Raw genomic sequence first — 72089 nt, forward strand, 5'->3', positions numbered from 1 at the left:
GGGCGGTCGACCTGGCTATAGACCTCGCGAAGCCTGGTCTATAGTGCTGTCAATCTGGATATAGACCTCGCGAAACCTGGTCTATAGCGCGGTCGGCTTGGCTATAGAACTTGCAAAGCCTGGTCCATAGCACAGTTTGGATACTTGATGCTTTTGTGCTCTTTTCTTGTATTTTTGTCCTCTTTTGTGCAATTTTTATTTGATGATTCCTTCTGATGTTCCTACACATAAAACATAAAAAATTTAGCTCAAATATCGCACAATAACTCATTAGACCAACAAAATATAGGGTGAGTAATGTGCTAAAAGTATAGCATTTTGGCATTTTCTCTCTTAGAATCGAATTCCATAATGTCCCCGTAAGTTTCACGTATGGTTGGTTTCGAGGTTTTTAATCCGCCCTTTATCATTTGGAATTGATTTTCTGATAGCTTGTGTTGATTGTATCGAACTAATTGTGGTTAGATTCGAGCCCTTCGGAGTTACATAATCGAGGAAAAAGTTCTACTATTGGATTGAGATAGCGTGATTGAGGTAAGTAACACTTCTAAACTTGGTTCTGAGGGTATGAATCCCCGAATTTGGTGTTATATAAATTGTTTGGAGGTGACGCACACGATAGTTGACGAGCGTGCACACGTGCACCATTGAAATTATGACTTGAATAAATTCTGTGAAGTTGTAAAAATATATATATTAAAGAATCATGTTATTATCCGAATATTTTCCACGTGTTAGGAAAATTGAGCTAAGACTCGTATTAAAGATCATGATTGGGCTACGTGCCGATTTTTTGGGACCCACAGGGTCGTATTGCTGTTGAATTTAATTGTTTTAAAAATGTATATTTCATACTCAGTCATGTTCATCCATTGTGAGGATATTTATGGGATTGGGGTTGCCCGCCTGTAGCAAGCCATATTGGCTTTATATATATTATTACTATATGGAACGGGGCTGCCCCCCTGCAGCAGGACTTATAGGATTTATTATTATACGGATCGGGGCTGCCCTCATGTAGTAGGCCATATCGGTTTTATATCACGCTTGGGCTGAAGGAGCCCCTCCGGAGTCTGTACAACACCCTCAGTGAGCGTAGATGATTATATATTCGGGATGGACTTCCCAGGGCATGGATTTGCCTTACTTAGTTATATTGTGATGAATATCCTTGGACATGAATCTTGTCCGTATCATTTTCATTTGGGGATAAATTACCCTAGGGTTGGATTGGCCTTATACGGTACTGAGTGACTGACTGTTAATCGATATATATACGGGATGGAATATTCCTGGGCTGGATTAGCCATAAATAGTACCGAGTGACCGAATGATTTGTGACAAGTATTTACATGAGGTCTTTCCATTGAGATGTCACATTCCTCATATCATGCAATATTGATCTATTTTGCTTGTACTGAGTTTAACTGTTGAACTTGAAAGTGTGCCTACATTTCTGTACCATTATTTATGTACTGGACTGTACCTGCGGAGCTTGTCACTACTTTCAGCCCAGAGGTTAGTCTTGTTACTTATTGAGTTGGTTGTACTCATACTATACTCTGCACCTCGTGTGCAGATACAGTTTCTTCCGGACACGGTGAATGTTAGACCTCCGTGTGTTACTAGTTGGAAACTATCAAGGTAGCTGCTTGGCGTCCGCTGACCTTGACTATATTTCTTTCAGTTATTGTACTATTCTATACTTTCTGACAATGTTTTTATCAGTCAGACTTTGTATTCATTTAGATGCTCATGTACTCAGTTACACCGAGTTTTGGGAGTTTTTTGTATATGAAATTGTGAGGTTTTCTATTGCTTTTAAGTATTATTTTTTCAAACTTAAAAGATATTGTGTTTTATTGAGGTTGTCGGCTTACCTAGTATTGAGATAGGCGCCATCACCACAGGTGAGATTTTAGGTCGTGATAAGTTTGTATCAGAGCCTAGGTTACATAGGTCTCACGAGTCATGAGCATGTTTAGTAAAGTCTTGCAGATCGGTACGGAGATGTTTGTGCTTATCCTCGAGAGGCTGTCGAACCCTTAGGAAAATTCACTTTATTGTATTCTGTCGTGCTAATTTGTTGGTTTCGGAAACTAAATTTCTACGATTCTATTCTCTCAAGCTAGTTAGGACACGTACTGTCGGATCGGACCATCAGCCACCAGTGCCACCAGTTAGGGCCGCGAAAGGCCGCGACCGTGGTAGAGGTCGGGGTCGTGGTATAGGTCGAGGTGTAGCTCGTATAGCAATTGGAACATCACCTGTAGCACCACTAGTTGCTCCAGCTCAAGAGCAAATTCTAGATATAGTTAAGCCGACGGGGCCAGTTCACGCACCCGCTATGCCCGTTGTGATTCCATGAATGAGATTCGAGATCGGTATTCTGTGTTTTGGTAATGAGCCAGTCTGGAGGACTTGAGGCCAAGGTTAGACCGAAGCTTAAGCTCGGTAGTTTTGGATGTAAGAACTTGTGCGTTTGGACTTATGCGTAGGTAGTATCCCTATGAGTGGAATTTGTGGCTCAATGGGCGATTGAATGACTATATGATGAGTATGATGTGAATGCGGGATGTGTTCAGGTGGATTGAATGAGATGAATAAAGTTTACTTTGTGACTCAAGAGTCTGCTATTGAGTACTTGATTCCTGTTTTGATGTGACGTACAATCTTGAGTTGTGAGTGCATTGAGGGATCTGTCATGATGTTTAATTGTGGATCGAAGTAGATTTTCATGTCGTGTAAATGAGTTCAAACTCAAAAATATTATGTGATTCCATGGTAATTGTGGTTGCGAAAGGGTATAGCAAAATGCCAATTTGAGACTAAGCACGCGGGTTATCTCCTACGGAGTTATCTACCTAGGTATGTTCCTTATAGTGTTGAGTGTAGAGTTTCTTTTCTACCAGCGGGGCATATGTGTTGAGATTTGAATTTGAATCCAATTGAGAAAGTTGATTTGACTGTCATGAGAATAAATAAGAACTTAGAGGATGATTGAGGTATTTTATGGTGGGTGCTATATAAGCTTGAGAAGAATTTTCGTTGAACTGACTGCAATATTGTGGCAATAATAAATGGGTATTGTGAGTTATCAAGTGTTTTGTTCTATGGATTTGAGCCAAGTGGGGGAGTCTGCTATTGACAATTCAATTTCATGGATATATGTTAAATTTTAGTTTTGGTCTGAGGCATACTTATGGGGTAGTTATCATGTGGTGAGACTTTATAGAGTTTTGATGGCAATATTCTTGGGTTTGGTGACGTGCGTGGCTTGGTCGAGTTAGAGGAATTCAGTTTTGATAGCTTGGTTATGTGCAAATGGATTTGAAAGTGTTCTTGATGGTCCTACCATGGTTTGAGCCATAAATTTTCTACCGGTGTGGAAGGCATGTTGTGTATTGTGATTTCCTCATAAAAGAGAGAAAATGGAAGGCTTCTAACTATCCGGGTATGTAATATATTGGTGACTCAGAGTTGATAATGAGATTCTCGTGCTTGTCACATTATGGCATGATAGATGTGGTGTGGTGTGCGGGATTAAGGCTTACATGTACAAGGTGGTAGTTCATTCTGGAAAGGAAGACCACGAATTATGGACAGAATGGTCAATTTCAAATGTTAGACGGATATTATAACTGCTCAGTAATCCCTGAGAAGGGTTTGCATTTCAAAAGGCGCATTATTTTGACTTTCGGATGTTCATTGGTATTGCGATATTCACCTGGTTAATAGACTGCTAATATTCTAATTATTGCTATGTGGCACAGGAGGAAAAATGGAAGTATTCCTCATGGGATGATCGTGCGTGAAAGATGTGTTAGCCATTCGAGTGCTGGAGTTGGGACCAGTCACGGTGATTCCTGTGTTCTGTGAATGTGGAGATTGGGGGTTCTCAGAAGCATATTGTTTCAGGGTTGCAGCCTGTTTGAGGTGAGTATTTTATTTAAACTCAGTGGAGGCACTAGTAGCGTTAATTATTTGTGATGACTACACGCTACGAGTGCGTATATATATATATATGAGGTTTGAGCCCATGTGCGGGCATCGAGGCAAGTATTCAGACTCAGGAAAATGTTTAGGCTATGATATGCCTAGAGTTGACGGTTAAGCGTAAAGTTATGACATTTTTCTTATTCGTACCTTTATTGAGAACTATCTGGGTTATACTTGAGGTTACAAAGGGGCTAATTACCTGAATAAACTGGGTAGTTACTATTTCTGTGTTAACTACCGATTTGAGTTGTGGTAGCGCACTTTGCACATGCCTACTATATGTCGTGTTATTTATACCAGTCCAGGAGCATGTGAATTTTATTTCATTTATCATATACATGTGTACTTATTTGATTGCTCATGTATGATATGCTTGGACTGGAGGCATGTGACCATGCCAGCGGATTATGTTATTGGCACGTGAGTTGTCCGTACGGATCCATATACTTATATTATTGGCATGTGAGTTATCCGTGCGGGTCCAGATATTAATACGATAGCACATGAGTTTTCCGTGCGGGTTGATCTTCATGTGATCTCTAGGAGAGCTGGTTACCGTTATTAGATTCGTGTGTCTTGGTTTTACCATGTATGATGAGCTCATAACATTTCGGTTGTAGTAGTGCTTGTTGAATTTGCGAAACGGTTCTCTTATTTGAAATATTTTTCCATTTTTGGGTACACGGATTGCGCAGTTTACGGCTTAAATTAGATTGGTATGGCATGTATGTGGGATAGTTGTGTTTAATAATATATGGTCATTTGACCTAGAATGGGTACTATCATGTTTGATTATGGTATATTTGGGAGGATGATATTGAAAGTCAGCTTAGAAAGTGATTGTGGTTCTGGTTGGGGAGAGAGAGCTCTATTATTTTTTTGATCTGATAAAGGGTTATGAGATTCCGCGTGTTTCTTTTATTATCAGCAGTGTACGGAAGTTTTTGAACTAGGTTATGCGGAATGTGGTGTTTAATATAGTACTTGGTTGGTTTGGAGTAGTTACCGAGATCGAAAATGGTGCTGCGAGTATGCGAGTATGTGATATATCATGTGATTACATCTTGAGTTATAGCTATGGCTTGATACAGTTTGTTCGGACTTATACAGTGTGTAGATGTAAGATTAGGGTCTTGAAAAGAAATTCTGAATGTTGGAAATTGAATTCCAAGGTTTACGGGCCAAGATTAAATTAATGATCTTCATTTATGTTGTATTGTCAGACCTATATGGGATAGGGTGACGAGGGATCACCCCCGGGTATGTGCGTGGTAAGGTGGAATAGTGATGTGATGGCTTGGAAACAACCCTTGGCACGTTCGAGGACGAACATATGTTAAGTGGGAAAGAATGTAACGACTCGGCCGGTCGTTTTGAGTATTACAACCATATTCCCACATTTACTGCTCAATTTGTACATTATAGTTGTTATATGAGTTGCCGGGGTAATGGGTTCGGGTCCGGTGAGATTTGAAATGACCCCGGATTTGAATTTTGATGGCTCTGTTAGCTCCGTTGGGTGAGTTTGGACTTAGGAGCATATTCGGACTGTGATTTGGAGGTCCGTAGTGAGTTTAGGCTTGAAATAGTGAAAGTTGAATTTTTATGAAGTTTGACCGGGAGTGGACTTTTTGATATCGGTGTCGGATTTCTATTCCGGAAGTTGGAGTAGGTCAGTAATGTCAAATGAGACTTGTGTGCAAAATTTATAGTCAATTCGGATGCATTATAGAGGTTTGGCACTCGGCCTGGCACGCTACCACCTGAAGCTTTTCTATTTAAGTACTCATTTCGGGGGTTCATTTCCCCATTCATCTTGGACGAATTTTGGGATTTTCCTCCACTCTCTCAAGACCACCAACTCCTCTCTTCTTCAAGGTAAGCAATTCCCATTATCTTGGTGTGACATTCTATCATTTCTATACTAGTATTGATGAAATCTACACATAAAATACTTAGATCTTCAAGGAATTTCTTCAAGAACTCAAGGGAGGGTTTTGCAATATTTCTTCCAAAAAGGTAATACTACACCCTTAGACTTACCTGCACGGATTTATTATATAAATATGAATATGAATCAAGAATTAGAACTCATGGTATGGTGATTGAAAGCCATAAATTCCCAATTTAAATGCATAACTATTGTAGAGATTGAAAAGTGATTATTTGATGGAACTTTGTTGGTTGGGTGTGAATGGTTGATCACACATGTGATGTTGGGAGTATAAATTATTAAAGAATGATGATGGAATAAATTATTGGAAAATGGTGATAATTGGATAAACTAATTTTATGGTTAAGAGATGTAGAAATTTATGCCTACCGGGTGTTTGATAAATTGTCTAAATGGCCTAAACTATGGAATTGTTAAAAATGTTGGTCCCATGGGATGTTGATATTGTAGATTGAAGTTGCTTAGTGTAATTGATTGTTGTGGTATCATTAAGGGGGCGCATTTCGGGTGTGTTGGCTAAATTTTCTCTCTTATAATACAATTCCATAATGTCCCCGTAATTTTCAAGTATGGTTGGCTTCGGGGTTTTTAATTAAAGATCCGCCCTTTATCATTTGGAATTGATTTCCGATAGCTTGTGTTGATTGTATCGAACTAATTGTGGTTTGATTCGAGCCATTCGGAGTTGCATAATTGAGGAAAACGTTCTACTATTGGATTGAGATAACGTGATTGAGGTAAGTGACACGTCTAAACTTGGTTCTGAGGGTATGAATCCCCGAATTTGGTGTTATATAAATTATTTGGAGGTGACGCACACGATAGTTGACGAGCGTGCGCACGTGCACCATTGAAACTGTGACTTGAATAAACTCTGTGAAGTTGTAAAAAATATATATTAAAGAATCATGTTATTATCCAAACATTTTCCACGTGTTAGGAAAATTAAGCTAAGACTCGTATTAAAGATCATGATTGGGCTACGTGCCGATTTTTTGGGACCCACGGGGTCGTGTTGCTGTTGAATTTAATTGTTTTAAAAATATATATTTTATACTCAGTCATGTTCATCCATTGTGAGGATATTTATAGGATCGGGGTTGCGCAGACCATATTGGCTTTATATATATTATTACTTTATGGAACGGGGCTGCCCGCATGCAGCAGAACTTATAGGATTTATTATTATACAGATCGAAAATGCCCGCCTGCAGTAGGCCATATCGGCTTTATATCACGCTTGGGCTGAAGAAGCCCCTTCGGAGTCTGTACACACCCTCAGTGAGCGTAAATGATTACATATTCGGGATGGACTTCCCAGGGCATGTATTTGCCTTAGTTAGTTATATTGTGATGAATATCCCTGGACATGGATCTTGTTCGTATCATTTTTATTTGGGGATAAATTACCCTAGGGCTGGATTGGCCTTATACGGTACTAAGTGACTGACTGTCAGTCGATGCATATATATATACTGGATGGAATATCCCTAGGCTGGATTGGCCATAAACAGTACCGAGTGACCGAGTGATTAGTGATCGTGAGTACGTGTCCTCACCATCTGTGAGATTCCTCATGTCGTGTAATATTGATATATTTTGCTTGTACTCAGTTTAACTATTGAACTTGAAAGCATGCCTACATTTCTATACCATTATTTATGTACTGGAATGTACCCGCAGATCTCGTCACTACTTTCAGCCCAGAGGTTAGTCTTGTTAGTTATTGAGTTGGTTGTACTCATACTACACTCTGCACCTCGTGTGCCGATCCAGGTTCTTCCGGGCACGGCGATTGTTAGACCTCCGTGTGTTACCAGTTGGAGACTATCAAGGTAGCTTCTTGGCATACGCTAACCTTGACTCTCTTTCTTTCAGTTATTGTACTATTTTATACTTTCGGACAGTGTTTTTATCAGTCAGACTTTGTATTCATTTAGATGCTAATGTACTCAGTGACAACCAGTTTTGGGAGTTTTTGTATCTGAACTTGTGAGGTTTTCTATTGCTTTCAAGTAATATTTTTTCAAACTTAAAAGATATTGTGTTTTATTGAGGTTGTCGGCTTGTCTAGTATTGAGATAGGCGTCATTACGACAGGTGAGATTTTGGGTCGTGACAGAGATATCACGAATGGAAGATTTGAAGCCGTCTACTTAGGATTTGACTTCATTTTTCCTTTAGGATTTGATCACGGATGAAAATTGTACATATAGAAAAAAAGTTTGATATTATTCTTCAGAGCTTCCCCAGCCTTCCTTGTGCATGCTTGATGTATTTTCAGCACATTGGGCTTGGGACTCATGCATCGACACATATGATAGAAGGTCATCTAACGAGCTAGTCAAATACCATTGGACTTTTATTCAGATCAATTTAATTAGATTTAAATAATTAACCCAATCATACTAGTTCATAATATTTAGTTAGACTAATATATGTTTAATTTATGAAAAAGGCTAATTTTTTATGAATTTAAATTTAATAAAATTTTAATTATTTACAATAATATTCTCCACCAAAATTTAAGGGAAAGTAAACAAATTACATACTATCTTTTTTATCTTTGTTTAAAGTTGAACTATAATCTCCAAGATAACATTTATTACCTTTCCACCCCCAGCTAATTTCCGTTTTTTACTATTCAAGAATCAAGAATATACAACAACAACAACCCAGTAAAATTCTACTAATGGGGTCTAGGGAGGGTAGTGTGTACGCAGACCTTACCCCTACCCCGAAGGAGTAGAGAGGCTGTTTCCGAAAGATCCTCGGCTCAAGAAAATAAAAGGACAAAAGGAGACAATATTAGTATCACCATAACAATCATAGAAAAAATAGGAACCCCATAAAATCCAGAAGAAAGATACAAAGCAAAAGTGATAGCTAGTAAATAGGTCCTACACTGAAAAAGCGAAATAGTAAGACACAATATTGCCACTAACTATCTTAGACAAAACTCCTACCTGGCTAGTCCCACAATGGTACGAAGTAAGGCAAGACTCAACTACCTCCTAACTTAAAACCCTAATACTCGACCTCCACATCTTCCTATCAAGTGTCATGTCCTCGAAAATTTGGAGCCTCGCCATATCCTACATGATCACCTCTCCCAAATACTTCTTAGGTCGCCCTCTACCTCTTCTCATGCCCTCCATAACCAGGCGCTCACAACTTCGTACCAGAGCATTTGGGCTTCTCTTCTGAACATGTCTGAACCATCTAAGCCTCGCTTCCCGCATCCTGTCATCAATGGGAGCCACGTGCACCTTCTCCTGAATATCATCATTCCTAATCTTATCTATCCTAGTGTGCCCACACATCCACCTCAACATCCTCATTTATACTACTTTCATATTTTGGATATGTGAGTTCTTAACGGGCTAGCACTCAGCCCCATACATCATGGCCGGTCTAACCACCGCTTTATAGAACTTACCTTTGAGTATCGGTGGCACTCTCTTGTCACACAAGACTCCAGATGCTAACCTCAACTTCATCCATCCTACCCCAATACGGTGTGCGACATCCTCGTCGATCTCCCATCCCCCTGGATAACCGAACCAAAGTACTTGAAGCTGCCTCTACTCGGGATGACCTGTGATTCAAGCCTCACATCCACGCCCACTTCCCCCAGCTCAACCCTGAACTTACACTCCAGGTATTCCGTCTTCGTCCTGCTCAACTTGAAACCCTTAGACTCAAAAACCTGTCTCCAAACCTCCAGCCTCTCATTAACACCGGCTCGCGACTCATCAATCAGAACTATGTCATCGGCGAATAGCATGCACCATGGCACCTCCCCTTAAATATGGTGTGTTAACGCGTCCATCACTAGGGCGAATAATAACGGACTGAGCGCAGAACCCTGGTGTAACCCCATTACAACCGAAAAATGCTCAGAGCCGCCTCTAACTGTCCTAACCCAAGTCTTAGCCCCATCATACATGTCCTTAATCGCCATAATGTAGGGAACCGACACACCTTTTGCCTCTAGGCATCTCCAGAGAACTTCTCTATAGTTGTTACAACTCTGGATATCATCATTGTTCTTATACACTAGAACCACCGTACTCCACCTCCACTCATCCGGCATCCACTTCGCCTTAAAAATAACATTAAACAACCTAGTCAACCACTCCAAACTAGCTCTCCCCACACACTTCCAAAATTCTACCGGAATCTCGTCTGACCCGGTCGCTCTGCCCCTACTCATCAAGAATCAAGAATATGTTCACTCGAATTTCACAACTTCTAAGCTCCCGTTTGTCCATAGATTTTGGCTTCATATTTTAATTTTTTTGAAAACATTGTTTTATTTATGAAATGTGATCATGTTTTGGGGAAAAAATCAAAAACTTTCAAGTTTCCAACATTTATTTTTTTAGCAAATACACCACTAGGCAGGCTGTCTAGTAGCTATATATATATATATATATATATATATATATATATATATATTCCCAAAGTTCAAGGATAAAAGTCTTACAAGGTGTCCAAACCAATGTAAAAAGTGTAAACTACTACTAGCTAGTGCTATGAAAACTAAACCTAGTGATCTAGCTATTACAAAGTAGAAGGATGTATGCTTCCATATCCGTGTAGTGCAAGTGAATCCAAAGGACAAGGGCAATAACCAAGTAACACCTCTAATGCTCTCACCAGGCGCTAAGTTATGCATTCCATAGGACAAGATTCAATGGACAAGACAAGTGTAGATTCCAAACAAGCACACCACTGTAATGCAGCTATCTAGATCTGATAAACACATGTGTTGATCTAGCTTGAACTCGTTAGTATTGATCTCCATTTCCAAGCATAATGATCCTCGGTAATATTAGATAAGAGATAAACATGACATTACCAAAGATATTCATGTATAGCTTTGGGCCATAGCTGTATGCTTAGAAGATAAGTGTCATATATTACCTTCTCATCTCTAGATTCAGTGTGAAAGCATACTAATACCACTGAAAAATGATCAAACAATACACAACATGAAAGATATAGATGAAACAACAACTGCCCATGTGTGTTAGCTAAGTCAAATACACTGTCCAGTTCAGGAACACACTGTGTAGGCTCTTCTACAATATGAATCCAGCATGTATGAGAAACACCATATAAGCAGCTGTACCAAACCCTAGTAAGATGAAGTATATCACCTTGTAAGCTTTTGTTGTAACTTGTAACCTATGTATTGCCTGTTTGTTTTACCAATTCTGTATGCTGCCAAACCACTCCCAGACTGAGCATAATGACATGCTAATACCACTGGGAAGTCATCTACCAACACACAGAAGTATACAACAAAGAAACATGGGGCAAGATCACGCAATGCATCAGATGTTGTGATCATCAATCATGTGCCTTTCTTTTTGCTACCCTAACCCTAAGATTAGGGATTTGAGCTTTGTCTAGATTGATTAATCTCCTTCCTGCACTTTGCAATTCAGAGAGTGAGTGAAATGAGATTGTATATGCAAAAGAAAAAATAAGGTTAGCTAAATAATATGCCATTGCATTTCCCTCCCTTAGTACATGTTGAAATATCACATTGAATTGATCCTTCATCCCCTTTATCTTCTTCACTCCCGTACCAATGTACCACGGTGAATCCCAATCCCCTTAAATGATTCTCTTCATTACCAAAGAGTGAGTCTCAATGATAAGAGGATGAAGCTGCTGCTCAACACAGTCAACAATTGCTTTGCTTCTGCCACAATATTGGTTGTCTCACCTATTTCCTTAGCCTTAGCACACACAAAATCTCCACCACAATCTCGCACACAAAAGCCACAGGAACTAGGTCCAAAATTACCTCTAGAAGCACCATCTATGTTACACTTAAACCAACCATCATATGGAAAATGCCAGTATACTCTCTTGGTCATTAATTTTTCTTCCACTCACAATTTATTTTTTCAAATAAAATGCATGTCCAAACACAATTTTAACTTTAAAAAATTATTTTTCAACACAACTTTAAAAATTCTTTATTCAAGTGTCAATCAAATTTATGCTTAAACGTTAGCTAAATTTCATTGATATATTTCGAAGTTTAAATAAGAACAATAATTGATACCAATAATATAGAATTCATAAATCTTGAGAAACAGTCAAAATCAATACCGAAATAGTATTCCTTTTAATATCAAAATTCCAAAACTAATTTCAAAAAGTAAATCTATCAAAACCGACCCCATAACCAAATCCAAACCCCCGAGATAAATATCAGCCTCTACTTCTCTTTTATCCTCCTCTCTCCCGAAACCCTAGTCCCCAATTCAGAAAACCCTAATCTCTCTCGTTACTTCAAACCCTAATTTCCATGGCGAAGAAGCGAAAAACCAGAGCTTCCGAAGCCACCGCACAACCAGTAGAAGAAGAACAGCAAAATATTAAACAAGAATCAGCAGATCTCGAACCCGAACAAGAACAAGAACAAGAACAAGAAGAGTACCAAAACGACACCGTAGAAGAAGAAGAAGCAGTTCAAGAGGACGAAGAAGATCCAGAGCCCGAAGAAGAAGATGATAACGACAACGGTGATGATAATGAAGAAGAAGAGGAAGAAAATCCAGGATCTGGAAACAACGCCGTGAATGAAGTTAACGGAGGCGGTAGTGAGGTGAAGAAGGAAGAAGGATGCGATGAAGAAGAGGATTTAGAAGATGAGCCACTCGAGAAGCTTCTAGAACCTTTCACGAAGGATCAACTTACAGCGCTTATAAAAGAAGCTTTAGTCACTTACCCTAATTTGAAGGATAATATTCAGAGATTGGCCGATAAGGATCCAGCGCACCGCAAAATCTTCGTGCACGGCTTGGGTTGGGATACTACAGCCGAAACCCTAACGAGCGTATTTGGGAAGTACGGTGAGATTGAGGATTGTAAGGCTGTTACGGATAAGGTTAGTGGGAAGTCAAAAGGATACGGGTTTATTTTGTTTAAGCATAGGAGTGGCGCTAGGAAAGCATTGAGAGAACCACAGAAGAAAATTGGTACTAGGATGACTTCTTGCCAGCTGGCTTCGGCTGGGCCGGTCCCTGCCCCGCCCCCTACAGCAGCGGCTGTCCCACCGGTTTCCGAGTATACTCAGAGGAAGATTTTTGTTAGCAATGTGGCAACTGATCTTGATCCTCAAAAGCTGTTGGAGTTTTTCTCCAAGTTTGGTGAAGTTGAGGAGGGTCCACTTGGATTGGATAAGCAAACTGGGAAACCCAAGGGGTTTTGTTTGTTTGTGTATAAGAGTGTCGAGAGTGCAAGAAGGGCGTTGGAGGAGCCACACAAGAGCTTTGAAGGGCATACACTTCATTGTCAGAAGGCTGTTGATGGGCCGAAACACAATAAGAATTACTATCAGCAGCACCAGCAGCCGCAACAGCATTACCCTCAGCACCAGCAGCACCAGCAGTATTATCAGCATCCTGCAAAGAAGGGGAAATATTCAGGTAGTGAAGAAGTTCACTATGTTTGTGTAGGATTCTCTAACTTTTGAATACCGCTTGTATACAATGATTTTTTTTTAATATTTATTTATTTAATACAATATGGAGTTTATCACTTTAAAATCTAATTGCAGAATTTAATAGCAGTGTAAAAAATTCATTACATGCATTTAACTTAAATCCTGTGCAGTAAAGTTGATTTAATTGTTACCTTAAAAAACTCAGGTGGTAGTGGCAGTGGAGCAGCAGCATCAGCTGGACATTTAATGGCGCCATCAGGGCCTGCACCCGTGGGATTCAATCCTGCTGTGGCTCCGGCTCTTGGGCAGGCATTGACAGCCCTGTTAGCTACTCAAGGAGCTGGTTTGGGGATTGGGAATTTGCTTGGAGGTTTTAGTGGGCCAGTGAACCCTCAGGGTGTGCCCCCAGTGATGAGCAATGCGGGAGGATATGGTGCCCAGGGTGCTGGTGGTGGCTATGGAGCTCAGCCGATGCAGTACCAAAATCCGCAGATGCAGGGCGGTGCAAGACCACAGGGTGGTGCACCTTACCCAGGCTATGGAGGTCACTAGGAAAGCTTAAGGTGTGATCTCCCTCTCATGCATTGCATGTTGGTGTCTAATGCTTATAGAGTTAAATTAGCTACAGGGCAATATTGTACTCTACATGAAATTTCTTACAATGGACTTTAGTGGTTCCTTTGATTAATGATCAGTTTGCCTTTTTGCATTGCTTATCAAGGGAGTGTAGCGTGTACTAGTCTATATTTTTATATCATACCCATTTTAAATGTAATGCATCTTCAAATATTTTTATATCATACCCATTTTAAATGTAATGCATCTTTAGTGGTTTAAAAGGCTGGGGTACTACATAGCAATTTGTGTAATGCATCATTGACTATAATTTTAACCAGCTAGGCATTTACTTAATTTGCAAAGACCCTAGAAAAGACTTTCAAATCTGAGAGTCTAGGTGGACTAGAAAATACCTTCAAATCTGAGAATCTTTGTAACAATGTTCTCTTACTCCATGTAATCCTAGTCTCATAGTGTCTGTTGTGGAGGAAGTCTTTTATGTGATGTTATGCATGTCGTTGACTGAAACATAGTTAGTGCAATCTGTAACCTAAAACTTGTTGATTGTTCAACAATATTGCACTACTTAAGGAAAATCATGATAAGGTAACCAGAAACTGACCCTGTAAAAAATATCAAAGAATAGACATAGACTAGAAAGGTAACTTCAATTTGCATAAGAAGGTTTATGGTGTTCTCCTGTCTTCTGTTTTGTTGTCTTGGACAGGTATCAGTAATGCGATGGTTGTACTTCCAAGTAGGTAAAGTTATTGATTTGTTGCTCATATTCATTTGATTTTCTTGGTTATGTTACTATATCTTCCTTGTTTGTTAAATTTCTGTCTTACATAAAAACAATATCCTTTGACTTGTCTTTCACTTTTCTCAAGGTATTACTCTCACTTGCATTTCATGGTTTTTTCTGCTAAAAATATTTTTCTACTTAGTTTTTTATGTTTTACCTATTCATTGTGCAGATTCCTTGATAAAATGCATCAAACTTTTAGTTTTGGACTGGTGATTCTTCTGAAGTTCCGGGCACTCTCCAAATGAAGTCTTTTACTATGACAAAAGTTACCTTTTGCTTAAAGACCATGATCTTCAATGTGTATTTTCTTTTTATTCAAGTACTTCTATTCCGGTGAATGTTTTTAAACACTATGTAGTATTTTGCACTAAACTTTTCTATCTAAAAGGAGTGAGAAGAAGGTAGGGTATCCTACCCATCTCTCACCAGTATTTGAGTTATTTAGCAATGTCTTTCTAACCTTCAAAATCTTACTTTCTGAATGGTTTCTTCTACTGCTCCCCAAAACACCAGGCTGTCTCATAAGAAGCAACTTTTGCTTTTCCATCGGTTCAAAGAATTACATTATGAACACATCGAATAGTCAGCTAATTTGTTTTAAGGATTATCTTGTAGCAATTGCCGTTGCAGGTAAATGGTGATGTTCATGGCATTTCGCTGGAGGTGTCCTCTGCTTCCTCTATTTTTCAGTGTTTGAAGCCTGTTATGCTTATGGGTTAAGAATGAACTTTATAAATAGACTGAACCCTGATTTGGTCTCTTTAGAACCACTGGCATATGCATATATATGATTAATATATGTAAAGATTGATTTTCATGGTGGGGTTAAATTTTATTCTTTCTGAAGATTCTTTTGGCTTATTTTAACCTGAAATGGTGGTTAGAGAAATGGAAAGGTTTCTGAAATATTCTGCAGAACTGGTTTATCAACAGCTTTGGCTTATTTTAACCTGAAATGGTGGTTAGAGAAATGGAAAGGTTTCTGAAATATTCTGCAGAACTGGTTTATCAACAGCTTTGCAAACCACACTAATGGTTCTTTTTTTTTTTTTTTTGCGTGTGTGGGTGGGTGGGTTTTGGGGGGGGGGGGGGTTCCCGTGGTTTCAAAGCCTTTTCTTGATTTTAAATACCGCTTTCAAAGCCTTTTCTTGATTTTAAATATACCCATCTTTTGGAGGAGGGGAGGGGTTTCCTCTCCGAGTTGATCATTTAACATTTTGTTGTACTTTATGAAGTAGAGGATTCTAACAGAAGGGTGTGATGCAAGAATGCCTTGTAGCTTTGATGTTTTGCATCCAGGGGCTGAGCAGGATGTCCTCCTGGCATTTGAGATGGTTGTAGCCTTGTCAAAGATGGCTGGCAGGTCAGATCAGCAGAAAATGTCTCTTCTCCAGGACTTGGTTGCTCTAGTGATGTTTTTATAAAAAGATGGCAAAATGCATAGTAAATGATATTTCTGCCATGTGGTTAATAAACGGATCAACATTTCACTTATGCTTTGTCATTAAGAGGTTTTCCCCCCAATTCCAAACCAGCACCACCTGCTTGGTTGAGCTGAGTTCTCCTCTTTGCACTCTTACACAACTGCGGAAAAGAATGGGTTAAAGATTCTTACCCCCGTGGCTACGAAACTTGACATGGTAGAATCCTAGAAGGGTAGGATGAGCTTGGCTTTGCTTCTCTTGATCCTCAACCACTTTCCATAGAGGTGGGTTAATAGCTCTAACCTGTTGTTTGTTGGTCTAGTTTTGAGTTTCTAGGTTTTAATCACTTAGCATTGCAATATCAGTAATACTGAAATTGGGTTGATGTGGTATCATGGGAATCTTGATCTTGTTGATATTGGTTGTTACCTGGTTGACTTCAGAAACCGAGCAAAAGGAAAGTAATTAAACATCGATGATTCCCTTTTAGTGAGTCCATCAACCGTGGATGTTTAGATGGTGAATTATGTTCATGGAATGTTTCGTGGAATATAATATGGCTGTACGTGATATATGGTTGGTAATATAATATTGATTATAGCATTTGTGAATAGCGTATCACCAATCAAGTGGTGTGGATTAACAGTGAGGATAGGGTTAAAGAAAAGTTATTTTTTCCTTTGGGTGAAATTCAACAGTTCGATGTACATTACAACAAATTTCACGAAGGTGAACAAATTCTTTGTCTTGTCGATCCAATATTTGGAATCGAAATAATGATGGCATCTGTATAAGAGTTTCCAAAATTTGAGTTTTCAAACACTTTTCTTATAATTTTTGCAAAAAGTGTTTGGTTGGGTTTTATTTTTTTCTTATAAAAGTTTTTGACTTGGGTATAAGTTCTTTTAGGAGCAAGTCTTTGTATGATGCGTTTAAAGGTACTTGAGTAAACAGCTTTTGTGTTCTTGCATGTTGCTTCAATACAAATTTGTTGATCCCCTCATGTATAGTTGACTAAAAAATTAACCAGTTAGAAATCAAGTAGTAAAGCGGAGGAACTAGTAATTTGAGATAAAATTGATAAAGATTACAACATCAAACTAGTAGAAATTGATATAGAACCCAACTCGAGATCAACAATGTAAATTAAGAATTGATTTAAGAAAAAGAATTACAACTAAAGGGTTATATTATGAATTAGACCAAATTGTTAAATAACATCCGCCTCGATTCACTAAAACCAAAACTTTTTCAAGATTTCATTCACTACAAGCTGCTCGATTGACATGCCACTCCGTTACTATTTAGAGCCACATACCATGCGATCCGTGCACCAACCGAGTAACAACTTGAACGCTTCCAATAATGAAAAGAGAATCAAATTAGAGAACTGTTTCGCAAGCTCAACCGATATCACCACAAAGTGCAATGCTATGAACCCGTCTCACAAAGGAGAATCAAAATACACGAACTTAGCACACAATACATAACTCTGCTGCAATGTGTGACCCAATCCAAACACCGGTATACATGGAATACCTCGAACCATGGTGCTCACAATCAACAACCACATGCATATAACCAACAAACACGCGAAGTGCATGATTATAACCAAGGTGCAATCAACCATTCAACACCACAAGAACCATCTTGCTCGAATTCCACCGCAAGGTCCAAACATAATCACATCATGTGTGTAAATAGTCAACATTCTCACAATCCATTGTAGCATAGAAGAGCAATACAAGGAGCATATCAGAACACGAATAAGATCAACTCTAACCGATGAGACTCCCCTCAATAATAGTTGTGCTGAGTAAATAAATCTGATCCGATTACGATCCATAATACATACCATCAGTCGTTAACCTCTTAACATACCTTCACCCGTTCGTACCTAAGGAACAATCTGCCTATAAGAACACTCCTAGTCTTCAAATCCCTAGAATACAAGAGTCTCCATGTCTTATCCCAACTCCACCATTCAAATGACTGACACATCCCTCATACACAATCATCTCACAAGAAATACTTCCATAATTATTCCGTGCCACAAAGCAAAATCTGAATGTCATTAGTCGATCAACCAGACGATTACCGTAATACCAGTCAAGCATCCGCAAAATCAAAATACAATGTGCCTTTTGAAATACGCACCCTCTTTAGGTGAAACACCTAAAACCGTCCATACTGTCTAGAACTCATGACCTTCCTTCCGAACGAAACCGCAACCTTGTACATGCAAGCCTCAATCTCACACGTCGCACCGCATCCGTCATGCCATCATATGAAAACACGAGAATCCTATTGTCAACTCTGAATCACAAGTAGGATAGACACTCCATCAACTAGAAACTTTCCGCTTGACCCCATCAGCGAGAAAAATCATGACACACAACATACTCTTAACGCCTGGAGAAGACATCTTTCTCAAGTCGTGGTTGACATCATCGAGAACTATTCAAAACTCATTTGCACATAACCAAGCCATCAGAATTGAATCCCTCTAACTCAACCAAGTCAAGCAGGTCGCCAAACCCAAGGGTATTGCCACAAAGCAGCTGCAAAGCCTCATCACACCAAATGAACCAAAAGAACCGATTATATCTATTACCATATCGACCCGAATCACTGCCAAGCTGACCCATTTCCTTGAATTCTCCTCGACTTCCCTATAAGTTAATACTTCTCCTTGCCAATACACCACGATCCTTATCCAAAGATCACCACAAGAGACTCTAGCATGAAATCACGTAGTCCTAAAGCCCATAAATCGTTGTATTCCCTCTTAAGCATCCAATACTACCGTAACCTAAATGCCCACTGTAAAGAGACCTTCCGCGAATCTGAAGTTACTTTTTTAATCCTTCTGATACTGAAATGTAGAATCACTAATGATACAGAAATACATAATGATATAGAAATACCATAAATTACGACACCATCTGATGCAAATATCGTGTCTTAGCCATTTACAAATCCAAAAACAAATCCTCAAATACCACATATGAATCTTGAGCTTACTAGAACCTTCTTGAAAGTCACCCACTCTGCTCAAATCTCCTATTCACCGCCGAAATGAGCCGAACGACTTGTACTTCATTTGTGCACAAGCATCACAGGAAGTAATCTCCACCTTAAGCAACTGAGTGAAGGCTTGCATGTACGAGGTTGCAGTTCCATTCAGAGGAAAGGTCATGAGTTCTGGACAGTATGGACAATTTCAACTGTTTAAAAGAATGCAGGCACTATCTGGAATCACATAAGAAGGGTGCACACGTTAGAAGGCGCATTGTGTTTTGATTATGCGGATGCTTGATTGGTATTACAACAATTGTTTGGTTGATCGATTGCTGACATTCAGATTTTACTTTGTGGCATGGAAGAATTATGAATTTCTCGTGGGATGATTGTATATGAGGGATGTGTCAGTCATTTGAGTGGTGGAGTTGGGATCAGACGTGAAGTTTCTTGTATTCTAGGGATTTGAAGACTAGGAGTATTCTTAAAGGCAGATTGTTCCCTTATGTTAAGAGGTTGACGACTGATGGTATGTATTATTGATGGGTTCCAATGGATCTTTAGGAACGTTATCTACTTATTTTGGGAGGATCAGAATCGATTTGGAGGCCACTTGTAAGCCTAATAAGAATTTGTATTCTTCTCAGATTTATTTACTCAGCACAACTATTATTGAGGGATGTGTCATCGACTAAAGTTGCTCTTATTCGTATTCTGATATGTTCCATGTATTGCTCTTCTATGCTACATTTCGAGCAAGATGATTTTTGGGGTGTTGAATGGTTGATTGCGCCTTGATTATGGTCATACATTTCACGTGTTTGTATTTGATATACATGCAGTTGTTGATTGTGAGCACCATGGATAGAGGTATTCCATGTGAATCGGTGTTTGGATTGGGTCACGTATCGCAACAAAGTTATGTTGGGGGTATGATCCTTTGTGTTTATTTCGTGTATTTTGTTTCTCCTTTGTGAGATGGGTCGCGCCATTGCGCTTTGTTGTGATATCGATTGAGCTTGCGGAACGGTTCTCTCATTTAATTCTCTTTACATTATTGGGAGCAATCGAGTTGTTGCTTGTTTGGTGCACGAATTGCATGGTATGTGGCTCTAGATAATATTGGAGTGGCATGTAGGTCGAGCAGCTATTAATGAGTTAAGGAAAAAATTATCAGCCAATTTCTACTCAACGAATTTGTCAAAATTCAGAATTGTTTTCAAGGATTGTGTACATCGATTTCGCTCATGAAAATGACTATAACAATATGTTTCAAAGGATCTTTTGCCGATGTAAGAGTTGGACCCCCTTCGCTCCAACTAGGGGTGGTAAATAGGTTGTTTGTGCTATATTTGGGCTGATCAAGATAGGCTGACTTATTAAATGGGTCATTGTCCAACCCTGCCCAAAGTTTACTTGGGTTACGATGAGATGAGTCAAGATGGGCTAAACAATGGGTTGTGACCCAACCCGTTCAAATTGACGCAAATCTTTGCAATATTCTCAGCTTTTAAACGAGCATACATAAAAATTATCTTATGTTTTGGAATAAATGTCAATTCATGCTAAATGATTTTTTTTCTCAATTTGGATTTATAATTTTATTTACTAGTTCTTCATCATACAATACTAACAAAGATCAGAATAATTAAAAAGTAGTAAAATTAGAGCTTCTCACCCACCCTAACCTACCTCCCGCCACCCCAACCCTCACCCTACCCTCGAACCCCCACCCCACCGCTAAATAAAAATATTATTTAGAACACTTTCTTTTAATGTTGTAGATAGAGTATTTTCATTTTTATTTCAACAAAATGAATATTTTCTTTTATGATGCAGAAAAAATATTTTCTTCCATTTCAATAAAATAAGTACTTTCTTTTCATGATGTAGAAAAAGTTTTTTCCCCCCTCAAAATGAGTACTTTCTTTTCCTGATGTAGAAAAATTATTTTCTGTTAATGTTGTAGATGGAGCATTTTGCCTAATAATTTCATCCAAATGAATATTTTCTTTTTATGATATAGAAAAAATATTTTATTTTATTTCAATAAAATAAGTATTTTTTTTTTATAATGTAGAAAAGGTTTGTTCTTTTCCTACAAAAAAGTTTTTGAAAAGGTTTTTTGTTTTTCTACAAAAAAGAGTACTTTCTTTTCATGATGTAGAAAAATATTCTTTTTCACAAAATGAGTACTTTTTTTTCCTGTTGTAGAAAAACTATTTTTTATTTCAATAAAATGAGTACTTTCTTTTATTTTATTGTGATACCTAAAAAATAGCTCAGTACCCATATTTTATTTTATTTGTTATTTTTTCTGTTGTAATAATGTGTTTCTTCTATATTTTCAGATATTTCTCATGTTTGATGATTATTGTTTTCAACAATAGTTAATTTTGAAAGGTTGAAAAAGAGTTTTGAAAAATATGTTTCCCTTCTCTTGATAGGAAAAATAATATTTTCCTCCAATTGGAGAAAAATAAATTCATAAATAAAATATTTTTCAAATATTTAAACTAACCAAACTTGAAAAAATTAAAAAATATTTCCAGCACATGGGTTAAGGTAGAAGTCTAAGATTGAGCATTTTCATGGGTCAAGATTGGGCATCATCCAAGACGAAGAAGATGCCCAAAGATTGCGGCAGAGTTTGATGATCCCATAGTATAAAAATAAAGGTGATATCCACGACTGTAACAACTATAGGGTACCCTCACCGGACCCGAACCAAAACCTCATCGGACCCGAACCAATTACCCCGCAAGTCACACAATAACTGTAAAGCCCAAATTGAGCAGTAAATGGAGAAATAAGATTGTAATACTCAAAACGACCGACCGGGTCGTTACATTGGTACTCAAGTAATCCTTAAAAGAGATAGTTTCAAGTATCTAGGGTCTATTATTCAAGGCAACGGGGAGATTGACGAGAATGCTACTCAATGTATTGAAGCGGGGTAGGTGAGATGGAGGCTCGCCTCGGGGGTTTTGTATGATAAGAATGTGCCACCCCGACTTAAGGGCAAGTTCTATAGAGTGGTGGTTAGATTGACTATGTTGTATGGAACTGAGTGCTAGCCCGTCAAGAAGTCCTATGTCTAAATGAAAGTAGCTGAAATAAGGATGTTGAGATGAATGTGTGGGCATACCAAGAAAGATAGGATTAGGAATGAAGTTATTAGGGACAAGGTAGGAGTGATATATGTGGAGGACAAGTTACGAGAATCGAGACTGAAATGGTTCGGACATGTGAAGAGGAGAGACATGGATGCTCCGGTCAGGAGGTGTGAAAGGTTGTCCATGGCGAGTTTGAGGAAAGGAAGGGGTAGGCCTAAGAAGTATTGGGGATAGGTAATTAGGCAGAACATGTCATTGCTTCAGCTTACCGAGGACATGACCCATGATATGAAGGTGTGGAAGTCGAGGATTAAGGTTGTAGGTTGTCATATAGTAGCATGTTCCTCCAAGACTAACCAGTAGTACTAGGATTATTTTTGTAATTTTCTATTTATATTTCTTTATTATACATATTGTGGCATTCGCTCCCCTTACCATGTTACATTGTTGTTACAATTCTTTGCTACTTGGTTGCTTTATCTTCATTGTTTCTTGAGTCGAGGGTCTATCAAAAATAATCTCTCTATCTCTATGAGGTAGGGGTAAGGTCTGCATACACACTACCCTACCCAAACCTCATTTATGAGATCAAATTAGTTTTTTTATTGTTGTTATTGTTGGAAGGTTGGGCATCATCATGGGTATATTTGGACTGATAATATTTTATGGATTAACTTGGGTTAGCCCAAAACAGTCCATTTTCAAAATCGTTCTAGCCCAAGCCCATTAAAACTTGAGCAGGTAGGACAAGTCAAATGAGTTTGGGTTAATTTTGCTGCCCCTAGCCCCAACATACATTCAAGGGAGAAATTTGAGAATGACCATATCTTGGTATTCTTTACAGCTCAGTAGCTGTTTTTGCTATTTAATTATTTTTAGCTCACGAAAAGTTATCAATGATATATAATAATTAAAATATTTAAAAATATAATTTCTTTTCAGTGGGTATGGTTGGAGCTTGTTGAAAACAAAATACAAGGAACAACTAGTGGTAAAATGGATTAAAAAAAAAGTATTCCATCCGCATTATCCACAAAAATGGGTTGGATAATAATTTTTTTTTAAATGGGTCAAATATGGATAGGAATTATATTATCCACTTAAAAAATGGATAATCAATGGATAACCAATGAGTTTAGTTTTACATTTGCATTTATCCAAATTGGGGGTTTCTTAAGTTTGGCCACTAGGAATTCTCCCAAAAGTGATCATATTCAAGAAAATATGGATAATATGAATATCCATCTTATCCGGCGGCTAACTCTTTTTTTATCCGTATTAAATATAGGTCGAGTTGAATATTTTATCTATTTTTGTATTATCCAATTTTGACTCGCACATATCCGATTCGACCTCATGTTTGCCCTCCCTAGAGACAATATACAAAACAATTGAGGAAGATTGGAGGTGATTTGAACTGATATGGAATCAAAATTCTTAGTTGAAATCAAGTTTAAAACTTTCTACGGACACACACACATATAAGAGAAACATGAAAGCTACACCATTATACATGCATACAATTTCCTTCGTAGCTCAAATTTCAACTCTAACCATCTTAAATCATCCTTAATTTGAGATTCAAAATACTTAAAATGTACCCATTATAATCCAACAATACACACTCAAAAATAAATTTCACATTTCGAAAACCCAAATTTTCAATCTCAAGCTAAAGTGACCTTTAATAGAGTTTTAGCTCATCTTTAAGTTTCAGTTTGGAATCCGTGGGTGATATGCATATCTAGATCTTACCAAACTTTTTGATCAGTCCATTGCATTCACGACCAAGGCTCTCATTTATTGAAGGCAGAAAAGCTTAATAAACACTTCTATTTATCCCGTTTTGTCATTTTGGTCCCGATACTTTATGAAGTTTCATCCACATACTCATAATTTTTAAAATATTTTACTTTAAATTATTCTGACCATTGACCAAGTATATAAGGCAACTTTATGACCGAGTTGGACAAAATACGTAAACTTCACGCGTATAACGAGCGTAAACATAAAGAAGTTAGACTAAAAATGATTAACATAAAAAGAAAAAGTAAAAAACAAAAAAATAATATAATAAAAAATAAAATATATCTCATCTTTATTCTTTTCCCCATCCCTCCCCCATTTGTTTTTCTCTTTCTACCCTTCCCATCTCCCGTTCTTTCCCTGCCCCTCCTCCATTTCTTTTCTCTTTCTCCCTTTATTCCTTTCCCGTTATTTTCCTTCCCATTTTCGGTCAATATTTGAGAAAAAAATATTAAGAAATCTTTTTTGAAGAGCAATCACTATTAGCATTTTTGAGATAAATTAGATCTATGTCCATTGCAGTGCTGAATCAGTTTTGGGTAACGATCTTTTCTGGACTAATGTATTCTCAGGTGGTGGAGCGGATATATAATGGTAAAATTTATTTTTTTTTAGCAATTTATGGTGAGGTGCTGGAGATGTAGTGGTTTTGGAAGGTGAAGAGTGATTGACGAAGGTCTTTGTGAATTAGGTGGGGTATACAATATGAAATTGTGTGAACAAATGAAAATATTGAGGAATTTTCAGTAGTGGTGCATTGACATTAATGGAGGAAAGGAGTTCAAGGTGATTTACATGGTGAATTTGAAGTAGTGGGCATCGACGATTGACACAAATCTCTGAAAGGGAGATGGACGATAGAAAGTTGGGGAATGGTAGGTTTTAGTTGTCCACGGCGGTACTACCGCCGGTAAAAGCAAAAAGTCGTGGTGTTATTTTTAGTATTAAAAAATAGAGATAAGTGGTCAAGGGTAGGGGACTGGAGTGAAAAAAGATTTTTATTTTTTTGAAATTAAAGTAAAAAAAAGAATGACGTGTCATTAAAAATCCGATGTGGACGATGATGTGTCATCCACATCGTGTGTTGAAGAACATGCTAGGCAAGAGGGGTTTATCGTTATGTGTTTTAAAAATTATAAGTGTCTGGATGAAATTTCATAGTGTATCGGAATCGAGATGACAAAATCGAACAAGTAAAAGTGTTTATTAGACTATTCTGCCTTTATTGAACTTCAAATGTCATATGTTGAGTCAGACTAATTTTCTAATACATGTCCGATCAAATGGTGCGCCATAAATTTATATTACTGTTTCTTGTTTCACTATAGTTTAGTTTTACTTTGAATGTTTTATCCAAAATTTGACGCTCAAGTGTGATTAATTGGGGTTAAACCTTGAGATTATCTGAATTTGTAATAATATTATTATTATAATGAGATAAATCAGCAGAAGAAGCAATGTAGTAAAAATAGTAGCAATGTAGCAATCTCCAGAACATATTGCTGCACATATTGAGCCCCCAACTGATTTGGCCAAAAGTACTATTTTGGCCAAAAATAGTTTTTTTGGGAAAAAAGGGCCAAATATACCCCTCTACTTTCATATATTGTTTGCATTTAATCTCCGTTATATTATCAGGCTAAATTTACCTCTACTGTTATACTATCGGGCCAAATTTATCTCTACAATCAACAAACTTTTAAAAATACCCCTTGATCTATTAAGTAATCCAAAATCTTCCAAATTCCTATTATTTAAATTATTATTCTTCTTGGTCCACTATTTTTATTTTAAAAATTACTATTGATGTAAATGCTAAAGTTACTAGACTATAAAAATTATTCATAATTTTTTTTTTTATTATCAATGCACCCATTTATCTTTTTATAATAAATAAAATTGGTTTAATATTTTATTTATTTTTTAATCATATGCACACAGTAGAATTTGGTGGGTCTATTTATTGTGTATTATATGCAGCTGATCATCATGTATGTACATGTATATTCATTTTGTCATTGTCTGGTTAGTATAGAGTTCGGTCGACTAACTTAAGTGCAAAATGTGCAGGCATTTAATTAAAACATAATTGAATTAGACAATGTAAAGTCTCCGAGGAACTTCAACTTCAATCACTAATACTTGCAAAGTCTACATACATTTGGTGCAACAAATTCATTAAAATTTGGATATTTTAAATACTTTTAGAATTTAGAAAAGTTACCTAATTTAGATTTTTCAATTTAATATACTTTGTTTATTCGGTTGTATTATTTAATATTTTTTTCTCTTATTTTTTTTTTCCTAATTCAGAAAGCAGGTAAATGTCAATTATTTCAAAAATAGTGGACCAAGAAGAACAACAAGTGATTTAAATAAAAGGAATTTGGGAGATTTTGGATTACTTAACATATCAAGGGGTATTTTTAAAGTTTGCTGATTGTAGGGATAAATTTGACCCAATAGTATAACGGTAGGGCTAAATTTGGCCCGATAGTATAACGGTAGGGGTAAATTTGGCCCGATAGTATAACGGAGGTTAAATGTAGACAATATATGAAAGTAGAGGGGTATATTTGGCCCTTTTCCCTTTTTCCCCAAAGTTAAAGTGTTTGGCCAAACTTTTAGAAGTAAAGGTATTCTGAGCAGAAGTAGAAGCAATTTTTGAGAAGCAGGAAGAAGTAGATTTTTCCCAAAAATACTTAACATTTAAAAAAAAAAATACTTAGAAGCATTTTTTAAAAACTTGGCCAAACACTTATTGATGGTCAAAAGTGTTTTTCAAGTTAATTAGCCAAACACAAATTGATTTTCACTAAAAGTACTTTTTTGAGATTATTTTTTCTTCAAAATAAGTTGATTTTAGAAGTTTGGCCAAACAGGCTATTAGTCCAAAATAACTTCCAATAACATCATATCCATACCAATCAAAAGTTTCTTCCCTAAACCAATTACTTACATGGGAAGATTGACACATATTGATCAAAGAAAAAAGTGTCATTCTCCGGGGCGAATCTAGTATGTAATATATTGGTTTATCTGAACCTAGTACCTCTAACTTGGACTTTGTATATTTGTTAAAATATTTATTAAATAAGAAAATAATATATTTTGAACCCTATAGATTAAATAGGTAGTGGTTATTATGAACTTAAACCCATAATGTTTAAATTCTGAAATCACAGAATTAAAAATGATACCATCTAATTATGAAGATGATTTATAATAGGAGGGTAAGGATGATGATAAAACTGTTGCCCATCAGATTCAGATCAAGAGCCAAGCTCACAACTTTCTCTCAAGGTGTCCATGATTAATACACTTATATGGAATACTAGAGGTATAACAATTGCCTTACTTTTTTTTTAAAATGGTAAAGATTATAGTTAATGCAACACTAAGAATGTGCTGAAAATTCTGTACAATGGGGCAAGGTGCAAAAATATTTATTTTGCACCTGAGGTCTCGGGTTCGAGTCCTGGGTATGAAAAAATTCTTGTTAGGGAGCGCTTTCCTCCGAATGGGGCTCTACACGGTGCGAATTCGAATATAATCGGGCTCCAATGCGGGTACCGAACACCGGGTGGGAAATCAGAAAAAAAAAAAAAAAAAAAAAAAAAGATGGACAGTGAAGATAAAGATGATTACTGGTTTCTGCTTGTGTACATGAGTAACCTCTTTTTTGTAGCTTGTTTTGTAGTAGGACATCTTCCTAAACCATCTCCTAATTTGTGAGTAATTCTTGTCATAAACTCTGGCCTTAGCTTGTTATCTAAGTAGTGATCACAATGTGGTTCTTGTCATTTTTTGTGCACCGTACATGGGAAACTTGAGATCGATTCCCCTCACCAACAGCTTCCTCAGTCAGAGATCGTCGCGCCGGGCATGCCTAATGCGGTTTACATCTCCTGTGCAGTTTGCGAGCTATTGCACAGTGAGCAGGTTACCAGTGCACGCCCGAAGGGTATAGAGTGCGGGTTTCCTTGGGAATTTTCTAAAAAAGAACTTTCCGCAGATTCTTTTTTAACATCGAATATTCAAAGTCATTTCATCAACAAATATGTAACGTTGTATTTTTATATTAAAAAATTTATTAAATATATATAGATATTTAGTTGCGGACCAGTAACTAAAACTGAGCTAAGGTCAAATATGGTGTTAAAATGAGGTGATTATATGAGCTTTTTATTAAGCAATTAAGATAGTCATGTCACTTTTCCGGCCAAAAATGGCATCTTCCAATCACTTTTATATTTCTGTTAACTAGGATTTAGAAAGATGATTCATGTTACAAAAACAAAACTGACTTGTGTTACAAAGCTTAACTTAAATGATTATTGGTGAAATTTACCCCTCATATAACATAATATTACAAAAAGAATACCCTATATCCAATACACACATGCCTGGTTCTACCTCCAAAAGTGGATCATCCTGAAGCTTTGATCTCAGACCAACAAGCCTTGCCAATGTGTCAGTCGCTTCTGATCATCAAATGAAATGTGAATAACCCGTCCTCTTCTCCTTGAAAGAACGGATGGTTCCGGTTCTGTCTGTGCTTGAAACAATTTTGTCTTCTCAAAGTTGCTGTCCAAGACTTTACTCCTTATAGCATGAATAAGAGGGGAACATGCATAATAGAGTTGACATATGCCTATGTACCGTTCTGTTTTGTTCTAGGCATTCCCCATCACATCAGAAATTAATGGAATGCCTCAGAAATTATGAACTAATATGTGGAGAGCAGATTAACAAAGAGAAGTCCTACTTTCTTATTGATCCAAAAAAAGATACTACACAGAGAGATAATATTAGGGTAGCTATTTGTATGGGCAGGAAGGTGGAATATTTAGTGCTTTCTTTGGAAGGTGCAGTAATAACGCTCTATGTTGCTCAAACTTTTCAAAAATGTTCGAGTGTGTACATGACCCTCCAAAAGTAATACATTTTTGAATAATCCGACAAGGGTCTTTAAAGAAAATGCTCCCTGCGAGGGACACTCCATTTACAAGGCTTGAACGCTAGGCCAAGGCTTAAACTCGCACACCATATATAGGTAAAGGTCTATATATAGGTAAAGGTCTATATATAGCTCCCACCACAATGGGAGCTATTAACTCGCAAAAGAGAAAAGGATTAGTACTTGGCACTTCCTTCATTCTCATCAAACAGTTTGAATCAAACTCATCACAACTACCTCATATGTAAAGTGACAACTCATGACACTTAACTCCCAATGTCTTAACACTTCTACTGCCACAACTAAGCTCAACTAAACTTTGACACAGCTGGAAATAAGAGTCCACCCATAAGAGTGCTCTAAAAGCTCACTAGAGCATACACTAATTTTGCCAATTATTGCTCCTACCACTACACCAAAGCTTCTATACACTACGAAGACTACGAAAACCAAGACAAAAAGGGGAGATTACATGTCACATTTCAAAACACTCAAAACAACGGGACCTTTCATGTTTTAGGGGCATATATTTAAAGGAGATTAGCATACCTTATTTGCAAGTCAAGCAAAAAAGCAAGCTCACAAAGAAACAAAGTGCATAATTTTCAGCTTAACAAGATCCTAGAAATGATCATAATAAACACAAACTATGTCCAAACATGTCATTGCCAGCTAAACCCCCAAACAAACAGAGGTACATCATCCAAAATAGCTTAAGTAGCAAGTACCCTAAAGCAAAAAGATGTTCGACTACCACTTGGAGTTTTAAACCGAAACTATTCACAAACAACCAAACATCCATTAACCACCACATGCGTTAAAGCAAACAGGAGGCTAGTAACAGCCTCAACAAAAGAACATGGAACTGGAAACTTTTTCTTCGAGCTTCGGGAGCTGGGGAACGGTAACCGGACCAGCGTTTGTAACTCCCCCATGGCTTGAGGATGTCTCTGATGTATCTTCAAACTTCATCCACTGTCCCATCTGAGTGGCAGCCAGATGAGCGTAACAGATGGGAGCAACTGCAAGTTGACAAAGAATGAGCGCAAAAAGAAGACGTGCAACAAAAACAAAGGGAGAAGTGTCTACTATTCTTTAACACGATGAAGTTCCTGATTCGGAAAGCAAATTTGACACTACTGTTTTCCGCCAGGAGAAATGACACTTACCAACAGATATTGCAGTTGTGCTTCTCTGATAGCTGCAAGGATGAAGTAAAAAAAATGTTATTGCATTCATTTGACAGTGGATTAAAAGTAACAGATGCTACGAATTAACAACTCGGAGACCTTGACAAGCTTCAAGATACTTAATGCAGTACTTACACATAAGATAGATTATGAACAAGCTCTTGAAGATCATCAGGCGAGAAACCAATTTCATCATACAATACATGGTAGTGTGTAGGACGAGTGGTACCCTACAAAATAATCATAGTCAAAATAATAATCATTAGATATCACCGAACCAGAACTTATTTGGGATTGAAGCACAGTTGACTGATTGAATGTAACTGATTCAACAACATTCAGCAGATTAAGCCAACTAAGTTAAGCTTCGAAAATAATTGAACACAAATTTGGTTCAAGCGTCCTAATAATTGGACATGAATATTCAAAAGAAGAAAAAATGCAGAATTCTATAGATAAGGCGATCTGCCAAACAAATAGGCAAACGAATTGCTAAAGATATATGCCAATGCAACCAAAATGTGGAGAAATCGATATCGATTTAACCCCACCCCCCCACCCACCCCACAAAAAAAAAAAACACACACATGGAAATATAAATAAATTAAAGTGATGATCCAACCAAGAGGTTGTGAGTTCGAGTCACCCCAAGAGCAAGGTGGGAAGTTCTTGGAGGGAGGGAGCCGAGGGTCTATCGGAAACAGCCTCTCTACCCCAGGGTAGGGGTAAGGTCTGCGTACACATTACCCTCCCCAGACCCCACTAGTGGAATTATACTGGGTTGTTGTAGTATCCAGATAATGTAATACAGCTGATCCAAAGTCAGTCACCAAAATCTAGCATCTTCTTGAACTGACTGAGATCAGCCCAAACCATAAACAATTCAATGGTGATTATTTCATAGAGCATGGTTATCAGCTAGCATTAGATGTGAAAATATGACTGACATTTCTTGTTTCTTTCTTCCCCTTTTTCCCTTTGATAGAAATAATCTAATGTTTCCTAAAATACCAGTTTACAAATTTACAATTAGATAACTGGAAGTTGTCGTAAAAGCTGTAACTGGATTCTGGATATAGCGTAAAATAACCTTCTGTATTAGATTTAACTATACTGCTTGAGCCATCCTAATTAGCAATGAACTGAGCTCAAACAGAGGCTGTATAAAGGACTAAACAAGAAAACCACATAATACACAAGTGATTGAGCAAGAAAACTTTCATGACGTTAGTTGATAACACAATGCAAACCAACGACAACCAGTCAAGCTTTTCCCAGCCCTATCTAATATAAAAACTCAATAATTTTTCAACTTAGGGGAGGACCGTCAACACATTCAGTATTCATTGTAGAGGATAAACACCTTAAACACAAAACAATAATAGCTGAGAACAAGCTAAGAATCAAAAGAAAAAAATTCAAGTATGAAATACCAAAACTATTAAAGTGAAAAGAGAGACAGAAAAGAAAACTAAGAGAACATAAGACTTACAATCATTCCAGCATGGGCGCACAAGTAGAAATCATAGTTTCTTGGGTGACAAACTTTATTGTCGATAATTGTGCCTACACAAAAGTGAATGTGTAAGCAACTTCATACAGTGCATTAGTTGCAATTATTATAGTGACTTCGCGTTGTACCTGGAGGAACATTGTTAGGATCTCCAGGTTGGAAAAACTTGGTATGATGATTCTTCTGTGCAACTATCACAGTAAACTTGGGTGACCACTTCTCGTCGAGAAATTTACATGCCTATTAATCAACAAACGAAACAACTGACTTAGCACAACTATATCTCGTTTCCCCGAGTAGAGTTCACAATTCCTCAAAATAGCATTTATAAGACTAAACCTCGATGATCTGATCCAGTTCAATGTTCAGAACTTGATTAAATTGAGATTCACTGACACCATCCCTGAAAATTTTGAACAAGACCATAAATAAAACAATGATTATAGAATCTACACAAGCACAAAGTCAGATCCACATGTAGTACCACAGCATGAACTGCAGATGAAGACTTTCATCCCAGGAAAAATCAAACTAGGAGTATCAAGATAATTTAAACGGCCGTCAAGGAAATGCCATATATAAGTTACTTTATACTTTAATTGATGACAACCCAATTTCAACTAAGAATCAGCATTATCAACTAACAGTCCGGCCACAACCTTACAAATGTTTATGCGGTTTTCTTCAGATGAGGCTATAGCTAACACCTCAAGTACCTGTGGACTGTTACTGAAGAATTCCTTTTTTAAAACCTTTTTACCTTGACATTTTTATTTGTGCACATCTGGGGTCATTGACTTTGATTCCACTTTCATTTCTGGTCAGTGCCAATATTAGAGCATTTACACGATATTATAGCACACTTGTACAGCACACATTTAGCTGGAACTAAATAGAATAAATGGGAAAGGCAGCTGGATAGATCACCTGAATATAATAATATGCTCAGGCTTCCTTTTTCCAGAACTCACATAAAAATCTAGCAAAGCTTCCCTGCAATTTTGTAGAAGAATTATTTCTGGGAGATGCTACAATAGAGTAGATAATTCCAAACTGACCACTGCTTTCATGTAGCTTGAACATTTAACCAAAATAAAATATCCGTTGCGGCAGCGTCCTACTTAAAATGGTAGAGACCCAAAACAAAAAAACTGGTGAGCACAATAGAAGTGCAAAAACCTTAGCACTGCTCTCTAGTGTAGGTTTATGTAGCACCAATTAAAGCCCCAACCACCCCCACCACCAACCAACCACCCCCCTCCCCCCTCCCCAAAAAAAGAGAAAGGTAAGCCTGAAAAAGCAAACTCACCTCATTATCCCCTCATCCTCGGTGTCAGAAGCATGTTTAAACAAGTTGTCTATCATCTCCACTTTAGGAGACTGAGTGCGCACTGAAGCTCTGTAACGAGATATCGAAGGCCACTGCCTTGAGCTGACAACCTGGTCACGTTAAAGATGAACATAAAAAGGAGAAAAACCATTATAAACTTCAAGAGGGAAGAAAAATGCAACATGTTTCCCTCAATGCACTTGACACATTAGGTGACTGAATTTTTAAGTACCAATTCAAGGGAATAATCATAGACCGGGTTGGTTAAAAAGGAAACAAAAATATGATTCAATGAAAATTGACAGAGATCATACCGCAGCAATGGATGGCACATCAGATTGGCCAGGAGAGCCATGTGACACATCCATCCCAAGAATTATGGTGGGAACCTTAGATACCATAGGGATTGCAGGAGCATGTTCAACAGTTAACATAGAATTCAAACCACCAAGCTGCCAAGAAGGAATAACATGATTAGGAAAATATTTTGAGATTTCAAAGAAGCAAGGAAAGGTGGAAAAAAGAAGATGCTCAGGATGATAGCACAGAACCAGATGCTCGGAACTCTCACCTTTGCATTTATCTTCAGAAGCACATTGGTGATATACTGGTCATTGACTCTCGTTGGAGCTATGCATTGGGTAACAATGCCGAATTCAGCCAAATTCTTCCGCTTCCATGGCCCTTCGAGTTCAATCAGTTCAATTATCTCAGTCATCATCCAGCAGTTAAGAATTCATTGTTAAGAGAACGAGTAAATCTCACTAACCATATATGTCGCAGTTTTTCCTCTCAGGAAGCAAACAAAGCAGAAATTTCGGTGCCCCAGGAAGTTTTGACTGGACTGCTTCAAACATTTTTTCCACTCTGACAAGCGGTGGAGCCCTTCTGAATTGTGGAGACTCTTCAAAAACATCAAATGGATCTTCCACAATCTGAACACATTTTATAAAATAAGGAACAATGATCAGTCATTCATCTTTACACTCACTTTCCAAGTAACTAGGAATTTGAGGGAACTTACAATTCCTTTCATTTTTCCACATTTTATAAGATCGCTGATTAGCCCTTGTATGTTACAACGTGCAGAAAAGTTGACAACAGCCCAGCGCTCTATCTTTGTCGGATCAACCAGTCTCTGCCCATTCCACATAAAATATGAATTGGAAATTCAATGGACATCAAAACTAAAGAATTACGAGGATAAATTAACCGATCCAGCAGAAAAAAACATTTCAAGCAGAGTGGTTCTATACCTTGTTATTGAAATTCCACCTGCCATTACGTGGAACAAAGTCATCACCACCTGTCTTCAACTGAAATGTATAAAGGGTAAGGTCAGACTGGATTTCCAAATTCACTAAATGATCTAATCAGCCAAGAAGTGATTATAAATTAAATACCTTTGGGGGAGAAAGAACACGCCCTTCAACCTGGGTGAAGTTACTGCTGATTGAAATTCCACAGGCACGGAGCAGAGGCTCGGCATCATATTTGTTGATTTTGAGGGCCTGCACCAAAACAGGAATTAGTGCCTATTCACCAGAATACTCTGAGAGATTCCTTTAATTAAGAAAAACCTACATTGCTTAGGACTTGCATCCTCTCCTGAGGCTTTTGCCTAGATTTCTCCACTAACGAAGATCTCTGGAATGTGGACAGAGATTTGGTATACCTTTGCAATGACACCAAATTGCAGAGCTGAATCCAACAAAGAGAATCTTAGAATATCATATGCACAAAGCACAAGTAATGACATAGGCCTTTAATTTTAACCAAAGGATTTTTACCTCGATAGGGAAATAGGTGGGACGTTTGGGTTTCCCAACATTGATGCAGGGCAAATCCGCAGAATAGCGCAAGTCTATGTTTCGGTGATTGACAAAGTAATCATAAACAGTAATTTCATCACCTTCCCCATCTTTACCTTTCTGCTTCAGGGTAAACCTAAAATGTCAAATGAAACTGAGTTTTACAACTTAATCATGTCACTGTTTAAAAAACAAGAAATAACAAAAGAAAGAAAGGCATACGCTCTTGTTTAAATAACAAGAAATAACAAAGGAAAGAAAGGCATACGTTTGCTCACGACAGGATCTCTCACTCAGTCCAGTAATCTTGTACTCTTGATTAGTTGGACTAGTCTTCACCCTCAAATTCTTGAGCATACGTTTTGCCTAATACATTGTGTAGACAATCCGTGCTTAGCTACAGTTTAAGTAACTAGATAAACAGATTACCATAAACAACAGTCTACCTTTGCCCAATCCAGCGTAAAGGGATCTTTTGCATTTTGATTTGCTATCAAAAAGTCTACTACAGGCCCAGGCTGGATAATCATTGTGGTAGACACATCTGTAATTGATGCAGTAGTACAGCATTAATCTAATTTCGTTCGAGTAGAAGTATTAAACATGAAACTTGAGTTATTAGAGTCATTACCGATGTTCAAAGACAAGCCACTCTGAGTGGTCCTAAAGCTAGAATGGAATCCTCGACAACCAAGAACACCACCTCCAACATCAACAAAGTTCTTCGGGTCATTGTGGAAAAAGGACTGACGAACAAGTAGACAGCCCCTGATACAAGAACATCAACCAAATGAACTGAGAAAACAGACAGATGCAATCAACCCCTCTCGTGGAAAAGAAATAAAGATAACTTACTGCTTAGCAGCATGCTGCCTTAAAATTATATCCAACACTCTCAAGGCTTCTTGAGAGTTCTCCGACTCTTGACCCCGCAAAGCATTTGCTATTGCCTGCATCGGAATTTTCGCAGCAAAGCTTATCTCCACCTTAAAAGATTTTGATTGGTAAGGACGCCGTAACCTTTTCCTGTCATTTTCATTGGGACTTTCATGTGCAGCAGGGCTGCTATTGCCATTGTTCCTGAATGTAAAAAGTTGTGAACAACAGACAGTCAATAACCGCTATATAAGGCACTGTAAACAAGTGAGGCTCAGCCATTTTGAAAATCAACCTATTTGATGTGACGTCTTCAAGAACAACGGTGAACTCCATTTTATTTCGAGGGAGTGCTCCAATGGTAAACAAGCTTTTTTCCCCGTCATAAGCAAAATCCTTTCCAGCTAATTCTGTATCATATGTTTCATGCACTCTATCTAGGACCTTTCTGCCAACTCCCTTCCCATCTACTGGCCGCCCATCTTCATAAAATAGGGCAACCTGTAAAAGAACAGAGTTAACAAGGTCAGCAAATTATTAGACTATAGAAAACAAAAAATAGAAGACATAAAAATATATAGTGGAGAGAGACACGTACACTGTAGTGATAGAAGTGTCCATCCACATTGGTCACATTCACTTTAAAGTGATTAGTAAGAATTTGAATCTTTTGTCCCTTGTTTCCAAGGCCACGTCTGGCCATGGGAAGACGTAGAGCTGCCTTTTTCTTCACCGGTTCGAGTTCTGATTTTGCAGGAGTGAAATCGGGTGGAACAGGGGGAGGAGGCGGCAGACCCTCTGCTGCTCCATTCTTATCTTCTTCAGCCATATCAAATCCTGTATGAAACAGAGTTTCTGAATATTAGAAAACATGAAATTGAAACACGACTGGAAATACCATACAAAGATGTATTCGGGGGAGAAGGTGTAGTGAGAAAAGTCAGGAAAGAGAGTAAATTCAGACAACCCCCTACGAAAACTACCAGCCAATAGAACTGCTATTGTGCCACCAAACCATAAGGCAGGAGAAAAGACGTGTCAAAATTCAGAAAGGTCTACCACTCTCCATAGAAAACATGGGTAATATAGATAAGTTGTTTGACTGCAAAAACATCTAAGAAAGAACTAAAATAAAATGAAGAAATTACAGCAGCCACCAATGGTGATGTCCTCAAAACCAAGCGAGACGCAAGGCAACTATCATTCAAAAAAAGAATTGTTATTAAGAAGCACATTGCAAAGTATAAGTTGAAAGTAATCATTCTTTTTCACCCAAAGAAAAGGTAAACGGAATCACTAAGACCATACAAAGCACTCCCTTACCATATTTGGAAAGAACAAAAAAACAACAGCAGCGTAGTTCATTTTCTTAGAAAATGTCAGAAAATGTCAAACTCCACAAATCAATCCATAATACACACATGCAAACCAAGAATCACAAAAAGAAAGAAAAACTAGTCAAACAGATCTCACTAACTCCAAAAAAAAAACTTGAAATTTTTCATTTGAAATACTCAACCACTGTAGCACAAGCATTGCTCAACAGAAGGCCCAAACTCCATGCAAGCCAAGTAACCACAAGAAAAAAAAAAAAAAAAGATAAGAAAACCCTGACATTTCACACTTAAAACCTACTTTTCTTTTTCCTTTTCTTTTTCTCACACTTAAAACCTATTTTCCTTTTTCCTTTTTTTGCTTTCTTCATCAGAAACGCTATAAAGAACAAAAATAGACAACCACAATAGCACAGAGCATTGGTCAAAACACCATATATCGAGCCATAACACAGACATGCAAACCAAAAAGGACAGACCAAAAAAACTGATAATTTCACACTGAAAATCTACTTTCTTTCCTTATCTTTTGTTCTCTGTCTTTTTCAGTTTCTGGGGTTTAAGTTTTAACAAATAAAAAACCATGTTTCAGCAGAAACAGTATAAAACAAACAAAAATAAACAAACCCCAGAAAAATATTGAATCAAAATCACTCAGAACAATATTTTTGTTTTTTATTTTATTTTTGACTTCAGTTTTAGCTTCCTGAAAAAACATATTTCAGTAGAATTACAAAAAACCCAGAAAATCTTCGACCCCATAACTCAAGTCATAACACACACATGCAAGCCAAGAAATTCCAAAAGGAAGAAAGAACAGACTAGGAAAAACTGAAATCCACATTTTTTAATTTTAATCTTATTTTTTTGCCTTTCCCGTTCACAGTTTCCAGGTTTGACCAAAAGAAACAGAAGAAAAACACAAAAATAAACAGAACCCAGAAAATATACTGATTTAAAAGCAGAAAGAACACAAAAACACAGAATATACTTCAAAAAAAACATCAAAAATTTTCCAAAGAGATTTTTTTCAACAGAAACAGTTAAAAACAAAAATAAACCAACCCCAGAAAATATTAAACCAAAATCACTCAAAATACAACAGCATTGGCTGATTCAAAAGCTTAAAAAGCACACAAAATATACTACAAAAAACATCAAAAAAAATTCCATTAAAACTTTATAAAAGAAAACCCATTTTGTAAAGCAAAAATAAACAAACCCAGAAAATATTGAACCAGAATCACTCAAACTAAAGCCGCATTGACAGATTCAACAGCAGAAAAAACACAAAATCCACAAAAATACATCAAGAAAACATCAAAATTTTGCCATAAAAAGTATACCTTAGGCGCTGACAACGGAGGAACCAGGAATCAAGAACTGAGAAACCCTAAATCGTACCCACACTGAGAAAAGAGTATTTAGTATAGGGTTGGGTACAACAGTTACGAGTGTCCCTAAAATACTGCCCTTTACGCCTTTTTCCCCTTTTTTATCTAAGCACCACGTGTCCCTCCCACTATAATTTCCTTCTTCCGTACACAGAAAAACTAATTAATTGTTTATGCAATGATGCTGTAATTTACACAATCAGAGTTAATTGCAAATAATAAATACTTAATAAGAATTAGTAATTCACAAGATACACAATGAATGTATTTAAATTAAATACTAAAAAAAGATAAATTTGAATACTCGACTGAATTGTAACGCTCGTAAAAATGAAATTTATAAAGATCTCATAAAATTTCTGAACCTCGTACCATTAATTCTGCATAATTTCCAAACTTGTATTCATAATTAATTTACACATTCAAACTATTTTCTTCAAATTCGGATTAAGACTCTTACCCCTTTTGAGAGCATTTTCTGCACTTGACGGTGAATCTTTTCATTTGGAAACAAGGATAAGCGATATACTAACTCGAAACCAAAAACGCTTCATTTGATGTGATTATTATAGAAAGCATGCTGTTAAAAGCGCTTTTGCTACTGAGAAAGCGAATTGTTAGCGTGAAGGTTCAAAATTTAGCTGAGCGTTAGCCAAGCTAGATTCTCATAGTGAAGCGCTTCGAGATAGCAAAGCACAGTAGTGCAGAAGCCCTAAGTGCTATAATTCTACACTAAAAAAAACAAGATTGAATTTGATAAAAATTTAGATCAAATACGTTTTAACTTCGAATTTATCTCTTAAACGATGTAACTAAATTTATGTAATAAGTATAATTTTGTTACCTACTGTAAAATTTTACTTTCTTCTAAGGTTACTAATGCCACTGATATGTGTTGTGATATTCATTTGGCTACTTACCTTTTACGGCTTGTTTGGATGGTTGTTACATATCGTTTTATAATGTATCGTATTGTATTTGTATTGTATTGTATCGTTTGATGAATATAATATTGGATAGATTGTGTCGTTTGTCATTATTTCATGATATCACGCACCATCAATATGAAGAATAAACTTACAATATTATAAAGAAAAATTATGATACATGATAAAATTACTATATAAAAAGGTATGATAAATAATAAAATAAATTTATTTAACAATAATTAAGTGTGAAATTGAGAGAAAAAGACAAGGTAACGACGCAACCACACCAAATCGGTCGTTACATAAAGTGGCACATTTTGTCGTTACGTAACGACAGAATTAACGATACGATACAGTAAAATTTAAGTAACAATCAAAACAAACATCGTATTTAAAGTAATAATACGATACGATACAACAGGTAACAACTATCCAAAGAAGTTGTTAAGTAATTTGAGTATAATTGACCCATTGATTTTATAAAGGACTTAACTTATATACATGGATTATTTGGAAACAAATTACTTTATCATAATTAAGATTAATTATATGTAATTATTCTTAAAAAGTACTCATGATCTAGAAAATACTATATTATAATAAATTAAAATATACTAATATTGTATTTAAAAATTTCACGTTGGTAGAGTAAGAATTCGTTATATTATTTAAAAGTTGATTGTATGGATAAAGTTTTAACAGTGAAAATATTTCTAAATAATTTAAAAGTATAGACGATGAAATTTTGCATTTGATACCTTAAATAGGTTACTCTATATTCTAATGTATACGAGCATTATATTATTTGGGGTTAAATATTTTGTTATCTTTAACGATGACTTTTTCAAATACTTTTTTTAAAATATTTTTAAAACTTAAAAAATCATGTGCTGTTCTTCAATGTCTTTTTGAATATCTTATTTTATTTTAAAAAAATTAAATTTATACTGATTAAACTATTTAGAGGTCAAACAGATGTATCTTTAGCGTGATTGCTCAGATATTTTTTTAAATATTATTTAATATAAGAAACTATGTATAATAGCTTTATGCCATAATTTTAAAAAAAAAAAAAATTAATACTGTAATTTATATGCTGACGCTCGTATCGAAAACTTCGTGATTCTTTTTTGAACAATGGATAATGTACTTTTGTCCCTTTCGAAGAAAAAAAGAATTAATCTCTTGAATATTATTTTAAAGAATAAAGATTAATAATACCAATAAGGGGGCAGAATGGTCTTCTTAAGATTGTTTGATGTCAGTCTTTGATTTCTCGATATCATAAAACTTTGAATTCAATTTTGTTTATGTCACTGTACCCTAAAAGCAAATATAGTACACTTCAAAATGATCCAATAAAAAACAAGGAGTACGTGTAATGAAATTGTAAATAAAAAAATATTACCAAAAAAAAGACATAGTAAATAAAAATTATATATCTAAGCGATTTAAGTTACATATAATGATATTGTAGAAATATTTTAAACAATTAATTTAAGTTTACTTATTGTAGCATATAATTTGTAGTTCTTTTGGGAAGACCAATTACTAATAGTTATTATAGAAATTTATTTTAGTTACCTTATGATTGTATAATTATTTTTATATAGTTACTGCATATAGTTAAACTTTAAGTTAAAACAACTTATGATTCATGAATATTAGAATTCTTTTTGTTTTTTTATGTGGTGTTAGTTATCCCCAATGGGTTTAATTGGAATTCACACAGCTTAAGATACATTAAAGTGGAAAAAGGTTCGAACACGAGAAGTCTGATTAAAAATAAATGGACTTTATACAATTCACCACAACCCTTGATAATGAATAAGAGAAATTGTGTGTGAGTAATTATGTCGTGTTCGTATATTAATTTTTATTTAGCATTATTAAATGATCATCATTATTAAGAAGATGAAAAGAGAGTTTGTCCCATTGCAAAAAAAAAAAGATCTATTGCACGACTTAGAATATTTTGATATGATACGATTATATGTATGCAAAACTTTGGCAAAATATATATCAATTTTTTTTATTTCTTCCACTTATGAATTTTAATTAGATGGTCTAAAATTAAAGATGTATAACTGACTTTTTCAGGTAAGAAACAAATCCTAACATATAAATATTATAATGTATCTTGGTCATGATTAAATTTTCTTCGATGAAAGAAATGCATGATTTCTTCGTGTTTTATATAGATTATTATTATTACTACTCTATGTAGTTATCTAATACATAGAAGGCTACAATCCATATTTGAGAGATCTCATTGTATTTTCATAATTATTTAAAAAAAAATCTACAAATTAGATTTTGTGATTACATTATAAAATTAAAAAAAATATTAGGAGTGTTGTGATATATCCTCTATTTTCTTTCAAAAAAAATAATCATATTCTTTTGTTGGATTATATCTTTTCTTTTTCCCAACAACTTTTTCATATAATTATCCGGTATCAGAAACCTAGTAGTCTAAATTTGCACTTATATTTTTCCAACTAATACAAATTTGCAAATTGAGTTTGAGAATTTTTTCCATCAACATAACTTATTCCTAAATTTATTTAGATACACTTTATTTATACATATTGCGTGCAAACAAAACAATTTAACTACGATTTTAATAGTAAGAAGTGTTTAAAACTCATTATTGATGTTAACCGGTATTAGCAGACTAGTGTAGTAGCTAGACAAGGACATTTTAGCACAACCTAAATTTTTTGATGCTAGCTTATATAACGATTCCCACGTTGGAATCGTCATGAAAATGAAAAACAATAACTAAAAGAAAGAAATGAAATGTAGAGAAAGGAAAGACTCAGTTTTCATTAAAACATACTAGAAGTGAACATTACACGGAATTATAAAAGAACCCAAGACAAGTAAATAACAGAATGGACACGTGGAGCCTAGCTAGACTATCCACTTTTTGGGACCTAATACTAAATAGTAAAGGCTAAACAACAAATAATAAGACTCCAAATGAAAACGAAAATGGCACTTATTAAGGCCTTCTTTCTATACAATTAAATCGATAATTCAACTCTGACCATGGCGATGCTCAATCGCAACATTCCTTCCCCCTTAAAAGAAACCTTGTACTCAAACACAGGCTTGAATGACAAAACGCTATTAGTTGTGCAAAAACCCTAAGCTAAACTAGCATTAGATAGCAACCACACTTAAATCATTACACAAGACTAGTAATATATGAAAAGAAACGCACTAGACAGACAACAACATAGGCACATTAAAGCAGCCAACATATGGTCGAATGATATAGTTGTGCAAAAACCCAAAGCTACGCTAGCATTAGACAAGCACCCACACTTAAATCATTACACACGACTAGTAATACTCATATGAAAAGAAACGCATGACAAACAAACAACAAAGGCACACTAAAGGAGCCAACACATGCTCGAATCACAAAATGTCATAGTTGTGCAAAAACCCTAAACTAAGCTAGCAGTAGATAAGAAACCATACTTAAATCATTACATAGGATTAACTATATATGAAAAGAAACGACCAGACAGACAACAACAAAGGCACACTAAAGCAACCAATACATGCTCGAATCACAAACTTCCATATTTGTGCAAAAACCGTAAAATAAGTTGGTAATAGATAGCAGTCATACTTAAATCATTATACACAACTAGTAATATATGGAAAAAACCGCATCAGACAGACAACAAAAGAGGCACACTAAAAAAGGGTCGAATAAGAAAATATCACAATAGTGCAAAAACCCTAAGCTAAGTTAGTATTAGACAAGCAACCACACTTAGATCATTACATAGGACTAGTGATATGCTCACAAAACCATGCTTAAGAAGCTCAAGACAACACAAATAAGTATGGGGTTTTGGGTCTAGTAATGTATCTTAAGAAAAAAAATAAGGAAAAGAGATAGAGAAATTTACCGAGATGACCAGAGGTGGATAGCGATGTGGTAGTCGCCGAGCGAGAGAAGTGTAGTGAAGAGCAAGGAAGAAAGTTGGCAGAGACAATAAAAGGAAAAAAATGAAGGCAAAATACATTGATCTTGTACCCAAATCCCTCTTACACATCCATTGACCACAGAAATAATATTACACACTCAAACATTTCAAAAGTATGTCAATGACACACCACTTTAGCTATGTGGCATCCGCGTGTTTTACACATAAAATAAGTGTGTAAATGCAAAATTTAATGTCACAAGTTTGAAAAATAATTCATGTGTCTAATTATTAAGTATTTTTCTTTTTTTCACCAAGTAGCAAATAAATAAAAAGAAAAAATAACCCCTCCCACTTTTGTCTTCTTCCTCGGCCAACCCCCAACACCGTGCGCCTTCTTCCTTGTCCCAAACCAATCCCCAATCTATGCCCCCCACCCCCCAACTCCACCAAAAAAAACCCTTTCCCCACTGCATTATATTGTCCATATCCCCTCCCCCCATTCGTCTTCTTCCCCAACCCCATCCCCCTTATTCCTCACAACCTTATCCCATTTTGCTTTTTCTTGTGGTTTCTCAAGATTTGAAATTTCTTCGAAAGTCTCTTGATGGTATATATTTCAGTAAAAAGGGTAGAATTGCAGAAGAAGAATGAGCACTTTATTAGAAGTAGGTAAATCAGTGATGATTCATATTCAAAATGGTTTTTTACCTTCTCTATTATGTTCAGTAGTAGACCATATATTTGACTTGTTTGAAGTTATGTTTTCAATTTCTTATTTTGAAATTTTGTTGACAAAGTGTCTTTTGTGGTTCTTTTAATTTTTCCAAAAGAAGATCTGGAATTTTTTCTTTTTTGTTATTTTCTTTTGGTTCATGATTATTGAGCTTTGTGAAAGGAAAACATAATAACATAAAAGAATGGAGGGTCAGATATGGAGTTTCAGGCTAAATTCTGATCGGTGAAGTTTTTTGGGTATATTATTTGTGTGTATCTAATTGGGTATTGCAACTAGTAGTTTTGTGGTAACTCTGGTGGAGTTTTCTTTAAAAATAAGAATGGATTGTAATGGTGGAGAAGGCGGTACAATGGCGGGGAAGGTGGTGCACATTGGGTGTTTTTTATTTGAGGGGTCGGATCTTTAAAATGGTGAATTTATTAAAAGGGTGCTTTTAATTCAGAGATGCACGTGTTATACACAACACAAACTATTACTTAGACTGGTCAAAAGTGATGTGTTATTGACACACTTTTAAAAGATTTGAGTGTGCAATATTATTCCCTTGATCAACAGGTGTGTAACATAGATTTGAGTACAAGGTCGAAGGGTAAATTATGTGATTTGCCAAAAATGAACGATTATATTAATAGTAATGGGCCTTAATTTACACATCTGGCCCCTTATTTTTTCATCACCTTACCAATAAACACCATTTACTTAAATAAGTGGACAGTAAAATACCATTTCCTTCCCCCAACATCAATTTGCATACCAAATATGTTTCTAAAATAATTTTCTCTTAATTATCCCAATCATAAAGTTTTTTTTCTTCTTCTCAAATTGGATGATAAATTATTATTTTTAACGACAATCTGATCAAGTATTGACCATTTAATGTGTGTAGTTATACAAGTGGGGCATGAGAGGGTGAGGTTGTTCCCGATAGATCCTCTACTCGAAATAAAGACAACTTCAAGTATTTTCCTTCTCATCCTCCTTCTTCTTCGTCGAAGTGAAAACAAAGGTGAGAGTGAATTTACTTGGTATTTATGAGAATGTTTTAAGGTGGTTTATGGTATCTTATAGTAGTAAGCTATTGTGGCGCTCTTTTCTTCGTTGATGCTTAGGGTTCTTCTTCTTCTTAATTGAAAAATTACTTGGTAGATTGGCAAATTGATGATTGAAGTTGGTTCTTTATGATATTTGGAGGTTATGTTTTAAATTTTAGCTCATTTAGAGTAGATTTAGGTATTGAATCACGTGTTAGGATGTTAAAATTCGAAGAACAAGTTTTTATTTTTGGACAATTTGTACTTTAAACCTATTTGGCATTAAGTGCATGAAAACATTAGTTGTACTTCTAACTTATCTGGCCTTAAGTGCATCTTAAATATATTTTTCACTTTAGACCTATTTGGCCTTAAGTGTATTTTTGTGAGATAAAAAAGAGTTAGCCCCATCTCACAAAAAAAAAATGCGTGACTTAGAATGTTTTGATATAACACGATTATATGCAAACTTTGACAAAATCTATATCAAGGACTTTTGTTTCCCCCACTTATGAATTTTAATTAGATGGTCTAAATTTAGAGATGTAGAGCTGAATTTTTTAGGTAGGAAATAAATTTTAACAGGTAAGATATTATAATATATCTTGATCATGGTTAAATTACTTTGATGAAAGAAATGCATGTTGTCTTCATGTTTTAAGCAGATTATTACTCTATGTAGTTATCTAATACCTAGAAGGCTAGAATCCATATTCGAGAGATCTCATTGTATCTTCAAAAAAATTACAAATTAGAATTTGTGATTGCCTTGTAAAATTAAATTAAATAAAATAAAAATAGGAGTGTTGTGATAAATCCTCTATTTTCTTTCAAAAAACAAATTATATTCTTTAGTTAATTAATTCTTTCTTTTATCCAACAACTAGAGAATTTGTCGCGCTTCGCGCAATTATAAAAATAAATATTATTTTTAATTTATATTCTATACAAAATAAAATGTAGTAGTACATATCAATAATACTCTTCAAATATTCAGTTTTCAATTTTGCATAAAAACAGAATACTTTATGCATCGGACTTCCCTTTACATAGTAATAAATTTTCAAACATAGTTGGCTCTAATCCTGATTAATACACTTCTTTTCAAGAAAATATGTATAATATTCTTTCTTTGCCTCTTTTCATATTAGTAGAAAAAGCATACTTCTTTCAGTCAAGCACTATCATCTCATAATCAGTAAAAAATACTACTATTAAATAGTTTCTCATGGTGTATGAGCAAATTGCCAAAAGAATTAGTGAATTGCATACTTACAAACGTCTAGCATCCTAGCAAGCCGTGTGTTTCTTTTATACAAAAATATGAGAAGGCATTTAGATTCACCAGCTCTTCATAGGTGACTCTAAATTTACTTTAGGTTAAGAAAAAAGAACCGAACTAATTGTACATATTTGAGCAAAAAGGAAAAAAAAAGAGTTTTTCCAGTTGTCTATTCCGCTCAATTAGCCATGATTGTCGGATACTTAATTTTCACAAATTAAATAAAAAGGGAGGAAGTTTGAAAATGAAAAAGAAGAAGAAGACACAAAACATCCCCCCAACTCGTTACTTGTTTTATTACTATTAATATTTCTTTCTCCAAGTTTTCATTACTAAGATAAATTTTCCTTCTTTCTCGTCTCCTAATTTTTAATGAAATTCTGAAAGCAATATACTGTTATATATAAATGCATACATTCATTCTATACGTCCGCCAACATCTTCTTCTCAACTTTTATCCTCTTCATTTTAATGATCTTAACAAAAACCTTACCATCCTGTGATGATGTTAATTTCCTCATAATAATATATCTTGCATGATTTAAATGACTATTTGAAACAAAACTATCAAGATATGAGTTAGTATGTTAGGGAGGTTTGTAGAGAATAAATCTTAGCAATAGAGATGTTACAAGCAAAAAATTACAAATCAAATATATGAGAAAAAATAAATATAAAAAGTAGAATAGAAAAGAAAAAACCAAATATAAAAATATTGCATAACCTTCTATAATACCACTGGAATGAAGGAATAGGCCTCTCAATCAAGTCAACAAAATTATGTAACGTCTGCTTGCCTTTTTTTATATTTAAATATCTTATAAAGATAAAAAAAATTTATAATCTTACCTCTTAAATTTTATCTCTCGTGATCTTTCCATATTTGTTGTTATTCGCCCTACAAAACAGAAGAAAAAGCTACAAGAAAGAGATTCTAAAAGACATTACGTAGCCTAAATATATATACTGAAATTGTTATCTGCCCTACAAAATCAGATGTAATATATAGAAGAAGAAACGATAAGGAGAAAATCATAGAAGACACTATGTATGAACCAAAAAGGCATCATTCCAATTGCGTGATGGTCCAAGTGGTGGTACCGTCTTCATCATCTTGTTGTTGTTCTCTGCAGAATGTGCTATTTCTATATAGAGACATTCCACTTTTGAGAGCTTTATTATTTCGCTTGCTCAAAATATTACCCCTTACAATACAAACGCAATAGGTAGTCCTCGAGCAATTACATCTTTGGCTGAGTGTGATTGCTAAAATTCAGCATCTCTTATTGATTATTTGAATAAGAGTTTTGTGATGAAATTAACCAAAACGTAGAAGGAAAAAAAATCAGAAAATGAGGAAAAAGATAAATATGAATTCTACTTTGTAGAGATGCCACATCACCTAAGTTTGGCCCTGCTTTATAATTATATATAGATAGATTTGTTCATATAATTATTCAGTATCTAGAACCTACTAATCACATTAATTTGTATTCGTATGGGAAATGACTCCTTATTTGAATATTTTTTATTTTCAAGGCTCGAATTTCAGAGTAAATCCATCTGCACACAAACCCAACTTAACATTTCTTGGTTCATTAGCGAAGTCAGGATACATCCTATCAAAATATATCCACGCTTCTCTATCTGAAGGATGACACAAAACACCAGGCGCCCTTCTATTTTCGTGGTGCCATCTCATATGAGGAGCGGAACTCATTGATTCATACAATATCTTTAACCTAGGTATAATAGGTAAATAATGCATCCTCTTAATTGGAACTTTCTTTGCTTTGGCATTTGTGACTTTCTTAAAACGAGACAATTCATAAAATTTGCACGCTTCTAGAGCCGCATCATTTTTATAATATAACTTACAACCTTTTTCACAACAATCCATTTTTGTTGAGGAAAGTCCTAACTTGAAAACTAATTTCTTAGCCCTATAGTAATCACCGGGTAAGTTAATGTTCAGACTAACTTCAACCATAAGCCCAATTATAACATTCATGGCCGCTTGAGAAAGATTTCAATCCGATTTGATAGTTAGTAATCTAACTGCAACAGACAATTCCGAGTGTATTGAGCCTTCATAGAGTGGACGACTAGTCGCCTCTAATAATTCATAAAAGTGCTTTGTCTCATCATTGGGAGACTCATCAACATTTTGTTGGGATTGAGCTCCTGGGTGTATCCCAAAAGCATTCGACACCATTGCATGCATTTGAGAATTATCATAATTTTTCTCAAAGAATATACTACTCTCACAACCAGCAAGATTATGAAAGTCAACATCAGGTAAATTACTGTAGTTCTCTCCATGAACCGTCCATACATAGTAATTTTCTCTAAACCCCTTTCTATAAAAATGAATTTTAACATCCTCTGGTATCAATAACTTTATACATTTGCACTTAGAACAAGGACATCTAATTGTTCCTTCATTACAGAATTCAAGAAGTGTTTTTGTATAAGCAATAAATCCTTTAACACTTTCTACAAATTTTTCCTTCAACCCCCTACGATTAGGATGATTTCTATCATACATCCATGTACAATCTCGTTCCATCTATTACACAATACAAGATAAAATAATTAGATAAGGAAATAAATAATTTATTTTATTCACTTACAACGTCATGAAACAATGTTTCATAAACTATTCGTTGTACATGAAAATTGATAAAGATGACTACTTTGGATTTGACCACTATATACTAATCATATACTTTGTTTTCCTATATTTTAGTTGATTAATGGTCCTTGTTAAAAGATAACTACAAAAGTTAGACAGCCAAACAAATTAAGCTGTGTATTTTAAAATTGTCAACTTTCTATCTCCATTTCTGGAAGAGCTCTACACATTTATATAAAGAAAAGGAGAACTTTATCATAATAGTTTAACATTTATACTCTTGGGAGACAATGCATGTAACAAGAATAAACTTTTATTTTTACTCTTAATATCATTTTTTTATTAGAATTTTATGCTGAGATTAATTAATCCGACATCATTAACCAAACGACCTCTGAAAATTATTCTTCAAGAGCTATGAAAAATTTTACTTACATTTTTATAATAGAACCACTTCCTTGGGATTAATCAGTATAATACATCAAACTAGGAATGGACAAAAACTTATATTCATTCCACACGCAATCCTAGTGGTAACTGTTAGGGGCTTTGCCCTGATTTTATTACCATATTTGAGTTTTATTTTTCTCTAAAAGAAAAGTCAAAGTATTACCACAATTATTTTTATCTTTCTTGAAAGAAAATATAATTCTCTTTCATATTTGGTTATTCTTTGTCTTGGGTGAAAAGTTTTGGACATCTATAAATTAAAGACATTCTTTTCACAACGAGAACATACAATATCATCCACAATATAATCCTTAAGAAAGTCTTGCTCAGAGGCGATTTTTCTCTCAATAGCTTTTTTTCCTTTTATATTAGTTTTCCTTTAACAGTGGTGGCTCATGGGGAAGGCATAATGTCTTTGCTTGAGAACCCCTAAATTTTGGGGGCCCCAAAAAATTTAGGGGTTCTGAAGCAAAGACATTGTGCCTTCCCAATGAGCCACCACTTTTAAAGGAAAACTAATATAAAAGGGAAAACCCCAAACAATATTTTTAGTTGTGGATTTTTTTACTTATTTTTGCTTAGGAAATATTGAAATTTATACAATTTTTTATAAAAGTAGAAAGAAAGACTATTTATTTTTTAACAATAGAAATATTTTAGAACTTTGAATTAAACTACTCACATTTTTCATATTGGTATATAATATTTTTTTACAATAAGATCCATGGTAACATATTATAAATACGCGGTTAACATTTTAGTAACTTGAATTTTCTTATCAATTAGTACTATGTATTATATTTTATAAAATAAGTAAATTGCAAACAAAAGAATAAAAAAATAAAACCAATGTTAATATTAATATTATATTTTGTAAGATACTACTTTATAGGAAAAAAAATAGGCCCCATATTAAAATTTAACTTTAAGCCAATTAGGCTTCAAAAGTACGACAAATAAGAGATTTCAAATTTGGTTGATGTCGGGTGGTAAACCAATTTCCCATGACAATAATTTTAGAGGAGATGTTTCCGTAGCCGGAATGCTCATGTTGGTCTCCTCATTCGGATGGTCTCCAAATTGGGGGAGATAAAGAATCAACTAGTGTCAAACTATCAGGACTTTGTTTACTAAGGGAGTATCAGAGGAAGTATTGGGGGAGTTATTGTTGTCACAACTAGCAATCCAGTTAACAAGTACATATGCATCAAACACCTTTGTAATTGTGCATCTTGTACGGCAAGCCAACACCCACAACTCTTGTCCTGGATATGGTGGACAATATTCGCCAGTGATATCTCAATCCGATTGTGGTGATTTAAGACCTACCCCATCCCTAAAAGTGGGTTGAGGTATCTCGTCCTCACCACAATATCACAAGAAACAAAATAAATCCTACCCAACCAATTGACAAGGACTACCAAATCACTCACTCAAAATTTGGTGATATGATACAACTGGTCAGATGTGATGTCCCGTAATGTATCGCCGGTTTTATCGTACATACCAAAAGACCAATTAATATTCACCATTTGTCTATGGTTGTCTGGTTCGGACACAGAGGATACAAATTCCTCAACCTTGAGTTTCCTCATAGTATAATTTAAAATATATTCTACAACAATAAATAACTATACACTCGTGCTTCACAACGGACCGACGACAATGCAAAATAATGACACACTAGTATATGAAAAGAAACGCATGACAGACAGACAACATAGGCACATTAAAGTAACCAAATCATATTAAATTATTATACCTAGTTTAGTATATGTTTCCTTTGTCGTCTCATTTATCGTTCAAGGTTTGTATTGATAATTTCCGCATGACACCTTGTTATTTTCGATCCCAACAAGTGTATCAGAGCTAACGGTTCAATGAGGTTGAAAATAGTTACAAAGCATATTCAGATCAAGTTGCAGCTTACTGGCGATAATGAAGATTTTAATTAAATAAGTTTAAAAAAAGTCTGAAGCGTTACATGTGGAGATGAATTTTCAACCATATTTTTAAAAATCCTGCTACTACATCTTTAAAAATCAAAACTCACCTTTAACCTTGTAAAATGGCTCATTTTTAACCCTGCAAAACGCTCGCTTTTGACCATGCAAAAGATTATTTTTAACCCTGCAAAATGGCTGCAAAAACTTTTAACCCAAAAGAATTACAATACTTTTAACCTGCAAGGTGGTAATGCACGTGAAGAAGGTGAATCAAATCTTGTCCGAAAATCAGGCAAAAAATGGGAGATTTATTAGGATTTTTGCTTGGATTTTCTTACCATATTTGAGTTTTACTTTTCTCTTAAAGGAAAGTCAAATTATTACCATAATTGCTTTTACTTTTTTGAAAGGAAAATATAATTTTCTTCCATATTTGGTTATTCCTTGTCTTGAATTTTTTTTTTTTGACATCTATAACTAGAACATACAATAGCATCCACAATATGGTCCTTAAAAAAGTCTTGTTTATGGGAAATTTTTTCTCTCAATAGTTTTTTTTTTCTTTTATATTAGTTTTTCATATGTAGGTCAATTGACCAAATCATTTTAAATTTATTATGCCTAGTTTAGTATATATTTCTTTTGTCGTCTCATTTATCATTAAAGGTTTATATTGATAGCTTCCGCATGACACATTGTTATTTTCGATCCCAATAATAACAACTTTATTCTCTATTTCAAATGCTTAACCTAAAGAAAGTAATCCACTTATATTTCTCCAACTAACACGAATTTGCAATTTAAGATTAAGATTGTTTTCCCTCAGCTTAACCTTTTTCCAAAATTTTTTATATCTTGCAAACAAAACAATTTAACTATGAATTTAATAGAAAGAAATATTAAACTTATTATTGATGTTAACTGATGTTAAATTATCGTTTTGTGTTATATGACACACTTTTTCTTTAACTTTTTCAAATTAGAATGATATCATTTTATATTTAAAGTAAATTCAACTTTATATTTTTAATTTTATCTTTAATGATATAATTTTATAACCGCACAAATGTTTGCGATTTATTTTAGACTATAAGTATCAAAAGCCTTCCTCTTATTCTTTTTTAAACTCATTGATGATCAAACATCGTCACATAAAAAAGGACTTAATAGGGATTATATATTCTAAAAGATCAATGTAAGACCGCTACTATCTAATCTTATCCTTTAAGAATAATAAAAAATGGACAGTGCTCAATTGACACATAAAACGTGGCTAAATTGGCCAAATTACTCTTCAGGGCTAAGTAGAATCAGGCATGATCCAAATTGAATAAAGAGTCGTATGATGTGAAAATTTCATGCACGGTTTTGCAGAGTGACAATAACAATGACTTATCTGTCAATTTTTCTACTATAAACCCAAAAATTCAATTCTGCCTTATGCAAAGTTATTAGAGTATGATCAATCTTTAGATTTGAAATAACTGCTTATATATATTTGATATTTGATCCTAATTCACAAAAACATTTTATAGTCTTAGTTGTACCTCACTATAGTCCTCAATAGGGTTAGCTCTTTTTTTTTTGGGAGACTAACAGACTTAAAAAACAAAAGAAATAGGTAAAAGAGCCAGATTTGCTGATTACTTTCCAAAATAATTTAAATTTAATATCCATTAAACTTTTCAAACAAAAAAACTCACTAATAAGGGGCTTGTATCCCTAACGGTGGAGGGGTAGTGACATTAGTGATAAATTTGCTAACAACAGAAATACTTTTGTTCAAAAAGTTTAACAAAAATTTAATATAAATTATTTTGAAAGGTAAATAAGTAAAGTTGCTATTTCTTAAAAGAAATAAGATTCTCTTGAATTTCCACCACTTAATATCTGCATGTGGAAGTTCATATAGATCATTAGTGCATAAATAAGTAAATTTGCTATTTTTGTACTTCAATTTGTACTTTACACGCAACATTAAATAACAGAAAACAAAAAATTCTAAATGTTTATTCATTTATTTTTATACTCTGGATTAACATATCGCTTCTAAAAATGTAAAAAGATTAACTTGAAAACATAGAACAAATAATTACTATTTATAACGGAGCTTTACGATCAAAAGAAGCCAAAAAGGTCGAACTCACTTTGATTCGTGAATAATGCTTTTTCCCCGACTTCGATTAACTTGGCTCGGTGCATAGTGGAGAGAAGTTTTTATCTCGTCACTTCTCGGGTGTTGCTAATCAGCCTTATTGATTTTCTTTACTTTTGTTTGTAATGTTTTCACGGTGGAGGTAAAAGGATTTAGAGAATTTCTTGAACTAGTTAAAGAATCACATGATAATTGTTTTGCTGCAACCTACAATGAGCTTCTCAGTCCCTTTTTTGCCATAATATTACTAATAGAAACTCTAGGATGAGTTCGAAAGACTCAACTCAAGTTGTAAAGAAACTATGTACAAAAGAAGAGCAGGATGTAGAGTAGAAAGAGAAATTGATCTACATTGTATTTGGGAGAAATTCAAAAATAGTTGGGAGAAATTCAAAAATAGCTAGATTTACAAGTGGGAGTTTCAGTATATTATACTACAACTCTAGCATAATATACTGGAGTTTCAGTATAATATACCGGTCCAGCATAATATGCTGGAAGTTCATACACATGTGTTCTAATCTCCAGTATATTATGCTGGACCGGTCCATGTTGCAGCAAAATAATGGTTATTTTTCAATGATTTTGCAAACGATGACTATTTTTTAATTATCAATCCAAAAACTAGCTAGCCCGTGCTATTTTTACATTGTATTCACTGCGTAAGAGGGATTACATTGTATGTATTTATAGAGCTCAAAATACTAAACTGTAAGTAATTAACTAATTCAACAAACAGGAGTACATGGAGCTAACTAGTAGCGAACTATCACTTGACTCCTAACGCATCGGCTACATGGTGGGGGCGGCTTCTTTGTTGCGGAAAGACGGCACAATAACAGTAGGGATCAAGACTAATAGCTTGGCCAAGCTTCTCCAAACTAAAAAGTACTTTTTTTTTTTTAAAATTGAAGTGTTTGATCAATCTTTTAGAGGAAAAAAAAAGCGCTTTTTAAGTGGAAGTAGAAGCAGTTTTGGAGAAACAGAAAAAAATAGTTTTTCTCCAAAAACACTTTATTGAAAAGCACTTTTGAGAAAAATACACTTAGAAGCAGTTTTTAAAAGCTTGGCCAAACACTAATTGTTACTCAAAAGTGCTTTTTAAGTAAATTAGTCAAACATAAACTACTTCTCACCAAAAAGTACTTTTGAAAAAAAGCACTTATAAAAATAAGCTGATTTTTGCGGTTGAGCCAAACAAGCTATAAAGCTTTTTGTAGTGTTAGCACGAATGCAAAGTGTATGATTTCCGTCCTCTAACAAGTGAAGTGCTTATGCCCCTTTAGAAATTAGCAGAGGCGGCCAGGGGGTGAAGCCACCAAAGCGGGGCTTTAGGCCTCAGACTTTTGGGGCTCCAATTTTTTTGTTTTCAATTTCTACTTGATGTTTTGTATTTAATTTGGGACATTGATTAATTCGAATTTGTACCATGTAAAGTCCATTAAAGTAGAACCGCTCCTTTTTTTTTTCCATTTCAAATGCTCGAATCGAATACCTCTGGTTAAAGAAAATAAATCATATCTATCCCACCACAACTCTTCTAGTGAGGCCCCAAATCTTTTTAAGAAAATATTAAGTATTTCAAAGTAGAAAAGTTAAATGTTTTATATTGTCACGACTCAAAATCCAACTAGTCGTGATGACACCTAACCCCAACCCGCTAGGTAGGCCAATTAACAATAAACCAATTCCAATAAGATTCATTAAGAGAAGTAATGATAATAGAATTGTGCTTTTATACAAAGAATTGCCAAGGACTGGTAGTACAAATCACGAGCTTCTAAGATTTAGAGTTTACAAAGCTGGTATGAAATAAATACATCATCTGTTTGAAATATACATGAACAGATTAATAATTCTAAAGCTACCAAGAACAAAAGGCAGGAATGACCGGAACGTAGGTACGTCTTCAATGCCAGCTCCCGCCATATACAGTAACATCAGCACAAAAAATTTGCACGCAAGGTGCAGAAGTGTAGTATGAGTACAACCGACCTTATGTACTCAATAAGTAACAAACCTAACTTTAGGTTGAAAGTACTGACGAGCTGGGACAAAGGTCAGAGTCCAACACCAATAGCCAACAATAGCTAATAAAAATATAATAAAATGGGTACAAGAAATAACTCGGAGATGTGATACTCAGTTAGTTCACAGTTACGAAAAATAGTCATGCTTTTCAAGAATAACAGTTCCCAATTCCTTCACCGAAATTACCAAAATATGAGAGTCAGAAAAACTGTGATTTTTCCCAAAACCTTTCAACAATAAATAAGATGTTTCATTATCATATAGAATGAGGAAAGTACTTCTCTATGCCTATATGTCAATGTGCACGTGAAATTATGAATGTCACCAAAACCGGTAGCATGAGAAAATGCATCTCTATGCTTGTATATCAAGTATGCATGTCAAATGAAATGCATCACAATGAAGAACCCATGTACTCACTATCAGAGTACTCAATCTCACAGTCTCACACTCCCACTCATCACGCTCAATCACTCAACACACTAGTCACTCAGCACTGTAGAGGGAAGATCAATCCCAAACGCTAATAAATCCTACTACGGCGCGCAACCCGATCCCATCGTGAATCAATAGTAACTGCGCTCAGTGTGGGTGTGCAGACTCCGGAGGGGAAGATCTAGCCCAAGCGCTAATAAATCTTGTTGCGGCGTGCATCCCGATCTCATCATGAATCAATAATGCCTGTTGTGGCATGCAACCCGATCCCATAATGAATCAATAATACCTGATGCGACGTGAAACCCGATTCCATCATGAATCAATAACACTTGCTGCGGCGTGCAACCCGATCCCATCAATATCACTCACAATCCGGCCCTCAGGCCCCAACTCAGTCATCAATCTCTCCAGTCTCTCAAGCTCACAATGTCATGAAAATCAGCCCAAAATGATGATATAATGTATCAATAAATGGCAACAAAGACTAAGATATGATATGCAAATGAATGAGTATGACTGAGTATGTAACTGCAATTTAAGCAAATAACTCAACAACAGATATGACCTCAATGGGTCCCAACAGAATAAGCATATAGCCTAAACATGGTTTCCAACATGGATGACAGCTCAATTACTCTAGCACGTAGAGATTTAATGGATAAAATAAGAATAGGTAACTACAATGTATCACAGAATTCAAACCGAGTCATAATTCACACGGTGCACGCCCATACGCCCATCACCTAGCATGTGCGTCACCTCAACACCAAACACATAACACGTATATTCCGGGATTCTTACCCTCAACATCAAGATTAGAAGTGTTACTTACCTCGAACAAGCCAAACCAATACCGAGCAAGACACACAATACTCTATAAATGCCATCTCGCATGCATCAACCTCCGAGCGAATCGAAACTAGCCAAAAGTAACTCAAGAACATCAAATAATGCCAAAGAAAACAAACCCAATTGAAAAAGATCGAATCTTTAATCAAAAGGCCAAAGTCATCCAAAAGGTTAAACCCGGGCATGCACCTCGAAACCTAACAAAACTCACAAAATCCAACAACCCATTCAATTACGAGTCCAATCATACTAGTTTCACTTAGATTCCACTCCGAATCGACGTTCAAAACTCAAAAATTCACTTTATACAACTTTAGACAAAACCTCTCAATTTCTCTCTTGAAATCCTCATTCAAATGCCAAAAACGAAGATAGATTCATGAAATAAAATCAAGACTGAGTAGAGAACATATACCCCAATCCATATGGTGGAAATCGCTTAAAATATCGTCTCAATCCGCGCTCCATAGCTCCAAATATGCTAAAATGGCCGAAACATCCGAAATAGAGGACTTTATAAGCACTGCCCAAGCGACCCCTTCGCGAACACGGAACATCCATCGCGTTCGCGATGAACAAAATAATCTGTCACCAAAATACTCTACACATTCGCGGCATAGCCCTCGCGAACGCGATTCACAACAACTCCAACCTTACGCGATCACATCATCCACTTCGCGAACGCAAAGGCATTCTCCCAAATGCCCAGTTTCTCATCTCTGTTCTATGCGAACGCAAACATAAGGAAGCGAACGCGATGCAAACACCAAATCCTCTAAAACACTACGTGATTGCGACCCAATCTTCGCAATCGTGAAGGAGATTTGAAACACCAGAAATCAGCAGCAACCAGCAGTGAGAACATGAAGAAACTGGTCTGAAATCAATCTGACACACTCCCGAGCCCCTTGAGACCCCGTCCGAACATACCAAAAAGTCCCATAACCTAATACGGACCTACTTGAGGCCTCAAATCACACATGAAAATATCAAAATAACGAATTGCACCTCAAATCAAGCTTAATGAACTTTAGAACTTTCAACATTCAACACTCGTGCCGAACCATATCAAATCAACTCAGAATGAACACAAATTTTGCACACAAGTCCCAAATGACATAACGAAGCTATTCCAATTTCCGGAACAACAATCTGAATCTGATATCCTCAAAGTCAGCTCTCGGTCAAACTTATGAACTTTCCAAACCTTCAAATTTCCAACTTTCACTAATTAGCGCCGAAACCTTCTAGAAATATCCAAATGCCAATCTAGGCATACGCCCGAGTCCAAAATCACCATCCAGACCTAACGAAACCATCAAAACTTCAATCCGAGATCAAATACTAAAAAGTCAAACTTGGTCAACTCTTCCAACTTTAAAGCTTCAATCATGAAATTCATTCTTCCAAACCAATCCCGAATAATCTGAAAACCCAAACCAACGATTCACACAAGTCATAATACATTATATGATGCTGCTCAAGAATTCAAATAGCTGAACGGAATGTAATTACATGAAACGATCGGCTGGGTCGTTACATTCTCCCCCACTTAAACATACGTTCGACCTTGAACGAGCCAAAAATCGTTCCAAAGCCATCAAATCTCCGTGTAACCTTACCATGCACATACCCAGGGGTGATCCTACGTCACCCCAAGCCATATAAGCCCGACGAAACAACATAACTGAAGATCCTTAATTCAACCATAGCTCATAAACCTTGGAACCCAATTTCCAATATCCGAAATTCTTTACAAGACCCGAATCTCACATCTACACACTGTATAAGTCTGAACAAGCTGTATCAAGCCATAACCATAACCAAAGATGTAATTACATGATATACCATGCAACTCGCATACTTATAGCAGAAATTCCCGATCACAGTAGCTGCTCAAAACAAACCCAATATCGGCAATAAACCTCATATCAAGTAAAACCTCATTCGAAACCTTCGTACACTGCCAATGATGAAAGAAACACACAGAAACTCATAACCACTCATCAGATCAACAAGTCATAGAGCTTTCTCGCCTAACCAGAATCATGGCCCAAATTCTAAGTTGACTTTCGATATTACTCTTCCGAACACACCGTAATCAAATTCGTTAGCAAGCACCTCAGGCCCAAAGACTTCATCTCATCAAATACAAGCCACTCCACAGACATGCCACACCAATACTACCCAGAGTCACAAACCGTTCAATCCGTGCACCAATGCGCAATAATTCAAATGCACTCAAAAATGAAAAATATCAAATGAGAGAACCGTTCCGCAAGCTCAACAAGTACCACCACAACGCAATGATAAGAACCCATCACACACAGTAGAACCAAGACTCACGAATCTATCACAAAAGATCATATCCTATCATAACTCAGCTGTAACACGTGACCCATCCAAACACCGATCCATATGAAATACCTCGAGCCCCAATGCTCAAAATCAACAACCATAAGCAATTTGACACCACGTACATGAGTGAATGACCATAACCATAGAGAATCAAATAACACAATATACCACAGTACAGAAAGATCATAACCAAGGCGCAATCAACCATTCCACACCCGAATCACCATCTCGCTTGAATTCCGCTACAAGGCTCAAACAGAACCGCACCATGTGTGCACATAACCCACAAATCACAACCCCGCATAGCATAGAAGAGGAATGCGTAGGACATATCCGAACATGAAAAAGTTCAACTCTAACCAAATGACTCACCCCTCAACACTGATCGTGCTGAGTCAACAAATCCGACCCGGTGTAGAATACCCATCCTCATTGGGCCTACCAATGGGCCCTCAAATCATCTACGGTCGTCCCCCAATGGATAAATAGCCCTCTAAAAGTCCACAATGATCTAACCATAACACGTACTACCATCTAGCCGACTTTGGCCACATATGCACAGTCCGCAACGCCGAAACAATCTGCTTCTAAGGACTCCTAGTATCCAAATCCATAGAACACCTGAATCAGCATAGCCGACCCCAACTCCATCACTCGAATGACTAACACGTATCTCATACATAATCATCCCCACGAGAAATACTTCTATAATTCTTCCATGCCACATAACAAAATCTGAACATCAGCAGTCGATCAACCAGGCGAGTACCGCAATTCCAATGAAGCATCCGAAAGTCAAAACTTAGTGCGCCTTCTCAATGTACACCCCCCTCAAGCAATACCAAGTAGTAATATCATTCATCTAGTTATTTGAAACCGTCCATGTTGCCTAAGAATTCATGACTTTCCCTTCAAAACTGAACCTTGACCTTGCACATGCAAATTTCAATCCCACAAAACACACCGCGTCTATCATGCCATCATATGAAAAGTACGAGAATATCATAATCAACTCTGAGTCACAAGCAGAATACATACCTAGTTAGTTGGAAACCTTCCATTTGATCCCATCTAGGAGAAAATCACAATACGCAACATGCTCCTCACGCCGGTAGGAAATATCCATTTCAAACCGTGGTAGAAACAATCGAGAACTCTCCAAAATTCATTTGCACATAACCAAACCATTAGAATTGAATCTCTCTAACTCAACCAAGCCACATAGGTCGCCAAACCCAAGAGTATTTCCACAAAACACCTGTAGAGACTCACCACATCATAAGTACCCAAAGAACCGATCATATCCATTACCGTGCTGATCCAACCTACTACCAATCTTCCTATTTTCTCCGAGTTCTTTCTTAATTATCCTCAAGGTGACACTTCTCCTTTCCAGAACACCACGATCCTTACCCAAAGCTCACCACAAGAGATCCTAGCATAAAACCACACCGCCCTAAGGCCCATAAGCCACTGTATTCCCTCTTAAGCATCTCAAAAGTACCACAACCGGTACTCCCACTCTAAAGAGACCTTCTGTGAATCTAAAGTCATTTCCTTCACCTTCCTGATACTGAAATATAGAATCCATAGTGATACAGAAATACCACGAGCCCCGACACCATCCGACGCAAATCTCGTATTCTAGCTATATACAAATCCGAATAAATTCTCAATTGCTATATAATTATTGAATCCATTAGAACCTTCTCGAGAGTCATTTATTCTGCTCAAATCTCAATTGCACCACCCAAACAGGCCGAACGACCCGTGTCCCATTAGCACGACAACACCCAAAGAAGTAACCCCGCCTTAACGCAACCGAGCAAATTCCTACTCCATGCGCACTACATCTTCCACAATAACAACTCAATCATTCCATGATTCCCATATACCCATAAAATGTAATACACCATGCATCCAGAAATTTCCTTACTTAAGTCATCCTCAAAACCAGCCTCTGCAAGTCATAACCGATCCACAAATTTGCCTCATACTGAAACCAATCCAACACGTAACCATGCAATCAAATCGTCGATAACCGACTCCCCCACTTGGCTCAAAGCCATAGATCAAAACATTCGATAACTCACAATGCCCATACTCTATTACTTCCATAATACCACAGTGAGATTCAAATAAATCCTTCATAAGCTCATATAATACCAACCATAAAATACCTCAAATCATCCTCTAAGCTCGCATTCATCCTCCTGATGGTCAGGTCAATTTTCTTAACCAATCCAAACTCAAATCGCAATACCTATAACCCACTGGTAGAAAAGAAACTCTCCATACAACATCATAAGGATCACACATCCGTAGACCACCCCGCAGAAGATAACCCACCTGCTTATCCTCAAATTGGCAGCTCTTACGTCCTACCATGCCCATAACAACTAAGCATTCACTGAATCTTCCCGAGTCTAAGCTCGTCAACAGAACATAAGAATCTACTTCACCCTACGAATGAACAACATTAAACTTCCTACAACACGCTCATAACTCGAGATTGTACAATACATTAAGACAGAAATCAAGCACCCAATAGTCCTTTTTACATCCTAAGCAAACTCTTCTCATCACATTCAAACCATCTGAACACATTCTGCAGTCACATCATACTTCATCATATAGACATCCGACCACTTGCTCACACAATCAAAATTACCGTGCTCAAGCTACAGTCAAAACCTGGCCTCAAGTCTCCCAGACTAGCCCATCATCAGCACACAGGAAATACATCTCGCACCTCATCCATGGAATCAAAAGTCATCGATGCACAACTGATACCGGGGGCTCACATACACATATGAGTGAGTGGAAGGAATTCAAAGAGTTATGCTTCAAGCTGAATCAATGTCGCACGATAAGGAAAGAAAGTTGGGAAGTTTATCCTAAATGCCCTGTAGCATCTCGAAGATAGGTATGGACATCATCATACCGATCCGCAAACTCTACTAGACACTTGCTCATGACTCGTAGAACCTATGAACCTAGGGCTCTGATACCAACTTGTTACAATCCAAAATCTAACTAGTTGTGATGGCATCTAACCCCAACCCGTTAGGTAAGCCAATTAACATTAAACCAATTCCAATAAGATTTATTAAGAGAAGTAATGATAATACAACTGTGCTTTTATATAAAGAATTCCCAAGGACTGGTACAACAAATCATGAGCTTCCAAGATTTAGAGTTTACAAAGCTGGTATGAAATAAATACATCATCCATTTGAAATATACATAAACAGATTAATAATTCTAAAGCTACCAAGAACAAAAGCCAGCAATGACCGGAACGCATGTACGTCTTCAATGCCAGCTCTCGCCATACACAACAACAACAACACAAAAGATCTGCACGCAAGGTGCAGAAGTGTTGTAAGAGTACAACTGACCCCATGTACTCAATAAGTAACAAACCTAACTTTAGGTTGAAAGTACTGACGAGCTGGGACAAAGGTCTGAGTCCAACACCAATAGCCAACAACAACTCATAACAATATAATAAAAGTGGTACAAGAAATAACTCGGAGATGTGATACTCAGCTAGTTCACAATTACAGAAAATAGTCATACTTTTCAAGTGTAACAGTTCCAAATTCCTTCACCGAAATCACCAAAATACGAGTAAGTCAGAAAAACTGTGGTTTTTTCCTAAACCTTTCAACAATAAATAAGATGTTTCATTATCAGATAGCATGAGGAAGTACTTCTCTATGCCTACATGTCAATGTGCACATGAAATCATGAATGTCACCAAAACCGGGTAGCATGAGGAAATGCATCTCTATGCCTATATGTCAAGCATGCATATCGAATGCAATTCATCACGATGATGAACTCATGTACTCACTCTCTCAGAGTACTCAATCTCATAGTCTTACACTCCCACTTATCACGCTTAATCACTCAACACACTCAGTCACTCAACACACTCAATCACTTAGCATTGTACAAGACAGATTCAACCCAAATGCTAATAAAACTTGCTGCGGTGCGCATACCGATCCCATTGTGAATCAATAGTAACTGCACTCACTGTGGGTGTGTAGACTCCGGAGGGGCAGATCCAGCCCAAGTGCTAATAAATCCTGCTGTGGTGTGCAACCTGATCCCATCATAAATCAATAATGCATGTTGCGGCGTGCAACCTGATCCCATAATGAATCAATATTACCTGCTACAACGTGAAGCCAGATCCTATCATGAATCAATAAAACTTGTTGCGGCATGCAGCTCGATCCTATCAATATCACTCACAATCTGGCCCTCAGGCCCCAACTCAGTCATCAATCTCTCCAGTCTCTCGGGCTCACAATGTCATGAAAATCAGCCCAAAATGATGATATGATGTATCAATAAATAGCAACAGAGACTGAGATATGATATGCAAATGAATGAGTATGACTGAGTATGTAACTGCAATTTAAACAAATAACTCAACATCAGATATGACCTCAATGGGTCCCAACATAATAAGCATATAGGCTAAACATGGTTTCTATCATGGATCACAACTCAATTACTCTAACACGTAGAGATTTCATGGATAAAAACAAGATTGGGTAACTACACAGTATCACAAAATTCCAACCGAGTCATAATTTACACGGTGCATGCCCACACGCCCACCACTTAGCATGTGCGTCATCTCAACACCGAACACATAACACATATATTCCAGGATTCTTACCCTCAGCACCAAATTTAGAAATATTACTTACCTCGAACAAGCCAAATCCAATACCGAGCAAGCCACACAATACTCTAAAAATCCCATTTCGCACGCATCAACCTCCGAACGGCTCGAAACTAGCAAAAATCAACTCAAGAACATCAAATAATGCTAAAGGAAACAAACCCAATTGAAAATTGTTGAATCTTTAATCAAAAGCCCAAAGTCAACCAAAAGGTCAAACTCGGGCTCGCTCCTCGGAACCCGACAAAACTCACAAAATCCAACATTCCAGTTAATTACGAGTCAAATCATACTAGTTTCACTCAAATCTGACTCCGAATTGACGTTCAAAACTCAAAAATGCACTCTATGAAACTTTAGACAAAAATCCCAATTTCTCTCTTGATATCCTCAATCAAATGCCAAAAACGAAGATAGATTCATGAAATAAAATCAAGACCAAGTAGAGAACACTTAACCCAATCCACATGGTGGAAATTACTTCAAAACTCGTCTCAATCCGAGCTCCATAGCTCCAAATATGCAAAAATAGCCGAAACCTCCGAAATAGAGTACTTTATAAGCACTGCCCAGGCGACCCCTTCGCGAACGCGGAAAATCCATCGCGTTCACGGTGTACAAACTAATCTGCCACCAAAAGTACTCTATGCATTTGCGGCATAGCCTCGCGAATGCGATTCACAACAGCTCCAACCTTACGCGATCGCATCATCCACTTTGCGAACGCGAAGGAATTCTCCCCAATCCCCAGCTTCTTGTCTCTGCTCTACGCGAACTCAAGCATAAGGAAGCGAACGCGATGCCCATGCCTCACAAAGGTACGCGAACGCGATACCACTATCGTAAACGCAGTGAAGGGAAAAGACCAACTCCTCTAATACACTACGCAATCCTCTAATACACTACGCGATAGCGACCCAATCTTCACGATCGCGAAGGAGGTTTGAAACACTAGCAATCAGCATCAACCATTAGTGAGAACTTGAAGAAAATGGCCCGAAATCAATCCGAAACACGCCCGAGCCCCTCGGGACCCCGTCCGAACATACCAAAAAGTCCCATAACCTAACACGGACTTACTCGAGGCCTCAAATCATGCATGACAATATCGAAACGACGAATCACACTTCAAATCAAGTTTAATGAACTTTAGAACTTTCAACATCCAAAACTCGTGTCGAACCATATCAAATCAACTCGGAATGAACTCAAATTTTGCACATAAGTCTCAAATGACATAACGAAGCTATTCCAATTCCCGGAACCATAATATAAACCCGATATCCTCTAAGTCAACTCTCGGTCAAAGTTATGAGCTTTCCAAACCTTCAAATTTCTAACTTTTTCCACTTAGCGCCGAAACCTTCTAGAAATATCCAAATGCAAATCCGGGCATACGCCTAAGTCCAAAATCACCATTCAGACCTAATGGAACCATCAAAACTCTATTTCGAGGTCAAATACTAAAAAGTCAAACTTGGTAAACTCTTCCAACTTTAAAGCTTCAATCATGAAATTCATTCTTCCAAATCAATTCCGAATAATTTGAAAACCAAAACCGACGATTCACACAAGTCATAAATATATCATACGATACTGTTCAAGACTTCAAATACCTGAACGGAATGCAATTGTATGAAACGGCTGGCTGGGTCGTTACATATGTATATATATTTAAAAAATATTACAAATATCATTAGAAAATGAGTAAATAGACTTTTAAACTCCATATTTTATTTATTTTTTCTCAGGTTTTCATCATTGCAACAAGAATATTGAAACACCAAAAATAATTTTAATATAAAGTTATCAATTTTTTGAATCAAGTTCTATTACCTAAAATCAATAGTGTCACGAGAGAGATTAATGGTTTATGTGAAAAATTATTAAAAATTTAGTTCTCAAAAAGTTAGAGAAATCTACTTCAAATAAAAATATACATAATAGTTTTTTTGAAAAATAAGGCCTCCCATTAAAGTTTGGCCCAGAAATTATGAATGAGAAAATGAGTTCGGTCGTCCATTTTGAGTTGTTTACCAGGAATTAGACTAATAAGATCTGCTTGTCGCTTATACTGGTTTTCATTATCTTATTCCTTACATTTTTAAACGAGGACATAGATACAACAAAAGGGTTAACATAAATTCCTCAAGCATAATACTATATGATACCATTAGAGCGTCTTAAGCCAAAATTTAACCTACACTTGAGTGAGGTGATAAAGAAAGCCAGGGTCTCGTAGACGCCAGCTGTGTGAAGCTTTCCGGGTGGAAAATCTGCTCGACCTTTTCCGTTCATCGATTAGCATCTGCAGGTATGAAATTAGCTTTTAGACATCAAATGCTTCTCCACCATGAGAAATAAAAGACGAAAGGAAACCTTTTTCTTTCATAAATTAAACATCAAAGAAAATCACAATTAATTTATGGTTGATAACCCAAAGGAGTTGGGGAAGATGACGAGAATGAGAAGCCGAGTACAGTAGCAGCAAGCCAGCACAAATAAAAATTGCAAATTCAAGGAGGGGTTTTTTCTAAACTGAGCGTTTAAAAGAGGTCGAATAGAATTGTTATTGCTTTTCTATTCTAAACATTCTTTGTCTCATTGGTTTATGCCTTTTATTTTATTGGGGAGCTCAGAGGTTAGAATCCTTCAAAAATTTCATCCCCTATTTTCTAGAGAAGCAAGCTCAAAAAATAAAAAGTTATGTACGCAGACTGGATTGAACCCGAACCTTTGAACTAATAAATAGTGGTGTCACTTCATATAATATGTACTCATTTACTCTTCGCTTGTCATCTACAAAAAGTCTTAAATAAAATATTTTGATAAATTGGTGGCATGTGACAATGATTCGATCTACATGCGTCTGCCCCTGCCACCCCCACTCCATATCCTCCCCTACCCCCTACCTTCCCCCTCTCCCTCCAGCCCCACCCCACCCACCCCTTTCCACTGCCACCCCTTCTACCGCCAATAGAGGCCGGCAAAATAGACTTGGCCCGTGAGGCTAGCCCAACCCAGTGAGGGTCACAAATTAATTAAATTCAAATTTAAATATTTAATATTTAAAAAAAATAAAAACTAAAAAAAAAACTATTAACTATAATCCCCATTCCACAACCTTAGATTGCTCATTTACCCTTCCATATCAACTAGAATTTTTGATATGCATGTAGTATGACAAGATTAATTTTTCTTTTGCTTAATTACCAACCAACTAGGAAAATTTTAAGTGGCCAATAATAATTTTTTTCAAAAGAACTATTGTGTTAAATGGCCAATGATCAGTTTGGTTATTTTAATATATTATTAATAATTAAACTGCTCTCCATTATAGAAAAATGTCAAGTTTTAATACCCAAAGAAAATTGACAACACTAGCAAATTTCATGAATTTAAATTTTTTTATGGACTATAATGATGAAATCGGCAAATGATGTTAAACCTAAATTAAAAAACCTCAACATATAAACTTATTGAAGCAATCCCTGAACCTGAGGAAAGTGAAAGAAAAGTATTAAAAAAATATCCATGTAGTGTTAAAAAAGAAGAGCTAGAGATATAGAGAATTTGTATTTCAATTACAAGATTCCTTGTTAAATATCAAGATTCTTGTACGCTCTAAACAAATTGAAGTCGTTCATATGATTAAGAGACTATGTCACGAAAAAATATTTAAAGAATTTTTTTTTCTAAAACAATTGAAGGGCCGACCCTCCCTAGCCCGCGGATCTCTTAGGACTGGGTTGGGTTAGCCATTTAGATGGAGGGCCGGCCCGCCCTAGCCCACCAAATTTAAAAGCCCGCGAGGCTTCGGCTGGGTTGAACTGACCCGTTTTAACAGCTCCCCACCCTTAAAATCCAACAATAATTCATGAGGTTCAAACAATTTTAAATTCAAAATCCAACAATGATTTATGGGCTTTAAATCTTTATAAGTTCAAAACCTAATAATAATTTATGGGGTTCAAACATGAATAAAATAATAAACGAACTAAAAAAAATGAATGAAAACACTAGCAGAGACAAATTATATTAGGCCAAGTGTTACTCAATACTCCTAGTTTCCTTCTTGTAATACAAACGAAATAGCAGATCACTTCTACGAGTATTTCATGTCGTTGAATATATATTTTTGGAATATCAAAAAATAATGATGACTTTGATCTTTGTACAATGCGGCTCATTCAAAGGTGCTATTATATCTTTAGCATTCTCAGAAGTGGCAAACTCTTTTGCCACTGGGAACTATTAGTTTAGAACTCCATCATATAGCACATAAGTTTTACTTTTAAAACCTCCGGACTCCGGCATATGGCGCTGAAGTTTCATCTGTAGGGTATTTTCAAACTCCAGTATAATGTGTTGGGGTTCTATTTGTCAAAACTTTGAAATCCATCAACAATTGGAGTTATTCTATGTTTTAGGTATGTAAGGGTATTTTTGTGCAAATATTTTTCCATGTAAAAGGAGTGGGTAAATGTTAATAACTTTTTAAATACCGAGTTAAACTCTAATAGGAGGGTTAAAAGTGGCAACACAACTAATTTTTTTCTAGGATTTTTCATTCAATGGGCCTTACGCGGCACAAACCTGGATTAGTTGTCTGAAGAAAGAGTGCACGAATAGCCACTTTGAGGACCCCTACCTAAGGCATTTATGAACTTCATAAGTTTTTATAAGTTTAACCGTTTCAAAATCAACTTCAGACTCGTGAGTCTGACGTTTCAAAAAATAAATATACATGTATGAAGCTGGGCTTGCCAAAGCCTAACTTCTGATAAAATATCTAAAACTTTTGCTTGAAATTTTATCCAAATGTCTAAAGCTTTTGTCTAAAGTTTTACCCAAATGTCTGAAGTTAGTTGCAGCTCTTTCTTTATTCTTCAGCTTCAAATTTTGATCCAACCCTCCTCAAATGAGCTTCAAAGGCTTTCGGACTTCGAATTTAGCTTCACCTAATATTTCAACAAGTTTTATCAATACTCAAATGATACTCCCTCCGTCCTAACTCCCGTAAAATATTTTTAGAAAGGAAAGATTGTCACATAAATTAGGACAGATTGAGTGTTATTCAACAGATTTTGAGTTCAACTTTCTGAACCAAGCTTTTTAGTTACAATAGTGTGCCCTGATTTTTCCTTCTTAGATTCAAGTCACATCAACCATAAAGTATCATTAGTTCAAGCTATGAATTTCAGCTTCAAAATGAATTATAAATTTGAATTCCTTTTTAGAATTTTTTGGAATTTGAATTTCAAACCAAAGCTCGATCATTCTTTTTTCATGGAGTTTTATAGTTCTTCCTCAATTTGTTTTTTCAATTCAGCCAGCTATACATTTTTTCCATTACTATTTAAGTTTTAAATCAGGGCAATAAATAAGAAATCTTACTGCAACTAAACTTACTTAACCGCAATACTTATTCAAAGACATAACAAGTTAAAAGAACTTGAATAATTACACTTCCTCTCTCACATAAGAAAAAGAGTTTTAATTGTCATACATAAAACCTAAAATAAGGGAATTCACCCCAATTGTTTAAGTTTAGAGTCGACCTTCTCCACAAGGAATCTTATAAGAGAGGGAAGAGGAAGAACACAACTGATAAGAAGAAGAAGACATAAAGGAGGAGCAAACAGACTTTTTTCTAATGTTTGCCAACACTAGCTATAAATTAAATATTTTAAAATAGAGGGCTGATGTTTGGCTAAGAAATTATATTTTTGCATGTAATTTACCTTTCATTATATCTCGATCTTGCTAACTTTAGTGTGAATATTTGTGACTCGAGCTTTCTAATGATGTTTATAGTGCAGGGGTCAATTGGAAGTGATATCAAAGGATTGCGCACAAATTGAAGCCAACACGGAAGAATTTGGAGAGAGTATGATTTTACGTCCAGGTTGGAGCCAAGCCCCTTTCAAAATGCCAAAGGCAGCAGAACACAAAGTGAAAAATGTTTGGCACCTAGCTTGGGGCTAGGCGCCTTCCACAGCGCCATTGGTAGTGTAGTATAAACTTTGGTGCCCAGCTTGGTGCCAGGTTCCCCCCGTGACGCCCTAGCGGGAATTTTGTCCTATTTTCGACTGGGATTTAGTAGTTTCGACCCTACACGCTCCCAACATGTATAAAAGAATTTCTAAACTACATTTTGGGGGTTGGATATTTTTGGAGAGGCAAAAGGTTGCGGGAACACTTAGAAGCAACGAATCACAAGAGTTTTCTCTCTGTTCTTCCTTAATTTGTAGTTTAATACTTTCAAATATTATCATGATTGTTAGTATGGTTATGAGTAGCTAAACTCTTTTATCTAGGGTTTGATGGAACCTCTTGGAGGATGTCTTTTCGTTACGTTTAATATAATTTAACTTTTGAATTTCTTTACTTGTTTAACTATGTGCTTATTTTAGTTGATTGAATGACCATCAATTGATTGTGCCTATTTATTATATATTTCTTGGGAAATGATACATATTTAGGTAGTTGTTAAATAACATAACTCCTAATGTATGTGGGGAATCAATACAGCGAGTTTAAAGGTGGGTTTATGAATAACAAAGCATTAACGTAGTCATAGTAAGCGGTAAGATAGTGTCAGCTAGCGTAGTTCGGGAGAATATGTCTAGTAAATTATTGTAGTTTTTCGAAAGAGAATTATGACACCTAAAGTGCTCACAATCAGTAAAGAGTACTTAGGTAAAATTATAGGAAACATAACGGGAAGGATTCCGACAATTGGAGAAATCATAACTCTAGGCCTCCTTATTCTTTTCTCCAATTTCATCCTTGTTAGTTGATAATGTTGTTGTTTTAGTATTTGGTAATTAATTAGTTTAAAATAAAAAATTACAATCTTTATAATTTAAGAATTGTTCGAGCTTATCTTCTGATATTGAATAGTTACAGCTAAACCTTAATTCTTTGTGGGATTCGGCTCCGGGCTCTTAGAACGGATTATATTTGCAGCGACCGCTTAGTCCTTTTTATAAGGCATAGTTGGCTTTGATCAAATTTTGGCGCCGTTATCGGGAACTAGCGATGTAGTTGTAGGTGTAAATATTACTAGGGTTCAAGTTTGAACATTAATTTTATTTTATTTTGTGATACGAGAATCATGGAATATTGGAATTGTGAGAACTTGGATGTTGGTAGTTCTACTTTTGATCTTTCTAATGCTTATTGTGGAGGAAATTACTCGTGAACAAATTATCAAAATGTTCACGGGAGAGATTTATGTGCACCAATTCAATCATATGTGTGGAATGCGTGTGATGTGTATGGTGGTCAAGATGGTCACTCTTTTTGTTGTACTTATAATTCTTATCCTCCCCCAACCCCTTATTATGATGGTTCTACTTTTTCTTCTAAAGGTTAATAGGAATAAAGAACCTCAGGACGCCCACCTAAAGGAGATCAAGGATTTGTTAATGTGCCTCTTGGCACAAAATAATGAGAACCAATTACAAACACAAAGGTAGGAGGCTGTTTTCCAAAGGTAAAAGGTGGCTATTCGCAACTTGAAGGCTCAAGTGAGTCAATTGGCTGAGGCTTTAAATGCTAAATAAGCTAATATTGCAGATAGTAGTCAAGAAAATCGTGAATTAGAGGTAGAAATTAAGGTGCTAATAGATGAGTTCAGAATAGAATACCAACAACCTAACCAACTAGAATTTGATGATGCCGATGTTGTAGAAGTGATACTAGAGTCAACCAAGGATATTGATGATACATATTTAATTGACTCTAGTGTCATTAGTGTAGAGGATATTGAATATCTCAAAGTTTATGTATTTGAGCGTGTCAGGCCTCATTCCAAATACTTCTCTACCGTGAGTGTAGAGGATGTTGGCTTATCGATTTTTAGCTTTTAGATGTACTAATCCGCTAGCCAACCATTATACTATTGGGCGATTCGGTATCGAGTTAGCAATTATCGAGTAATTTTAGAGAAGACAATAAAAATGAGGAGAGCTACTATGCATTTAAATCAGCATTATTCTAGATTGTAGATACTAATAGT

General features: G+C 36.0%; 2 protein-coding genes across 6 annotated transcripts; one reads left to right on the plus strand and one right to left on the minus strand.

The window, feature by feature from the left end:
- Positions 1-12129: 12129 nt before the first annotated feature.
- On the plus strand, positions 12130-15615 carry LOC107796082 (UBP1-associated protein 2B). 5 transcript variants are annotated; one of them, XM_016618805.2, is made up of 4 exons: positions 12130-13407; positions 13630-13987; positions 14710-14743; positions 15421-15615. In XM_016618805.2, the coding sequence occupies exons 1-2, from the start codon at positions 12285-12287 to the stop codon at positions 13974-13976; spliced, it is 1470 nt and encodes a 489-aa protein (XP_016474291.1). In that variant the 5' UTR covers positions 12130-12284; the 3' UTR covers positions 13977-13987; positions 14710-14743; positions 15421-15615. The 5 variants fall into 5 exon arrangements, with proteins under 5 accessions (XP_016474291.1, XP_016474292.1, XP_016474288.1 ...); XM_016618806.2 differs by having other exon boundaries at positions 14710-14739; XM_016618802.2 differs by lacking the exon at positions 15421-15615 and adding an exon at positions 14960-15230.
- Positions 15616-29719: 14104 nt separating this feature from the next.
- On the minus strand, positions 29720-38670 carry LOC107796081 (protein argonaute 4). Its single transcript, XM_075239581.1, has 23 exons — positions 38518-38670; positions 36436-36674; positions 36133-36338; positions 35817-36041; positions 35593-35729; positions 35408-35505; positions 35230-35327; positions 34941-35097; positions 34735-34851; positions 34554-34661; positions 34407-34466; positions 34175-34288; positions 33920-34085; positions 33722-33834; positions 33465-33602; positions 33130-33260; positions 32748-32813; positions 32160-32223; positions 31949-32060; positions 31800-31873; positions 30443-30537; positions 30287-30318; positions 29720-30139 (listed from the first exon to the last, which is right to left on the minus strand). Exons 2-23 carry the CDS (start codon positions 36664-36666, stop codon positions 29964-29966), a joined length of 2718 nt encoding a protein of 905 aa, XP_075095682.1. The 5' UTR covers positions 36667-36674; positions 38518-38670; the 3' UTR covers positions 29720-29963.
- Between the last annotated feature and the right edge of the window lie 33419 nt (positions 38671-72089).

This window comes from Nicotiana tabacum, chromosome 19 (assembly GCF_000715075.1).
Source record: "Nicotiana tabacum cultivar K326 chromosome 19, ASM71507v2, whole genome shotgun sequence".
Taxonomy (NCBI): domain Eukaryota; kingdom Viridiplantae; phylum Streptophyta; class Magnoliopsida; order Solanales; family Solanaceae; genus Nicotiana; species Nicotiana tabacum.

Coding starts and splice junctions, on each gene's coding strand:
- LOC107796082 (XM_016618805.2), top strand. CDS start 12,285: ATGGCGAAGAAGCGAAAAACCAGAGCTTCCGAAGCCACCGCACAACCA. Junction 13,408..13,629: donor AAAGAAGGGGAAATATTCAG/GTAGTGAAGAAG, acceptor TAAAAAACTCAG/GTGGTAGTGGCAGTGGAGCA.
- LOC107796081 (XM_075239581.1), bottom strand. CDS start 36,666: ATGGCTGAAGAAGATAAGAATGGAGCAGCAGAGGGTCTGCCGCCTCCT. Junction 32,061..32,159: donor AACTGGATCAGATCATCGAG/GTTTAGTCTTAT, acceptor GTTGATTAATAG/GCATGTAAATTTCTCGACGA. Junction 30,140..30,286: donor CACAACTGCAATATCTGTTG/GTAAGTGTCATT, acceptor GTCAACTTGCAG/TTGCTCCCATCTGTTACGCT.